Source organism: Conger conger, chromosome 7 (genome assembly GCF_963514075.1).
Source record: "Conger conger chromosome 7, fConCon1.1, whole genome shotgun sequence".
Lineage (NCBI taxonomy): Eukaryota > Metazoa > Chordata > Actinopteri > Anguilliformes > Congridae > Conger > Conger conger.
Window position 1 is genome coordinate 60,691,655 of NC_083766.1, and position 71,930 is coordinate 60,763,584.

Here is a 71,930-nt window from a genome sequence, read left to right on the forward strand (position 1 = left end):
CAGTAAACTGGGAGGGTGCTTCCTGGTAACAGGTGGGGCAAGCAGAGACACAACAAATTGATATTCTGTTCAAAGGTGGGTCACCAGAATGCCTATCTTAGATGTATAAAGTAGAGCAAAAGAAATGTTGCTGACTGGACAACTAAACAAGGTATGAACCCATTTACGAAGATCTTTAATAGGAATGGCTTCTTGTTTGATAAGGACAGATTGTGCACTAAATGAAAAAAAGTCACATCTCTCATTGATAACAACAGGACAGACACTTCTACCTCTGTAACTGCATATTGGGCACATATAAAGTTTATTATATAAAGTTGGGCTAGTTGGGTGAGTTTCTGGATAATTTAGCATTTAAGCTTGTGGTTTGTATGATTATCAGTGTAACATTTCTATTTGTATTAGTTTCCATATCTCTGAGGCAGTGACCACTTTATTAGGTATCTGTTACTTATTTCTACTGCGGTGTAGCCCATCCAATCAAAGGTTTAATGTGTTGTTTGTTCAGAGATGCTCTGCATACCACTGTTGTAATTTGTGGTTATTTGAGTTACAGTCAACTTCCTGTCAGCTTGAACCAGTCTGGGGTGCGTTTCCTGATAACGGTGTCTCTTAGCGCTTGATGAAGACTCTCGAAGGTATACCTTACTAAGGTTGTTTACTTCTCTACGTGTCTTCCCCAAACTATCACTTAGGCTGTTGCTTAAGTGATAGCTTCTACGTGCAACATTATTAGGCCCATCGACTTGCTCTAGGATCGATTATGCACTTCATGCAGTGACTGTTTGACTGCGTTATGAGAGAAAGTAGTGTTATTTTTTCATAAAACACTGCCGGAATACTTTAAAATATTGCATTCATCAAGACTTGTGGGAACGTATTAATAGAATTAAAAACCTACGAACTAAATTATCCAACCGTATATATATAATTTGGTGAAATTAGTGATACGGTTTCTGGCTACACCATCTAGCAAAACGCCTTCTTTGGCATGTCATGTTTTATGTACATTATTTTTATATCTTTGTCATAGTAACTAAAATGACTTTGCCATCAGGCTTGATTTGGCAGAAGCACTATCACATTACTGGTGTAATTCACTATTTTCTATGATTAGCTGACTTTTTCAGTAAAAGCTCACCAACAAGCAAAACGCACCAACACAAAATCATCCATCCATCCATCCATTATCTGAACCCGCTTATCCCGTCACAGGGTCGCAGGGGGCGACCCACTGCACCATCCGTGCCGCCTTGGCATAAAGATGTTTCATGATAATCCCACGTCAGAATATAGTAATGTTTTGTGTTATTCTGATTGGTTCAGCGCAACTGGTATAATGGTCTAGTTTTTGTAACAGTCTACCGTTGATATCATAACCGTCCAGGAGCCGAGGGGAAACTGTCAAAAGGCAAAAGCTGTCTCTGTAGGAGCCATTTGTGTTAACCCCCTGACCAAGGTCTGCTGGGGGTCTGGCTCTAAATTCCAGATGGTTGACCCATTTTTAGGGTCAAGAACTAAGGCCTGGATTTTGTAGACAAGGAGAAGAAACCAAGCAATCTGGGGTTTTGTCTCCTTTCCTTCAATTCACCCAAATCAGGTTTATCCAAAAGGTATATTACCATGAGAGGCACAAAACATATTTATCACATAATACGGTTGTCAGGAAAACTCTCAAATACATCTCTCTCCAGGTATCTCCAGTAAGCTCTCTGATTCAGACTTCCTTTGGGGGATTCAGACCATTGGCTCCCAAGACTGGGAGACTGAGATAAGGAGAAGATGGACTGTGGCTGTGGGGGTGTTCTGCGGGTGTTTTGGTTGAGGGGTCAGTAAGTCATGGGAAAAGAATGCGTCCATGACCCACCACCTGGACAGCTCCTATGGGAAAGGCTCAGGACACTCCCACAGTGCCCCCATTTGGGCACTTCTGTCATTACACCCTACACTTCTCCCCTGGGTTAGTGGTGGACTTTTTGTGACAACTACATCATAATAAAACATAAGGATAATCTGTTTGGTACGGATGTGATCAAGGAATCGGATGAGATACATTTCATACCAAATGGAGTTTAATAAACCATAGTTTTCAGTAACTCAACTAAACCTACAGGTCCTCTATGGGAATCATCTAATTTTCCCAACTTAACAACCCCCAAGGGTGGGGGTCTAAATTCCAGATTTGACCACCCCTCCAGGTTAATTTATGGCACTGCCGCCTGGTTCAAACGTATGATTTGGCATAAAAGCAAGGGAGACAGACCAATCTGGGAAGACTGTAACCGGCTTCCCACACTATGCACGTTCCATATGTACGTTTTGTGTTTGTGTGTAGCCAAAGCAGGCTAGGTATGATTATTTACTCTATCTCTATTCTTAATTTGTGTATTTTGTAATTGACTATTGGTATTCTAAAGCTAATAACCAGCTGTCTGCGAAGAAGTTATTTTGTTTGTAACTTGCATGATCTCTATGACTAATTCATCTTGTACCTTTTCAGCCTAAATTACGGCTGAATACTCAGCGGGACAATATTGACCAAAGACCAACTGATCAGTGGCTTGGTACTTTAGTGGTGTCACCAAGCAGGGAAAGGCAGCCAAGTTCGGCCCATGAAAAGGATTGGTGGTGCATGGCTCTTGTAATTTGATGCGAAGGAAACCCATGTGCGTTTCTACGCCGGTTCCTGTCAAGTTAGCTCGAAGGAGCCCTCTAAATGCACGCCGACCTGGGCTCGCAACTATCATGTCAATATAGTGCATGTATTGTGTTGGCTAGACCCTCAGCCTCTGAGTTCTCTGCCGAACTGAGATTCAGCAATAATGCTAATCCCGGGAGCATATATTGAGTAATAGTGGCGCACGTTGAGTGTAATCACTCCCGAGGTTTGCATATGTTTCAAACCCAAATTTCCTAAATTATATCTTAAATGGAGTCAGATAACGAAGGTAAATGTATTGGCCATACTGTGGAGATTCTTGGTCAGCCCGGACCAGTAAAGAACGGAAGGCAGAGTGGTACTACTGTCTTTGTAATGTGGTTTATTCATTGGCTGATCTAGACTCTCTGCATAGCGGTCATTATTATTTAACCCGACTAATCTTCTTCCAGCATCACCAGAAGGACAAGCATGCAAATACCTTCGGCCCTCACTAAATTCCGTCATTGGGATAGCGTGGGGTTTTAGAACCTCCTAGCCATTTCTGCATGCTTGAATGTAGTGTAGGTGTAACTTAATAAGTGGTCACTAAGTGTATACGACAGTGTAAGACACTAGTTTAACATGTAGACAAGAGCATGCATTATGCTGCAGTTGGTTTAAAGACCACATTTTTTCATTACTGCAGCTGGGTTACTTTTGAATAAAGTATCTGCACAATCTTGGTCCTTAGTTCCTTGGTCTGTATAGCATATATGATGGGGTTCATGTTGGCGGGAATGATGAGAAAGAGAAGTGCCGCCAACGTCCGGTAGCTATTGTGAATCTGAAGACGATGCAAAATGATGATGAGGTATCCAGACCAGAGCATGATCAGATAGAGGACCAGATGGGAGGCGCAAGTCTGCATGGCCTTTCTGTTCAGCTCCTTGTTCTTTTTGGAGACACAGCTGATCAGGATCCTGAAATATGTGAAGGCCACGCTGGCGATGGACAATCCAATGAGTATGATACTGCAGGTAAGCCCAGTGATGTTATTAATGCTCAAGTCCTGGCAGGAGAGCTTGTACAGAGATGCAATGTCGCAGAAGGCATTAAGAATAATGGAACGGCAGCGTGTTAGCCGTACTGCGAGGCCCAGTGGGATGGAGTTCACGGCGATCGATGTGCTCCATGCGGACACAGTCAGCTTAGCCACCATGGTGGGGCTCATGATGGAGGTGTACCTCAGAGGGTGGCATATGGCCAAATACCTGTCAAAGGCCATGATCATCATCACCGTGTGGCAGGACGTGCTATAAGCTTGGCTGAAGAAGGCCTGGGAGACACACCAGGAGTAGCTGATGGACGGGTTGGTGGAGACGATGTCCAACATCAATCGAGGCAGAACTACCGTGTTCCCCAGGACGTCGTTGAAGGACAGGCTGAAGAACAGCAGGTACATTGGCTGCTGAAGGCTCCTGTCCATCAAAATAAGCAGCATGACCCCTATGTTGGTGGTCAGGATGATCAGGTAGATGACCAAAAGCAGGGCAAATGCTGGGTAAATGAAACGATGGGGAATGCCGATGCCCTGAATCAACAGGATGGGACTGTTGTAGGTTATGTTCATCCCAGATTTCCTGGGAAATTCTGTCAGACTGAGAAAAGCAAAATATTATGCAGTGCCTAACATCTTGAACATTAACCGTTTCTGGTGTTTTGGCTCCATACACCAGAACATGACAAATAATAAAACCATGAATATGAGGTTAAAGTTCAGACAGATTTAATATGAAATATGGGCTAATTTTGCAGACTCCAATTAAGCCTAGTTTGAGATGAAATTCTATTTTCAATACACAACTCAGATTCTAACTCCTGAAAGTCCGTCAGGTTGACTTTCACATTTCCTTAATTAAGTTCAGAAAGCTGCTTGACTGGGTGCCTGAGAGCCTCAGTGTCCTGGAGCAGACCCTGATAACAGACCAAAAACTGAAACGTGATGAGAGAAATATATATATATCAGAGAAATCCCATTATTATAACTGGAATAACTTATCTTTATTTCTAAGGTCTGCAAGAATCATCTGTACTGTTCCCAATGCTCACACAATATCATCTAGTACAACTTGAATCGCAGTAACTGAACCATTCTATGACTGTACTTGTAAATGTAAAGGTGTAAATACCTGTCTCAGGTTTCAGGTGGGCAGTCCTCTCTTCCTGATGGCCTCTCAGGTTTTATCCTATGCTTTAGGGGCCCTCCCTGCTCTGTCCTGTCACTCATTTAGGCAGGAGAGGACCGCCCCCACACTCAGTGATGATGTAATGAATCCAAACACAGGTGATGCTGCTTCTGACATATTACTGCAGTGTAACATGCAGCCTAGGGAATCAGAGCCACAGGTGCAGCCTCCCTGTGAGATACATTATTACTGCAGCAGTGTGGCATTTCTGTTCTTGGCCTGGATCCAATCAACATTTGTTATTCCCAGTTTCTCCCTGTGAAGGAGTGGGGGCTGGAGACCAAGAGCGACCAGGACGGGATCACAAAGTTACAAATGAGAAGTTGAATAACCACTGATATAATCTTGGAATGTGTGTGGCCACTAGATGAGAGGGAAAAAACATAAAACAGGGAAGAAACTCCCTGGTGAAATGCCAACTGAAACAAAACTGCAAAGTCGGTGGAACAGGGTATGTGCAGACTAGCACGGAATGCCCGAGGAAACGGGCGAGTCTCATGTGAAAAAATAACTGAAAAACTGAACCAAAACTCCCCGCCGTTTCACCAACAGAAAATTGACCTCAGAGGTAATGTCGGTCAGGGAAAAACGAGATTCCTCAATGGAAGAGTTTCGATAAAGCTAAACCTCAAGAGGTGAACTCCGCTGCTCACTCTTCTACACTGAAGATAGCTTAAGAAAGTAAAATAGAGAAGGTACAAGGGAACGCCCCAACCAAAGTAGAACTACTAGTGCCAAGGCTTCTAATTAATTCTAAAGAGGTAACGTAATGCCTTTCAAGACTAAAAGCAATTCAGTTCTCCAACCACATCTTTACCTCTTTACTCAGTGGACGTGTCAGAATGAAACACCAAAGCCCAGAGCAGTGCCAGGAAGAGACTTAAATAGCTCTCCACGCTGCTGACCACAATCCGCAGTGATTACACCCGCATTCTGCATGCGGAAGGTAACGTCTCATGCTGACCGTGGCCGGCACGCCCTCTCATGGTCTAGAGAGATGGAAATTCTGGGTTGAATAATAATACATATATATGTGCGGTCTGTTAGGATGCGCATATATAATAATAATTTTGGAGTAAGCTTGTGCTCCGTTAAAGGTGGCAAGCTTGTCCATTATAACTGCATAAATCGTTATAAGTTGTAACTGAGTGCTGAATCAGGGGCATAGCCTAGGTTCTAGGTTCCAGACCTAGAAGCAGAGCCTGGAGAGTGCTAATACTGAACCCAGGGTGTCTGTGTTCCACGGCGGGCATACCTCTCAAGCCCTCTGATTGTGGTGGTTACAACCAGTGTGGTGTTTGCAAGACTTGAGACTATCAGGTATCTGTCCGTAGGGAACCGCAGCTTTAAGTGATTGAGGCCTGTATCAGTGGTTGTAGTACCTCTGTGTACTGGGCCCAATGTTACGTCATAGGGCCGCTGGGTGCCACAGCAGATACAAGTCTCCGCCCCTCTGATGCACTGCTACAAGGTTGGGGAATCTGCTGCATGTGGTGCCTATGTCTAGACCTCTGAGACTGGTGTGGGGTGTGGCCTCACAGAATGTCTGTCTTTTTGAGCTGCTGGAAGCTGAGTCCTCTGGCCTGTGCTGCCAGTATTGGCAACAGTTGTATACTTGTAATTAAATACATAGGCTATAGTTTAGAAAGCATTTCTTATGGGCATGTGGAGAGTTAAATATACCAAATGTTCTGTAATAAACGTCAAATAAGCTTTGCCCTTGTAGGGATACATCCTTAATAAAAAGGATGAATTCCCTGATTATATCATTTATCCTATAGGATGAATTAAATTATTTAGGCAAAGGCCAAATGTATAATGTTTACATGTTTATGGGTCATTCTACTCCCCCCACAGTTTCAAACTTCTCAGTTCCTCACTGCCCCCCTCACAGCTTCCCACTGCTCCCTTTGTGCGTCTTGTCTCTCCTTCCCCAATTGTTTGTCACCTGTGGTGTTTCGTCTTGTAAGAGCAGTGAACCTGCACTCCCAATGATTTATCTTGAGGGAGTGTAATTAATTATCCATTAATTATCCTAAATTTCATCAAGTTTGTTAAACCAGATGATCACTGGCCTCAAACATATCATTAATAGTGAACAAAAAATATATTCACGGCTGTTAGATCTGAAGCGCAGGCGCTCCTTTCTATCAGCCGTTCACTTGTCAATCGGACCCATACCATCGAGCGTGTCTTAGCCTGCAGAACATATGCCGAGGGTTGGTGAGGGCCAGCAAGATATTCTGGACTTTTGTCTGCACAAGAACCCTAGTCATGTCGTAAGGGAGTTCATTGAAGCCTTAGACTGGCATCGGTGGATTTTTTCAAAGCAAAGGGAAAATATTCATTATCCACCTCTTTAATGTATGTATGTATTGTTTGTATGTTTATTATAAGTAGTTGTATTGTGTTTATTGGATTTTTGGTTTATTTTCCTTTGATTCACCTAAAACAGGTCTATCTAAAATTCCACTGCCATACGCTCAACCTGCGTAGTAGTGAAGAGTCAGGTATTTAAATTGGTGCATATCTCTACAAGGGACAAGGAGACCATATTCACCACTCGCACTGGTTGTCATGTAACATCTTGCCATGATTTATGTGTAACAATATTTTCCCACATTTGTACCAAATGTATTAGTGTTCAGTTTTTGTATGGCCACGCTGAGATCATCCAGGTGTCTCACCCACAGTAGTACGTCATCAGCGAGATGAGCTCCTTCACGCATGAAGGTCTGACCTGTCCAGCGAGTCACTTGATCGACTGGAAGTGATTGAGGACTTCGCAATGGGTCAGATCTGCGTCCTGAGGAGAATTCCGCTGGAGGTGGACGTCTCTCTGTGGTGGAAGGACACTATTTCTGGACAGTGTGCATGGTCTCTGACTGACCTAATGGACCCAGTGCAACAGGTCGTCCAGGGCTAGCTCCTCTACCAGCTCTGCCCAGGATGCCTACACATGGTGGGACTGGTGGGACTGGGTGTTCTGAGGGTCCGTCATCATCCACTCCCTAAAATCCTCTACCCCTTCTGCTTTGGTGATCAGCCCCCTGCAGGTGCCCTGTCGGGATGGAGACCCCAAGCATCCGCAGGGAATTACCTGTACAGCCACGGCTTTCACAGTGACCCCTTGGAACTGTGTTGTTTGTCCCACGGGGCCAAGGGGGATTCTGTAAGCCAGTAATAATTAACATTTGGTTTCATACACCAAGAACTAGAAAAGGGCTCCTGGAGGAGTTTTCCTGGGCCTCCTCGGGAGCCCCCCTTCTCTCACATTCCTTACAGGTTTTGAGCACAGGAATACTGGAGATGGCATAAAGATGTTCCATAATAATCCCAGGTCAGAAAATAGGAATGTTTGGTGTTATTCTGATTGGTTCAGTGCGACTGGTATAATGGTCTAGTTTTTGTAACAGTCTGCCTTTGATATCATAACCATTTACATTACATTATTGCCATTTGGCAGACGCTCTTACCCAGAGCGACGTACAATTGATTAGACTAAGCAGGAGACAATCCTCCCCTGGAGCAATGCAGGGTTAAGGGCCTTGCTCAAGGGCCCAATGGCTGTGCGGATCTTTTTGTGGCTACACCGGGATTAGAACCACTGACCTTGCAGGCATCAAGGAGCCAAGGGGAAACTGGGGAAACTGGGCAAAAGTTGTCTCTGTAGAAGCCATTTGTTTTAGCTCCCTGACCAAGGTCTCACTGGTGGGAGTTTGGCTGTAAATTCCAGATGGGTGACCCATTCTTAGGGTCAAGAACTAAGGCCTGGATTTTGGAGATAAGGAGAAGAAACCAAGCAATCTGGGGTTTTGTCTCCTTTCCTTTAATTCACCCAAATCAGGTTTATCCAAAAGGTATATTACCATGACATGGTACAAATACATATTTACAGCATAATGCAGTTATCATGAAAACTCCCAACTACATTCATAGATATAATATCTTGCATCCGTAATCTGATCCGCTCCTTACATAACACACCTCAACCCACAGTCAGCCCTACGACACTGGGTATCCAAAGGCAAAGTGGGACTCAGGAAGGGCTGCCATTTGTGAGGAACCCGGAGCTGGGGCTTCTGGTATGTTTCAAAGGAACAGAGGACAATACTGTTTGAACTAGCTTTGGGGAGGTTCGGGCCATCGGCACCGAAGGAGATAAGGGGAAGATGAATGGTGGCTGTGAAGTTATTTAACGGCAGTTGGGTCACAGGGGTTTCCCTGACCAAATCATGGGAAAAGAATCCTTCAGGGCATTTGTGCCCCCCTCTCCCGTGACCCCACAACTGGTCACTTCCAAGGGGAAAGACTCCAGACAATGCCACAGTGCCCTCATTTGGGCACTGCTGTCATTACACCGGTGACTGCTCACCTGGATTAAATATTCAAAACTGCTGTTGAGATATTAAATAGACCTGGTAAAACCTTGAAAACATTGCCCATGTGATCCTTGTATTATTGCATTATGTCTTATGTAATGGTAACAGGAATTGCATGTAAAATGGATAATCAGGAGGGAAGTTTCATGATGACTACAAACATGAGGGTAATCTGTTTGGTATGGATGTGATCGGGAAAATCAAGGAATCGGATGAGATTCACTAAGTGTATATGACAATGTAAGACACTAGTTTAACATGTAGATAGGAGCATCCATTATGCTGCAGTTGGTTTAAAGGCCACATTTTTTCATTACTGCAGGTGGGTTACTTTTGAATAAAGTATCTGCCCAATCTTGGTCCTTAGTTCCTTGGTCTGTATAGCATATAGGATGGGGTTCATATTGGCGGGAATGATGAGATGGAGAAGTCCCGCCAACGTCCGGTAGCCGTTGTGAATCTGAAGACGATGCAAAATGATGATGAGGTATCCGGACCAGAGCATGATCAGATAGAGGACCAGATGGGAGGCGCAAGTCTGCATGGCCTTTCTGTTGAGCTCCTTCTTCTTTTTGGAGACACAGCTGATCAGGATCCTGAAATATGTGAAGGCCACGCTGGCGATGGACAATCCAATGAGTATGATACTGCAGGTAAGCCCAGTGATGTTATTAATGCTCAAGTCCTGGCAGGAGAGCTTGTACAGAGATGCAATGTCGCAGAAGGCATTAAGAATAATGGAACGGCAGCGTGTTAGCCGTACTGCGAGGCCCAGTGGGATGGAGTTCACGGCGATCGATGTGCTCCAGGCGGACACAGTCAGCTTAGCCACCATGGTGGGGCTCATGATGGAGGTGTACCTCAGAGGGTGGCATATGGCCAAATACCTGTCAAAGGCCATGATCATCATCACCGTGTGGCAGGACGTGCTATAAGCTTGGCTGAAGAAGGCCTGGGAGACACACCAGGAGTAGCTGATGGACGGGTTGGTGGAGACGATGTCCAACATCAATCGAGGCAGAACCACCGTGTTCCCCAGGACGTCGTTGAAGGACAGGCTGAAGAACAGCAGGTACATTGGCTGCTGAAGGCTCCTGTCCATCAAAATAAGCAGCATGACCCCTAAGTTGGTGGTCAGGATGATCAGGTAGATGACCAAAAGCAGGGCAAATGCTGGGTAAATGAAACGATGGGGAATGTCAATGCCCTGAATCAACAGGATGGGACTGTTGTAGGTTATGTTCATCCCAGATTTCCTGGGAAATTCTGTCAGACTGAGAAAAGCAAAATATTATGCAGTGCCTAACTTCTTGAACATTAACAGTTTCTGGTGTTTTGGCTCCATTCACTAGAACATGACAAATATAACCATGAATGTGAGGTTAAAGTTCAGACAGATTTAATATGAAAAGTGGGCCAATTTTGCAGACTCTAATTAAGCCTAGTTTGAAATGAAATTCTATTTTCAATACACAACTCAGATTCTAACTCCTGAAATCTGTCAGGTAGACTTTCACATTTCCTTAATTAAGTTCAGAAAGCTGCTTGACTGGGTGCCTGAGAGCCTCAGTGTCGTAGAGCAGACTCAGAAAACAGACCAAAAACTGAAACGTGATGAGAGAAATATATATGTATCAGAGAAATCCCATTATTATAACTGGAATAACTTATCTTTATTTCTAAGGTCTGCAAGAATCATCTGTACTGTTCCCAATGCTCACACAATATCATCTAGTACAACTTGAATCGCAGTAACTGAAGCATTCTATGACTGCACTTGTAAATGTGAAGCTGTAAATACCTGTCTTAGGTTTCAGGTGGGCAGTCCTCTCTTCCTGATGGGCTCTCAGGTTTTATCCTGTCCTTTAGGGGCCCTCCCCTCTCTGTCCTGTCACTCATTTAGGCAGGAGAGGACCGCCCCCACACTCAGTTATGATGTAATGAATTGAAACACGGGTGCTGCTGCTTCTGACATATTACTGCAGTGTAACATGCAGCCTAGGGAATCAGAGCCACAGGTGCAGCCTCCCTGTGAGATACATTATTACTGCAGCAGTGTGGCATTTCTGTTCTTGGCCTGGATCCAATCAACATTTGTTATTCCCAGTTTCTCCTTGTGAGGGAGCGTGGGCGGGAGACCAAGAGCGACCAGGACGGGATCACAAAGTTACCAATGAGAAGTTGAATAACCACTGATACAATCTTGGAAACCCTCACAATTGTGTGGGGCCACTAGAGGAGAGGGAACAAAAATAAAACGGGAAAGAAACTCCCCGGTGAAATGCCAACTGAAACAAAACTGCAAAGTCTGTAGAACAGGGTATGTGCAGACTAGCACGGAATGCCCAAGGAAACGGGTGAGTCTCATGTAAAAAAATAACTGGGAAAATGGAACCAATACTCACCTCCGTTTCGGCAACAGAAAATTGATCACAGAGATAACGTCGGTCAGGGAAAAACGAGATGCCTCAATGGAAGAGTTTTGATAAGGCTAAACCTCAAGAGGCGAACTCCGCCACTAGCTCTTCTAAACAGAAGATGACTTAAGAAACTAAAATAGAGAAGGTACAAGGGAACGCCCCAACCAAAGAAAAGTAGAACTACTAGTGCCTATGCTTCAAATAAATTCTAAAGAGGTAACGTAATGCCTTTCAAGACGAAAAGCAATTCAGTTCTCCAACTACATCTTTACCTCTTTACTCAGTGTACGTGTCAGAATGAAATACCAAAGCCCAGAGCAGTGCCAGGAAGAGACTTAAATAGCTCTCCACGCAGCTGACCACAATCCGCAGTGATTACACCTGCATTCTGCATGCGGAAGGTAACGTCTCATGCTGACCGTGGCCGGCACGCCCTCTCATGGTCTAGAGAGATGGAAATTCCGGGTTTTCCATGTGGGCTGGGGAAAGCATGACACTCCCATTACTTCTCCATGGCCTGCTCACAGTGGTGACAGGAGCTGCTCGCAAAAGGGCCACGCGAGAACCCGCCTGTATTGCCCTTCTCTTATAGCGCTCGAGTGTTACACTGCGATCCTGCCAAGGCCCAATTCTGACAGAACTGCTCGAAAACAGTTTTGCTTTCTGCTGGAACATGTTCTGTTTATGACAGCACACATATGTCACATGCACAAAGCATGTATGCATATGCTCTCTCTCTCACTCTGGGGTTTTTGAATGGTTAAGTTGACAGTTTGCCAAGTTATTTCCAAAATCCAATGACCTCTTTATTAACATTTATTCATTCTGGCCAAAATCAATCGGGGACAAAGCATTTTATTGTGGTTAGGGAAGCAGTGGCCCTGGTTTTGTTTATTTACATTGGCCATCTTTCAAGAGAGGGCCATTCAGTAATGGTGAAAGAAGTGATGCTGCTGCTTCTTCGAGAGGCAAAATGGCTAACTGTGAAACTCGTCATTAAGCTTCATAATTTTTTTCACAAAGAATGGGCAAAGAAAAGAAAATTCTTGGTCTATCAGCTTTAATAAAATGATAGGGAGTAATACGATGTACATACAGTAAAGTACAATCCAAGAAATACAAATTTTACAGATTCACTGGTGAACTGACACAAAAGACAGTAAAGAATGCAGCAAACTGGGAGGGTGCTTTCTGGTAACAGATGGGGCAAGCAGACACAAAACAAATTGACATTCTGTGGGCCACCAGAATGCCTGTCTCAGATGTGTAAAGTTGAGCAAAATAAATGCAAACTCCAGAGTTACAGACTCACTGGACAACTAAACAGGGTATGAACCCATTTACCAAGGTCTTTAATATGAATGCCTTCTCGTTCTATTAGGACAGATTGTGCACTCAATGAAAACAAGTCACATCTCTCATTGATAACAACAGGACAGACACTTCTGCCTCTGTCACTGTATATTGGGCATTGTCAGAACCACATGGCTCAAGTAGAGCTGACATGAACGGGGAGACCACACTGATCGTAAATTACACCAAACCAGTTTATTTGATAACTATTTACAAAACATAAGTCAGTAGATGGAAAGCCAAAGCAAAAAAAGTGTAGTGCATATCAGCAGGTGTCGTGTAAGGCAAAACAGGTAAGGGAAAATAAGGAGCGGTGCTGCAGCCAGCCTTCCAGCGTCAGGCCGAGCAGCAAAGTGAGAGAGAGTGAGCTGACTGGAAGGGCCTCCAATCAGCCCGGCAATTAGCCCGGCATGGCCCAGCTCCCCCTGGAGGCGAGACAAAACACAGCAGGCAAACACAGGATATCCCACGTAAGGCCACGCGAAGGGGAGCACACCGAGCAGGGCAAAGCCGGGGGCGACAGGCACATATAAAGTTTATTATATAAAGTTGGGCTAGTTGGGTGAGTTTTTGGATAATTTTCAGCATTTAAGCTTATGGTTTGGGGTGCGTTTGGGGTGCGTTTCCTGATAACGGTGTCTCTTAGCGCTTGACGAAGACTCTCTAAGGTATACCTTACTAAAGTTGTTTACTTCTCTACGTGTGTTCCCCAAACTATCACTTAGGCTGTTGCTTAAGGGACAGCTTCTACTTGCAACGTTATTAGGCCCATCGACTTGCTCTAAGATCCATTATGTACTCCATGCAGCAACTGTTTGACTGCATTATGAGAGAAAGTAGTGTTATTTTTTAATAAAACACTGCAGGAATACTTTAAAATATTGCATTTACCATGACTTGTGGGAACGTATTAATAGAATTAAAAACGTACAAACTAAATTATCCAACCGTATATATAATTTTTACCAAATTATATATACGGTTTGTGATACGGTTTCTGGCTATGCCATTTAGCAATACGCCTTCTTTGGCATGTCATGTTTTATTTACATTATTTTAACATCTTTGTCTTAGTACCTTAAATGATGGTGCTTGTGCCAAATCAACCATCATCACATTACTGGTGTAATTCACAATTTTCTATGATTAGCTGACGTTTTCAGTAAAAGCGCACCAACAAGCAAAACGCACCAACACGAAATCAACATTTTATTTTATTTTTTTACATGAGATATGGTGGAAAAAAACTGAAATAAGCGGTCCCACAGCTTCATAGCAAAGGAAATGGAGATAATGTTACACGTAGCGCTGAATAAAGAAACATTATTTTCCAGTTTTAAGACTACGGTGTCCAAAAAAAACAAGAAAGAACTATGGTTAAACATTGCTCCAGCACACAGAGAGAGTGGGAAATCGTCAGTTCATGAAAATCATTTAAAAGGCAATTAGGCAACATGCATCCTTCGTAATTTACAGTTTTATTATTTGCATGAAAACAGTTCCATTAAATTGGTATATCAGTAATATTATTAGCCAACTACAACTGGAGAATTATTAGTGTACATATTGGTTATCCGATTAAGATCAAACTAAGAACAGCTGATTTCAGAGGCTTGCGGTCGTAACAGTGGTGGCCACATGTGGAGTGAGCTGACAACATCGCTAAGGTATAGCTAAGAGCGGTCCAGACCAACCTTACGAACGTACAACGTACATGTCACGTTTCATGTTTGTCACGTCATGTTTCATGTTTTGTTATTGTCTTGGTTACCTTATTGTCAGGTCACGTATTATGTTAGTCTAGTCTCGCCATGTTTCTCTGTTTCATTTCTTGTTACATTTTACTGTTTTGTCATGTTATGTTTCATGCTTAGTTCTTGTTACCATTTATTTTTTTGTCTTGCCATGTCATGTTATATAGTTTATTGTCATAATTTGGCAAACTTATGTCATGATTTATGTTTGTTTCATGTTATATGGTTCTGTTAATTGTTTTGCATACATTCTTTCGTGTCTTTCTGCAAACCTTGCATTCCTGCTTTCTCTCTCTCCCTTTCTGTCACTCACACCCTAATTGTTTCAATTTCCCTTGTCTTCTTTTCTCATCTACTAACTTTAGATCAGGATTGGGTCATACTAACATTCTAACCATGTGTTCATGTTACCTTACATTTCTTGTGCATGTCATTTACTAATTTACTAACGCTAGGGCAGGATAGGTTTATTACTAATGATTAATAATTACCTCATTAACTTGTCAATCCTCCACACCTGATTTCTCATGCTGCTCTCAAGCTAATTGTCTGCACCTGTCTTCACCTGCATATAAGCTCAGTTCAATGTCTTGTCTTTGCAAAATTGTTGCCTCCTGTTCGTCAGTGGATCGCTTTAGCATTTTTGTCAAGCCATTGTCTACCCGTTACGATCCAAGCCTGTTTATTGACCAAAGATTATTGACTTCTGTTTTGTTGACCATTGCCTAAGTGTACCACGACTTCGCCTGCTGTCTTTGTGCTTTTGCCCCGTGGAGCAGAATTCGGTCTTGACTCTTGCGCCGTCATCGACCCTGAGCCTGCCTACCGTTTTTGCATGGTGTACCGATTACAAGACTGCCTTCTCTCTTGGTACTGTACTTTGGTTTTTGGCTGGATGAACATTGCTTGTTCTTTGACTACGCTCACAGGACATTCCCTGAATAAAGCCCTGACGGGACTTTATTACACCCCTGTTTCTGAGTCATGCATTTTGGGTCCAACGCCCCATGCACCTATCTCAGTACAGAAGGTATACTTAGTTAAGAACATTTTGGGAAACACACTAAAGCATTAAGGTAGATCTTAAGGTACAATTTATGAATGACGTAGCGTTAAGAAGGCTTCGGGAAACGCACCCCTAACCATTCTCCTCTGACTTCTCTCATTAAGAAGGCATTTTTGCCCATAGAACTTCTACTCACTGAATGTTTTTGGGTTTTTTGCACCATCACCAACAGTCAAATTCTTCCCAATTCAGATGTTTGGTCTGAATAGCAACTGAACCTCCTAGCCATTTCTGCATGCTTGAATGAAGTGAGTTGCTGCTACATGATTGGCTGACTTGATATTTGCATGAACAAGCTGGTGTACAGGTGTAACTAATTAAGTGGTCACTAAGAGTATACGACAGTGTAAGACACTAGTTTAACATGTAGATCAGAGCATCCATTATGCTGCAGTTGGTTTAAAAGCCACATTTTTTCATTACTGCAGCTGGGTTACTTTTGAATAAAGTATCTGCACAATTTTGGTCCTAAGTTCCTTGGTCTGTAGAGCATATATGATGGGGTTCATGTTGGCGGGAATGATGAGAAAGAGAAGTGCCGCCAATGTCCGGTAGCCGTTGTGAATCGGGAGACGATGTGAAATGAGAACGAGGAAGCCGGACCAGAGCATGATCATGTAGAGGACCAGATGGGAGGCGCAAGTCTGCATGGCCTTTCTGTTGAGCTCCTTGTTCTTTTTGGAGACACAGCTGATCAGGATCCTGAAATATGTGAAGGCCACGCTGGTAATGGACAATCCATTGATTATGGTAATGATGGTGAGCCCGGTGATGTTGTTGATGCTTAAGTCCTGGCAGGAGAGCTTGAACAGAGATGCAGTGTCGCAGAAGGCATTCAGAATAATGGAATGGCAGCGTGTTAGTCGTACTGCGAGGCCCAGTGTGATGGAGTTCAGGGCGATCGATGTGCTCCATGCGGACACAGTCAGCTTAGCCACCATGGCGGGGCTCATGATGGAGGTGTACCTCAGAGGGTGGCATATGGCCACATACCTGTCAAAGGCCATGATCATCATCACCGTGTGGCAGGACATGCCATAAGTTTGGCTGAAGAAGGCCTGGGAGACACACCAGGAGTAGCTGATGGATGGGATGGTGGAGACGATGTCCAACATCATTCGAGGCAGAACCACCGTGTTTCCCAGGACGTCATTGAAGGACAGGCTGAAGAACAGCAAGTACATTGGCTGCTGCAGGCTCCTTTCCATCAAAATAAGCAGCATGACCCCTATGTTGGTGGTCAGGATGATCAGGTAGGGGACCAACAGCAGGGCAAACGCTGGGTAAATGAAACGATGGGGAATGTCGATGCCCTGAATCAACAGGATGGGACTGTTGTAGGTTATGTTCATCCCAGATTTCCTGGAAAATTCTGTCAGACTGAGAAAAGCAGAATATTATGCAGTGCCTAACTTCTTGAACATGGCTCCATACACCAGAACATGACAAATAATAAAACCATGAATATGAGGTTAAAGTTCAAACAGATTTAATATGAACTATGGGCCAATTTTGCAGACTCCAATGAAGCCTAGTCCGAGATGAAATTCTATTTTCAAGACACAACTCAGATTCTAAGTCCTGGAAGTCCGTCAGGTTGACTTTCACATTTCCTTAATTAAGTTCAGAAAGCTGCTTGACTGGGTGCATGAGAGCCTGCGTCCAAGAGCAGACCCTGAAAACAGACCAAAAACTGATGTGAAAACAAATATATATATATCAGAGAAATCCCATTATTATAACTGGAATAACTTATTTTTATTTCAAAGGTCTGCAAGAATCATCTGTACGGTTCCCATTGCTCACACAATATCATCTAGTTTGAATCGCAGTAACTAAACCATTCTATGACTGTACTTGTAAATGTAAAGGTGTAAATACCTGTCTTAGGTTTCAGGTGGGCAGTCCTCTCTTCTTGACGGGCTCTCAGGTTTTATCTTGCCCTTTAGGGGCCCTCCCCTCTCTGTCCTGTCACTCATTTAGGCAGGAGAGGACCGCCCCCACACTCAGTGATGATGTAATGAATGGAAACACGGGTAATGCTGCTTCTGACATTTTACTGCAGTGTAACATGCAGCCTAGGGAATCAGAGCCACAGGTTCAGCCTCCCTATGAGATACATTATTACTGCAGCAGTGTGGCATTTCTGTTCTTGGCCTGGATCCAATCAACATTTGTTATTCCCAGTTTCTCCCTGTGAGGGAGCGGGGGCGAGAGACCAAGAGCGACCAGGACGGGATCACAAAGTTACAAATGAGAAGTTGAATAACCACTGATATAATCTTGGAAACCCTCACTAGAGGAGAGGGAAAAAACATAAAACGGGAAAGAAACTCCCAGGTGGAAAGCCAACTGAAACAAAACTGCTAAATCCATCGAACAGGGTAAATGCAGACTAGCACGGAATGCCTTTGGGAACAGGCAAGTCTCGTGAAAAAATAACTGAAAAAGGGGGACCAAAACATTTAGCCAACAGAAAATTGACCTGAGAGATAACATTGGTCAGGGAAAAACAAGATTCCTCAATGAAACGTCGCTCGCTCCAAAATAGGGAAGGTCCAGGGGAACCGCCCAACCAAAGACTAAAAGCAATTCAGTCCTTCAACTAACTCTTTACCTCTTTACTTAGTGTACATGTCAGAATGAAACACCAAAGCCCAGAGCATTGCCAGGAAGTGACTTACATAGCTCTCCACACAGCTGACCACAATCATCAATGATTACACCCGCATTCCACATGTGGAAGTTAATTTCATGCTGACCATGGCTGGCACGCCCTCACGTGGTAGAGAGGTAAAACCTGGACATTCCCTATGTCATCTGGGGAAACCATGACACTCCCACTATTTCTCCATGGCCTGCTCACAGTGACGAAAGGAGCTGCTAGTAAAAGTAGGGAGGACAACCGAAAAATGTATTTCCGGAAATCAACATGAATATTATGATTAAAATCTCAGTTTAACCTTAAATTAACGTGTTAATAATAATTCTGCTTAGGCGGAATTTTAATGTGATGTAATTACTGTTTTTGTGGATTTAAACGCTCATTTTACCAGCATTCCATCAATGTTAAATGCTGGACCCCGATGGCACATTCCATTGTTTACATTTATGGAGCTCGAAAATGGTGACACAGCAATAGCTTTTACTGGTTTACTTCACGTGCTCTTACATGGCAGTTGGTGGCAGTTCGAACTCTCAGAATTGTGACTGTAGCCAGGTCAATATGTTCCCTGGATACTCGGTATGTCCAGCCTTATAAGTCCAAAGTCCCTGGTTACTTTTTAATAGTTTCAATGGATTTTGACAATAGACATGTCAGACTTCAATCATGTTAACGCTCTCGAGCGTGCGTCTACGTTTAAGTAGCAAATAACCGTGTTGTATCCTTCTAACGTAATTTACATAGCAACTGAACTCTCGGATCACTCCGAATCACAGATAGCAACAAGATAAATTAATGACGATTCAGAAAATGTATAACTTTTAAAGATTTAAATAAATCCTATGGTAGGACTTTTGCGATTTATGGAGGGTGCGACAGAAATATTTGGTGCTGTTGAACGAAATCGAATGCTTTTATTTCTATCGTTCGAATGACCAAGTGCTGTTAAAAAGCAAATTTTATGGCTTTGTGCGATTCGCCTATGCTAGCTACATCATGCTAACCTTGTACAGGGACCAGTAAAGGCTTAGAACACGCTAGCACTTAGTTATTGTAAGTCTGATCACCTATACTGTGAAGTAAAAAAGTGGACAAATTATGTTTTCTGCGAGAAATGTATTGGCGAACTCACGTGCACAAACAGCGGTCTACATTCTAAAACTCCACTTTGCCCTCCCTAGTAAAAGGGCCAAGCGAGCACCCGCCTCCATTGCTGTGCTTGGCCCCTGCTGGTCCTCTACTGTGAAGTGAAGGTTTTGCCATAGTTCAATCCAGCAAGCAATCCAGTCTCTTTGAATCTGAGCTGCCACTGGACAGTTGCATGGCATGTACAGAGCCAGAACTACTGTCTTTGAAGGTACATCTACAAGGGATGAAGCGCAACCACCACTGCCAGCAGCTCCCATCTCCTCATGCAGTAATTGCATTCTTGGCTGAGCTAGCAACTGAGGAAGGCAACCACCTCCCCCTTTTCAATTAGCTGCAACCACCTCCCCCTTTTCAATTAGCTGCAACAGGACTACGTCAAGGCCCAAGTTGCTTGCATCAGAGTTCAGGTGAAGGGTTTCCTAGAGTCAAACAGGTCAAGTACGGGGTGGGGGGGTGACAAGTGCAACGCATATGTGTGTTCACTAACAACATTTCTATTGTTAAAATATATTTTGCCCTTCTCTTATAGGTGGCCGGGCCTTATCCCATGGGGCCCAGCTGGGTACAGCCCGAATTGGTAACGTGGGGTCGCCACCCTGTGGGCTCACCACCTGCAGGGGTCAGCATCGGAGACGGGTGCTTTGCCCAACGGGCAGTGGGCAAAGGCGAGGATCCGGGTGTGCTGATCCTCGGCGTCGCAGACTGCTTCTGGGGACGTGGAACGTCACATCTCTGGTTGGGAAGGAACCAGAGCTAGTGCGGGAGGCGGAGCGGTACCAACAAGATATAGTTCGGCTCACCTCCACGCACAGCACTGGTTCCAGAACCAAACTCCTGGTGAGGGGCTGGACTCTGTTCTTTTCTGGAGTTGCTCAGGGTGAGAGGTGCCGGGCGGGTGTGGGGATACTCACAAGCCATCGGCTGAGTGCCACTGTGTTGGAGTTTCACCCGGGGAACGAGAGGGTCGCCTCTTTGCGACTATGTGTCGCTGGGGGGAAAGCTCTGACTGTCGTTTACTACCTACATAAAAAATATACATACATACTCCACCTTTACAACACACCTTAAAACATGGCTTTGCGATAACTACAACTGCATACATTAATCTCTGTCAGATATGACGTGTGTTATGTACACCTCCATCTTTGCTACCCACCTGCATATGTCTGTATTTGTTTCAATGTCTGGATGCTACTGTGCCTGTATGCTGCTGTGTTTGTATGCTACTATGTCTGTATGCTATTATGTCTGTATGTTGCTGTGTCTGTATGTCTGCTATGACTATTTGCTCTTCCCTTGTCCCCTTGTACTGTTTTATCTCATGTACTGCATTGATGTTGCTGCCATTTGTGCTTGCATGTCTTGTCTCCCCGCATGTTTGTGCTTGCTCCAATTGTGCTTGATATGTTTGTATGTCTTGCTCCATTTGTGTGTGCTTGCTGCAACTGTAATTTTATCATTTTTTTTACTAATGTATTTTAGGGAGCCTATTGTCAACTGGCCGGGGACTACAGCTGGAAATTAGTCATGTAGGCTAAAGCTGCTCCATTTACTGTTTACAGTTAATTAATGGGGACTGTCCACAACATTATAAACAAATAAATTCAAATTCAATTTCAAATTTGTTTGTGCTTATGCACCAAATGGCAGTTCAGAGTATCCGGTCTTCTTGGAGTCACTGGGCGGCATCCTGGAAAAGGTGCCGCCTGGAGGCTCCATAGTTCTGCTGGGTGACTTCAACACTCACGTGGGCAATGACGGAGAAATCTGAAAGGGGGTGATTCGGAGGAATGGCCTGCCTGATCTTAACCCGAGCGGTGTCTTGTTATTGGACTTCTGTGCTGGTCATGGATTGTCCATAACAAACACCATATTCGAGCATAGGGTAGCTCATAAGTGTACCTGGTACCAGAGCACCTTAGGCCAAAGATCAATGATAGACTTTATGGTCGTATCATCAGACCTGCGGCCATGGACACTCGGGTGAAGAGAGGAGCAGAGCTGCCAACTGATCACCACCTGGTGGTGAGTTTGATCAAGTGGCTGGGGAGCCTGCCGGACAGACCCCATGAACCAAAACGTGTAGTGAGGGTGAACTGGGAACATCTGGCTGAGCCCCCCGTCCACGAGGTCTTCAACTCCCACCTCCGGAGGAACTGCACACGCATCCCGGGGGAGACTGGGGACATGGAGTAGGAGTGGGCCATGTTCAAAACCTCCATTGCTGCTTCTTAGAGAGGCAAAATGGCTAACTGTGAAACTTGTCATTAAGCTTGATAATTATTTTCACAAAGAATGGGCAAAGAAAAGAAAAAGATCCATCCATTATCTGAACCTGCTTATCCTGAACAGGGTTGCAGGGGGGCTGGAGCCTATCCCACCATACATTGGGCGAAAGGCAGGAATACACCCTGGACAGGGCGCCAGTCCATCGCAGGGCACACACACCATTCATTCACACACTCATACCTACGGACAATTTAGACTCTCCAATCAGCCTAACCTGCATGTCTTGGACTGTGGGAGGAAACCGGAGTACCCGGAGGAAACCCACGCAGACAGGGGGAGAACATGCAAACTCCGCACAGAGAGGCCCCGGCCGACAGGGATTCGAACCCAGGACCTCCTTGCTGTGAGGCGGCAGTGCTACCCACTGCACCATCCGTGCCGCCCAACACAAAATCAACATTATTTTTTTTTGTTTGTTTGTTTTTTTTTTTTTTACATAAGATGTGGTGGAAAAAAAGTGAAATAAGCGGTCCCACAGCTTCATAGCAAAGGAAATTGAGATATTGTTAGATGTGGCGCTGAATAAAGAAACATTATTTTCCAGTTTTAAGACTACGGTGTCCAAAAAAAACAAGAAACAACTAGGGTTAAACATCACTCCAGGACACAGAGAGAGTGGGAAATCGTCAGTTTATGAATATCATTTAAAAGGCAATTAGGCAACATGCATCCTTCGTAATTTACAATTTTATTATTTGCATGAAAACAGTGCCATTAAAATGGTATTTTAGTAATATTATAAGCCAACTACAACTGTACAATTATTAGTGTACATATTGCTGAACATTATTTTAACATCTTTGTCATAGTACCTTACCAGACCAAACTTACGAACGTACAACGTACATGTCACGCTTCATGTTTGTCACGTCATGTTTCATGTTTAGTTATTGTCTTGGTTACCTTATTGTCAGGTCACGTATTATGTTAGTCTAGTCTCGCTATGTTTTTATGTTTTATTTCTTGTTACATTTTATTGTTTTGTCATGTTATGTTTCATGCTTAGTTCTTGTTACCATTTTTTTCTTTGTCTTGCCATGTTATGTTATATAGTTTGTCATAATTTGGCAAACTTATGTCATGATTTATGTTTGTTTCATGTTATGTGGTTCTGTTAATTGTTTTGCATACATTCTTTCATGTCTTTCTGCAAACCTTGCATTCCTGCTTTCTCTCTCTCTCTTTTTGTCACTCACAACCTAATTGTTTCAATTTCCCTTGTCTTCTTACTAATCTACTAACTTTAGATCAGGATTGGGTAATACTAACATTCTAACCATGTGTTCATGTTACCTTACGTTTCTTGTGCATGTCATTTACTTATTTACTAACGCTAGGGCAGGATAGGTTTATTACTAATGATTACAAATTACCCTGTTAACTTGTCAATCCTACACACCTGATTTCCATTCTCAAGCTGCTCTCAAGCGAATTGTCTGCACCTGTCTTCACCTGCATATAAGCTCAGTTCCATGTCTTGTCTTTGCAAAATTGTTGCCTCCTGTTCGTCAGTGGATCTCTTTAGCATTTTTGTCAAGCCACCCGTTACGATCCAAGCCTGTTTATTGACCAAAGATTATTGTCTTCTGTTTTGTTGACCATTGCCTAAGTGTACCACGACTTAGCCTGCTGTCTTTGTGCTTTTGCCCCGTGGAGCAGAATTCGGTCTTGACTCTTGTGCCGTCATCGACCCTGAGCCTGCCTACCGTTTTTGCATGGTGTACCGATTACGAGACTGCCTTCTCTCTTGGTACTGTACTTTGGTTTTTGGCTGGATGAACATTGCTTGATCTTTGACTACGCTCACTGGACATTCCCTGAATAAAGCCCTGACGGGAATTTATTCTGTTTCTGAATCGTGCATTTTGGGTCCAACGCCCCACGCACCTATCTCAGTACAGAAGGTATACTTAGTTAAGAACATTTTGGGAAACACACTAAAGCATTAAGGTAGAGCTTAAGGTACAATTTATGAACCATGTAGCGTTAAGAAGGCTTCGGGAAACGCACCCCTAACCATTCTCCTCTGACTTCTCTCATTAAGAAGGCATTTTTGCCCATAGAACTTTTTTGCACCATCACCAACAGTCAAATTCTTCCCAATTCAGATGTTTGGTCTGAATAGCAACTGAACCTCCTAGCCATTTCTGCATGCTTGAATGAAGTGAGTTGCTGCTATAAGATTGGCTGACTAGATATTTGCATGAACAAGCTGGTGTACAGGTGTGACTAATTAAGTGGTCACTAAGAGTATACGACAGTGTAAGACACTAGTTTAACATGTAGATCAGAGCATCCATTATGCTGCAGTTGGTTTAAAAGCCACATTTTTTCATTACTGCAGCTGGGTTACTTTTGAATAAAGTATCTGCACAATTTTGGTCCTAAGTTCCTTGGTCTGTAGAGCATATATGATGGGGTTCATGTTGGCGGGAATGATGAGAAAGAGAAGTGCTGCCAATGTCCGGTAGCCGTTGTGAATCGGGAGACGATGCGAAATGAGGACGAGGAAGCCGGACCAGAGCATGATCATGTAGAGGACCAGATGGGAGGCGCAAGTCTGCATGGCCTTTCTGTTGAGCTCCTTGTTCTTTTTGGAGACACAGCTGATCAGGATCCTGAAATATGTGAAGGCCACGCTGGTAATCGACAATCCATTGATTATGGTAATGATGGTGAGCCCGGTGATGTTGTTGATGCTTAAGTCCTGGCAGGAGAGCTTGAACAGAGATGCAGTGTCGCAGAAGGCATTCAGAATAATGGAACGGCAACGTGTTAGCCGTACTGCGAGGCCCAGTACGATGGAGATCAGGGTTATTGATGTGCTCCATGCGGACACAGTCAGCTTAGCCACCATGGTGGGGCTCATGATGGAGGTGTACCTCAGAGGGTGGCATATTGCCACATACCTGTCAAAGGCCATGATCATCATCACCGTGTGGCAGGACATGCCATAAGTGTGGGTGAAGAAGGCCTGGGAGACACACCAGGAGTAGCTGATGGATGGGATGGTGGAGACGATGTCCAACATCATTCGAGGCAGAACCACCGTGTTTCCCAGGACGTCATTGAAGGACAGGCTGAAGAACAGCAAGTACATTGGCTGCTGCAGGCTCCTTTCCATCAAAATAAGCAGCATGACCCCTATGTTGGTGGTCAGGATGATGAGGTAGGCGACCAACAGCAGGGCAAACGCTGGGTAAATGAAACGATGGGGAATGTCGATGCCCTGAATCAACAGGATGGGACTGTTGTAGGTTATGTTCATCCCAGATTTCCTGGAAAATTCTATCAGACTGAGAAAAGCAGAATATTATGCAGTGCCAAACTTCTTGAACATGGCTCCATACACCAGAAGATGACAAATAATAAAACCATGAATATGAGGTTAAAGTTCAAACAGATTTAATATGAACTATGGGCCAATTTTGCAGACTCCAATGAAGCCTAGTCCGAGATGAAATTCTATTTTCAAGACACAACTCAGATTCTAAGTCCTGGAAGTCCGTCAGGTTGACTTTCACATTTCCTTAATTAAGTTCAGAAAGCTGCTTGACTGGGTGCATGAGAGCCTGCGTCCAAGAGCAGACCCTGAAAACAGACCAAAAACTGATGTGAAAACAAATATATATATATCAGAGAAATCCCATTATTATAACTGGAATAACTTATTTTTATTTCAAAGGTCTGCAAGAATCATCTGTACTGTTCCCATTGCTCACACAATATCATCTAGTTTGAATCGCAGTAACTAAACCATTCTATGACTGTACTTGAGAAATATATATATCAGAGAAATCCCATTATTATAACTGGAATAACTTATCTTTATTTCTAAGGTCTGCAAGAATCATCTGTACTGTTCCAAATGCTTACACAATATCATCTAGTACAACTTGAATCGCAGTAACTGAGGCATTCTATGACTGTACTTGTAAATGTAAAGGTGTAAATACCGTTCTTAGGTGTCAGGTGGGCAGTCCTCTCTTCTTGACGGGCTCTCAGGTTTTATCCTGCCCTTTAGGGGCCCTCCCCTCTCTGTCCTGTCACTCATTTAGGCAGGAGAGGACCGCCCCCACACTCAGTGATGATGTAATGAATGGAAACATGGGTAATGCTGCTTCTGACATATTACTGCAGTGTAACATGCAGCCTAGGGAATCAGAGCCACAGGTTCAGCCTCCCTATGAGATACATTATTACTGCAGCAGTGTGGCATTTCTGTTCTTGGCCTGGATCCAATCAACATTTGTTATTCCCAGTCTCTCCTTGTGAGGGAGCGTGGGCGGGAGACCAAGAGCGACCAGGACGGGATCACAAAGTTACCAATGAGAAGTTGAATAACCACTGATATAATCTTGGAAACCCTCACAAATGTGTGGGGCCACTAGAGGAGAGGAAACAAACATAAAACGGGAAAGAAACTCCCCGGTGAAATGCCAACTGAAACAAAACTGCAAAGTCTGTAGAACAGGGTATGTGCAGACTAGCACGGAATGCCCAAGGAAACGGGTGAGTCTCATGTAAAAAAATAACTGAGAAAACGGAACCAATACTCACCTCCTTTTCGGCAACAGAAAATTGATCACAGAGATAACGTCGGTCAGGGAAAAACGAGATTCCTCAATGGAAGAGTTTCAATAAAGCTAAACCTCAAGAGGTGAACTCTGCCGCTAGCTCTTCTAAACAGAAGATGACTTAAGAAACTAAAATAGAGAAGGTCCAGGGGAACGCCCCAACCAAAGTAGAACTACTAGTGCCTATGCTTCTAATTAATTCTAAAGAGGTAACGTAATGCCTTTCAAGACTAAAAGCAATTCAGTTCTCCAACCACATCTTTACCTCTTTACTCAGTGTACGTGTCAGAATGAAACACCAAAGCCCAGAGCAGTGCCAGGAAGAGACTTAAATAGCTCCCCACGCAGCTGATCACAATCTGCAGTGATTACACCCGCATTCTGCATGCGGAAGGTAACGTCTCATGCTGACCGTGGCCGGCACGCCCTCTCATGGTCTAGAGAGATGGAAATCCCGGGTTTTACATGTAGGCTGGGGAAAGCATGTGTTGTGTCCTGTTCTGGCATTAAGTGATGCCTAGGTGGCGCGAGAGAACATGTATGAGATTTAAAGAATGAGAATGCTTGGTGGGATTCGGATAAAGTTGAATGCATACTAATGGTGCCTGCTTTCTGACTGAACTTTCTACACGGTAAAATACCACATTTTGGCGATGAGGATGTCGGTTTCAGTACCTTTACCCACACGTTTCATGCCTTGTCCAGGTGAACCGTCCATTCCTTTCCCTACTTGGTTAAAAATGTGTGAAAATTACATGCTAGTTATCGATGCTACCAGACAGCTGGCCCGAGTTAAGAAAACGTGCTGTTCTTCTCCATGCGCTTGGCACTGAGGGACAAAGACTGCTTTATGCTTTACCAAATACAGGTACTACCTACATGTCTGCTGTTGAGGGTCTGAAAAAACACTTTGTTCCTAAAGTTAATGTGATTGCTGAACGTCACAAATTTCGCCAGAGAGCGCAGAGACCTGACGAGTCTATTAATCAGTTTCTTGCAGTTTCTCGCATATTCGAGATAGACTTTTGCTAGAATCTGACCTGACCCTGGCTAAAGCTATTACACTAGCTTTGCAGATCGAAGCTGGACAACGGAATGCTGACCTTCTTTCTGACGCTACTTCCACTGCTGCTGCACAAACAGCCGAAAAATCGCCGCCCATGGGAAAAGAGGAAACCTGCTTCAATGACTGCAGATTCCGCGGTCCAATCTACCGGGAATCGTAGTTCCTGCTACCGTTGCGGATCCACCAGCCACTTAGCTAGCAAGCATTCATGCCCAGCGGCTAGAGTAACCTGCAACTCATGCGGTAAAGTCGGACATTTTTCCAAAGTTTGTAAATCTGCCCACAAGGAGGTACGTGAGGTAGTGATAAATGAACTGACTGTGCTTTACATGACTGATGCTGCACAGGATAAAATCCTCTGTACTGTTCAAGTGAAAGCTAATGAACATTTTCATGATATTGAGCTAATAGTGGACACAGGTTCTTCTGTTTCTATTATTCCAGAGAGCACTTACCAGACTCTCTTCCCTACATGTGTTCTTGCTGAACCTACAGTGAATCTGCTCACTTATTCAAGAGAGATAATACCTGTAAAAGGGTGTATGCATGCCACAGTACGTCATGATGGGTTTTCTACTACAGGCTCATTCACAGTGGTTAAGTCAGGCACTGCTCTGCTAGGGCTAGATTTATTTGTGGCATTGCACATGCTTATTGAGGGCAATAAAGTCATTAACTCGACAGGCCCAAATCCACAGGCTGCACCAGAGGCCCAGGTGCAGGAGATTGGGTGTGCAAAAGGATTTGTGCATAAAGTACAACTTAAACCAGATGCTGTGCCAGTACAACAGAAATGGCGGAGGCTTCCACTCTCGGTGAGGCAGGCTGTGAGAGATGAGCTCCAGGACCTACAGGAAAAGGGCATTATAGAACGTATAGACGCATCACCATGGGTCTCCCCCATTGCAGTGACCCAGAGAAAGGAGGGTGGAATGCCTCGCATGTGTGTTGACTTCAGGGAGCCAAATAAGGCAATTGTCAGTGATTGTCATCCTTTACCTCATATCGATAAGCTGTTCGTTGAACTACGAGGAGCCACAGTCTTCACTACCATTGACTTAGCCTCTGCTTACCACCAGCTCTTACTACACCCAGACAGTCGTGACATAACTGCACTCATAACACACAAAGGCCTTTTCTGTTTTCGCCGGGTTCCATTTGGACTCGCATCCGCTCCATCTGCTTTTCAAAACATGATGAACAAGTTTAACCAGACCTCTCTCAGTTTTCTAGGCCACACTGTATCCAAAGAAGGACTTCACCCTGACCGAGATCGGGTCAGAGCAGTGGCCGACGCCCCTGTCCCAAAGGACACATCCTCCCTGCGATCCTTCTTGGGCCTTGCATCATGGTACAGTAAGTTTATTCCTGACTTCTCTACCGTTGTTGAACCGCTACGGTTCAAATGGACTGCTGAAGCTGAGTCCAGTTTCTCTGATATTAAGAGACTGATATTGGAGAGGCCTGCCTTGGCTCTATATGATCCTTTGTTACCTACTTATGTGACTACTGATGCCTCCGACTATGGACTAGGGGGTGTACTCGCACAACTTCATCCAGATAACACAGAGAGGATTCTAGCGTTTGCATCCAGGACACTTTCACCTGCTGGAAGAAAGTATTCAACTGTCGAACGTGAGGCATTGGCATGTGTTTGGGCAGTAGAACGGTGGAGAACATATCTTTGGGGACACCACTTTGTGCTGCGTACTGACCACCCTTTGAGTGTGCCAGGTGGGACTGCCGTTATGCCATCACTCTTACAGACTACTACAGTCAATGGCCAGAAGTGGCGTTTGTCTCTAATGCCACAACTGATGCGGTTATTAGCTTCTTAGCGACAGTATTCAGCCATGAAGGCAATCCTTCTTACCTGGTCTCTGACAATGGATGTCACACATAAGTCACATGCACAAAGCATGTTTGCATATGCTCTCTCTCTCACTCTGGGGTTTTTGAATGGTTAAGTTGGCAGTTTGGGCGGCACGGATGCTGCAGTGGGTAGCACTGCCGCCTCACAGCAAGGAGGTCCTGGGTTCGAATCCCCGTCGGCCGGGGCCTCTCTGTGCGGAGTTTGCATGTTCTCCCCGTGTCTGCGTGGGTTTCCTCCGGGTACTCCGGTTTCATCCCACAGTCCAAAGACATGCAGGTTAGGCCGATTGGAGAGTCTAAATTGCCCGTAGGCATGAGTGTGTGAGTGAATGGTGCGTGTGCCCTGCGATGGACTGGCGACCTGTCCAGGGTGTATTCCTGCCTTTCGCCCAATGTATGCTGGGATAGGCTCCAGCCCCCCTGCGACCCTGATCAGGATAAGCGGGTTCAGATAATGGATGGATGGATGGAAGTTGGCAGTTTGCCAAGTTCTTTCCGAAATCCCATTACCTCTTTATTAACATTTATTTATACAGGCCTAAATCAAGAGGGGACAATAAAGCCTTTTGTCGTGGTTAGGGAAGCAGTGGCCCTGGTTTTGTTTATTTACATTGGCCATCTTTCAAGAGAGGGCCATTCAGTAATGGTGAAAGAAGTGATGCTGCTGTGTCTTCGAGAGGCAAAATGGCTAACTGTGAAACTCGTCATTAAGCTTGAGAATTTCTTTCACAAAGAATGGGCAAAAAAAGAAAATTCTTGGAGTATCAGCTTTAATAAAATGATAGGGAGTAATACGATTCTGTCATATGTCATCAGAGGGATGTGGGTATGTGTGTCATTTATGAAATTATATATACATACAGTAAAGAACAGTCCAAGAAATACAAATGTTACAGATTCACTGGTCAACTGACACGAAAGACAGTAAAGAATGCAGTACACTGGGAGGGTGTTTTCTGGTAACAGATGGGGCAAGCAGAGACAAAACAAATTGACATTCTGTGGGCCACCAGAATGCCTGTCTTAGATGTATAACATTGAGCAAAATAAATGCAAACTCCAGAGTTACAGACTCACTGGGCTACTAAACAGGGTATGAACCCATTTACCAAGATCTTTAATATGAATGCCTTCTTGTTCTATTCGGACAGATTGTGCACTAAATGAAAACAAGTCACATCTCTCATTGATAACAACAGGACAGACAGTTCTACCTCTGTAATTGCATATTGGGCACATATAAAGTTTATTATATAAAGTTGGGCAAGTTGGGTGAGTTTTCAGAAAATTTTCAGCATTTAAGCTTATGGTTTGTATGATTATCAGTGATACATTTCTTTTTTTTTCTTTAAAATAATTTTTTTCAGATGTTTTCCCTTTTTTCTCCTGATTTGGTAGCCAATTGTACCCCATCTAATTCAATTAGAGCGAGTATTAGATACACAGAATTATGCTGCTCCACGTGAGCCGGCCAAACTTGGCTTTTGGCAGGACCGAGAATCGAGCCCCATTCCCCGGACGGACTGCAACCACAAGTCTGCTGCATCTTAGCCTGTTGCGCCACCGCAGCCCCATCAGTGATACATTTCTAATTGTATTAGTTTCCATATCTCCGAGGCAGTGACCACTTTGAGGTATCTGTTACTTATTTCTGCTGCTGTGTAGCCCATCCAATCAAAGGTTTAATGTGTTATTTGTTCAGAGATGCTCTGCATACCACTGTTGTAATTCATGGTTATTTGAGTTACAGTCAACTTCCTGTCAGCTTGAACCAGTCTGGGGTGCGTTTCCTGATAACGGTGTCTCTTAGTGCTTGATGAAGACTCTCTAAGGTATACCTTACTAAGGTTGTTCACTTCTCTACGTGTGTTCCCCATCTATCTTCCCCAACTATCACTTAGGCTGTTGCTTAAGGGATAGCTTCTATGTGCAACGTTATTAGGCCCATCGACTTGCTCTAAGATCGATTATGCACTCCATGCAGCGACTGTTTGACTGCGTTATGAGAGAAAGTAGTGTTATTTTTGAATAAAACACTGCAGGAATACTTTACAATATTGCATTTACCATGACTGTATACATATACATCCAACTGTATATATAATTTTCACCAAATTAAATATACGGTTCGTGATACGGTTTCTGACTACGCCATCTAGCAATACGCCTTCTTTGGCATGTCATGTTTTATTTACATTATATTAATATCTTTGTCATAGTACCTTAAATGACTTTACAATCAGGGTTGATTTGGCAGAAGCACCATCTCATTCCTCACTATTTTCTATCATTAGCTGACGTTTTCAGTAAAAGCGCACCAACAAGCAAAACGCACCAACAAGCAAAACGCACCAACACAAAATCAACATTTTATTTTTTATTATTATTATTTTTTTTGACAAAAGATATTGTGGAAAAAAACTGAAATAAGCGGTCCCACAGCTTCATAGCAAAGGAAATGGAGATAATGTTAGATGTGGCGCTGAATAAAGAAACATTATTTTCCAGTTAAAGACTACGGTGTCCAAAAAAAACAAGAAAAAACAATGGTTAAACATCGCTCCAGCACACAGAGAGAGTGGGAAATCGTCAGTTTATGAATATCATTTAAAAGGCAATTAGGCAACATGCATCCTTCGTAATTTACAATTTTATTATTTGCATGAAAACAGTGCCATTAAAATGGTATTTTAGTAATATTATAAGCCAACTACAACTGCACAATTATTAGTGTACATATTGCTTAACAGATTGAGATGTAACTAAGAGCAACAGCTCATTTCAGAGGCTTGCGGTCATAACAGTGGTGGCCACAAGCAGAGTGAGCTGACAACATCGCTAAGGTATAGCTAAGAGCGGTCCAGACCAACCTTACGAACGTACAACATACATGTCACATTTCATGTTTGTCACGTCATGTTTCATGTTTAGTTATTGTCTTGGTTACCTTATTGTCAGGTCACGTATTATGTTAATCTATTCTTGCCATGTTTTTATGTTTTATTTCTTGTTACATTTTATTGTTTTGTCATGTTATGTTTCATGATTAGTTCTTGTTACCATTTATTCGTCTTGCCATGTCATGTTATATAGTTTATTGTCATAATTTCGCAAACTTTTTGTGTCATGATTTATGTTTGTTTCATGTTATGTGGTTCTGTTAATTGTTTAGCAAACACTTTTTTGTGTCTTTCTACAAACCTTGCATTCCTGCTTTCTCTCTCTCCCTTTCTGTCACACCCTAATTGTTTCAATTTCCCTTGTCTTCTTACAAATCTACTAACTTTAGATCAGGATTGGGTAATACTAACATTCTAATGTGTTCATGTTACCATACCTTTCTTGTGCATGTCATTTACTAATTTACTAATGCTAGGGCAGGATAGGTTTATTCCTAACGATTACTAATTACCTCGTCAATCCTCCACACCGGATTTCCATTCTCATGCTGCTCTCAAGCTAATTGTCTGCACCTGTCTATACCTGCATATAAGCTCAGTTCCATGTCTTGTCTTTGCAAAATTGTTGCCTCCTGTTCATCAGTGCATCTATTGAGCATTTTTGTCAAGCCATTGTCTACCCGTTACGATCCAAGCCTGTTTATTGACCAAAGATTATTGACTTCTGTTTTGTTGACCATTGCCTGCCTGTACCACGACTTAGCCTGCTATCTTTGTGCTTTTGCCCCGCTGCGCAGACTTCGGTCTTGACTCTTGTGGTGTCATCGACCTTGAGCCTGCCTACCGTCCACAGCTTGTACTTCTGCCCTGCTGACAGCTTTCCTGGCTACCGGACTTTTTGCATGGTGTACCGATTACGAGACTGCCTTCTTTCTCGGTACTATACTTTGGTTTCTGGCTGGATTTTACGTGTATGAATATTGCTTGTTTTTTGACTACGCTCACTGGACATTCCCTGAATAAAGCCCTGACGGGACTTTATTACACCCCTGTTTCTGAGTCGTGCATTTTGGGTCCAACCCCCCACGCACCCATCTCAGTACAGAAGGTATACTTAGCGAAGAACATTTTGGGAAACACGCTAAAGCATTAAGGTTGAGCTTAAGGCACAACTTATGAATGACGTAGCGTTAAGAAGGCTTGGGGAAAAGCACCCCTGGCCATTCTCCTCTTACTTCTCTCATTAAGAAGGCACTTTTGGCCATAGAACTTCTACTCACTGAATGTTTTTGGTTTTTTTGCACCATCACCAACAGTCAAATTTCTTCCCAATTCAGATGTTTGGTCTGAATAGCAACTGAACCTCCTAGCCATTTCTGCATGCTTGAATGAAGTGAGTTGCTGCTATATGATTGGCTGACTAGATATTTGCATGAACAAGCTGGTGTACAGGTGTAACTAATTAAGTGGTCACTAAGTGCATACGACAGTGTAAGACACTAGTTTAACATAATAGATAAGAGCATCCATTATGCTGCAGTTGGTTTAAAGGCCACATTTTTTCATTACTGCAGCTGGGTTACTTTTGAATAAAGTATCTGCACAATCTTGGTCCTTAGTTCCTTGGTCTGTATAGCATATATGATGGGGTTCATGTTGGCGGGAATGATGAGAAAGAGAAGTCCCACCAACGTCCGGTAGCCGTTGTGAATCTGAAGACGATGCAAAATGATGACGAGGTATCCGGAGCAGAGCATGATCAGATAGAGGACCAGATGGGAGGAGCAAGTCTGCATGGCCTTTCTGTTCAGCTCCTTGTTCTTTTTGGAGACACAGCTGATCAGGATCCTGAAATATGTGAAGGCCATGCTGGCGATGGACAATCCATTGATTATGATACTGCAGGTAAGCCCAGTGATATTGTTAATGGTTAAGTCCTGACAGGAGAGCTTGTACAGAGATGCAATGTCACAGAAGGCATTTAGAATAATGGAACGGCAGCGTGTTAGCCGTACTGCGAGGCCCAGTACGATGGAGATCAGAACGATCGATGTGCTCCATGCGGACACAGTCCGCACAGTTTAGCCACCATGGTGGGGCTCATGATGGAGGTGTATCTCAGAGGGTGGCATATGGCCACATACCTGTCAAAGGCCATGATCATCATCACCGTGTGGCAGGAAACGGTATAAGTTTGGCCGAAGAAGGCCTGGGAGACACACAAGGAGTAGCTGATGGATGGGTTGGTGGAGACGATGTCCAACATCATTCGAGGCAGAACCACCGTGCTTCCCAGGACGTCGTTGAAGGACAGGCTGAAGAACAGCAGGTACATTGGCTGCTGAAGGCTCCTGTCCATCAAAATAAGCAGCATGACCCCTAAGTTGGTGGTCAGGATGATCAGGTAGGCGACCAACACCAGGGCAAACGCTGGGTAAATGAAACGATGGGGAATGTCGATGCCCTGAATCAACAGGATGGGACTGTTGTAGGTTATGTTCATCCCAGATTTCCTGGGAAATTCTGTCAGACTGAGAAAAGCAGAATATTATGCAGTGCCTAACTTCTTGAACTAACAGTTTCTGGTGTTTTGGCTCCATTCACTAGAACATGAAATATAAAACCATTAATATGAGGTTAAAGTTCAGACAGATTTGATATGAAATATGGACCAATTTTGCAGACTCCAATAAAGCCTAGTCCGAGATGAAATTCTATTTTCAATACACAACTCAGATTCTAACTCCTGAAGGTCTGTCAGGTTGACTTTCACATTTCCTAAATTAAGTTCAGAAAGCTGCTTGACTGGGTGCCTGAGAGCCTCAGTGACCCAGAGCAGACCCTGAAAACAGATCAAAAACTGATTAGATGAATATATATATATCAGAGAAATCCCATTATTATAACGGGAATAACTTATCTTTATTTCTAAGGTCTGCAAGAATCATCTGTACTGTTCCCAGTGCTCACACAATATCATCTAGTACAACTGCAGTAACTGAAGCATTCTATGACTGTACTGTAAGGTGTAAATACCTGTCTTAGGTTTCAGGTGAGCAGTCCTCTCTTCTTGACGGGCTCTCAGGTTTTATCCTGCCCTTTAGGGACCCTCCCCTCTCTGTCCTGTCACTCATTTAGGCAGGAGAGGACCGCCCCCACACTCAGGGATGATGAATCGAAACACGGGTGATGCTGCTTCTGACATATTACTGCAGTGTAACATGCAGCCTTGGGAATCAGAGCCACAGGTGCAGCCACCCTAAGAGATACATTATTACTGCAGTAGTGTGGCATTTCTGTTCTTGGCTTGGATCCAATCAACATTTGTTATTCCCAGTTTCTCCCTGTGAGGGAGCGGGGGCGGTAGACCAAGAGGGAACGGATCGGGATCACAAACTTCCCAATAAGAAGTTGAATAACCACTGATATAATATTGGAAACCCTCACGAATGTGTGGGGCCACTAGAGGAGAGGGAAAAAACATAAAACGGCAAAGAAACTCCCAGGTGGAAAGCCAACTGAAACAAAACTGCAAAATCCGTCGAACAGGGTAAATGCAGACTAGCACGGAATGCCTTTGGGAACAGGCAAGTCTCGTGAAAAAAGAACTGAAAAAAGGGGACCAAAACATTTCGGCAACAGAAAATTGACCTGAGAGATAACATTGGTCAGGGAAAAACAAGATTCCTCAATGGAACGTCGCTCGCTCCAAAATAGGGAAGGTCCAGGGGAACCACCCAACCAAAGACTAAAAGCAATACAGTCCTCCAACTAACTCTTTACCTCTTTACTTAGTGTACATGTCAGAATGAAACACCAAAGCCCAGAGCATTGCCAGGAAGTGACTTACATAGCTCTCCACACAGCTGACTGCAATCGGCAATGATTACACCCGCATTCCGCATGTGGAAGTTAATTTCATGCTGACCATGGCTGGCACGCCCTCACGTGGTAGAGAGGTAAAACCTGGAAATTCCATATGTCATCTGGGGAAACCATGACACTCCCACTATTTCTCCATGGCCTGCTCACAGTGGCGAAAGGAGCTGCTAGTAAAAGTAGGGAGGACAACTGAAAAATGTATTTCCGGAAATCAACATGAATATTTTGATTAAAATCTCAGTTTAACCTTAAATTAACGTGTTATGGACAATAATTCTGCTTAGGTGGAATTTTAATGTGATGAAATGACTGTTTTTGTGGCTTTGTGTTAAATGTTAAATGCTGGACCCCGACGGCACCGAAAAACAGGCAGATTTCACCCAACATTCCATTGTTTACATTTATGGAGCTCGAAAATGGTGACGCAGCAATAGCTTTTACTGGTTTACTTCACGCGCTCTTACATGGCAGTTGGTGGCAGTTGGAACTCTCAGAATTGTGACTTTAGCCAGGTCAATATTTTCGCTGGATACTCAGTATGTCCAGCCTTATAAGTCCAAAGTCCCTGGTTACTTTTTAATAGTTTCAATGGATGTTGACAATAGACAGGTGCGACAGAAATATTCGGTGCTGTTGAACGAAATCGAATGCTTTTATTTCTATCGTTCGAATGACTAAGTGCCGTTAAAAAGCAAATTTTATGGCTTTGTGCTATTCCCGTATCCTAGCTACATCATGCTAACCTCGTACAGGGATCAGTAAAGGCTTAGAACACGCTAGCACTTAGTTATTGTAAGTTTGATCACCTATACTGTGAAGTAAAAAAGTGGACAAATTACGTTTTCTGCTAGAAATGTATTGGCGAACTCACGTGCACAAACAGCGGTCTACATTCTAAAACTCCACTTTGACCTCCCTAGTAAAAGCGCGCCAAAAGCGAGCACCCGCCTGCATTGCTGTGCTTGGCCCCTGCTGGTCCTCTACTGTGAAGTGAAGGTTTTGCCATAGTTCAATCCAGCAAGCAATCCAGTCTCTTTGAATCTGAGCTGCCACTGGACAGTTGCATGGCATGTACAGAGCCAGAACTACTGTCTTTGAAGGTACATCTATAAGGGATGAAGCGCAACCACCACTGCCAGCAGCTCCCATCTCCTCCTGCAGTAATTGCATTCTTTGCTGAGCTAGCAACTGAGGAAGGCAACCACCTTCTCCCCTTTTCAATTAGCTGCAACAGGACTACGTCAAGGCCCAAGTTGCTTGCATCAGATTTCAAGTGAAGGGTTTCCTAGAGTCAAACAGGTCAAGTACGGGGTGGGGGGGTGACAAGTGCAACGCATATGTGTGTTCACTAGCAACATTTCTAATGTTAAAGTATATTTTGACCTTCTCTTATAGGTGGCCTCTCCAAGGAATCGGCACCTTAATGTGGTGGAGGGGTTTGTGTGTCCCGGTGATTCTGGGAGCTATGTTGTCGGGGGCGTTAGCATTAGCATTGCTAGCACTGGGTCTCCCAAGGCAAATTGGTCCCGGGTGAGGGGCCACACAAATACCAAGCTACCTCACCCAGAAAAGGGGCCCCCTTCTGGAGCCAGACCCGGGAGGAGAGCTTATCGGCTCACAAGCCACCGGCTGAGTGCCACTGTGTTGCAGTTTCACCCGGGGAACGAGAGGGTCACCTCTTTGCGACTACGTGTTGCTGGGGGGAAAGCTCTAACTGTCGTTAGAAAAGGTGGAAAAGGTGCCGCCTGGAGACTCCATAGTTCTGCTGGGTGACTTCAACACTCACGTGGGCAATGACGGAGAAACCTGAAAGGGGGTGATTCGGAGGAATGGCCTGCCTGATCTTAACCCGAGCGGTGTCTTGATATTGGACTTCTGTGCTGGTCATGGATTGTCCATAACAAACACCATGTTCGAGCATAGGGTAGCTCATAAGTGTACTTGGTACCAGAGCACCTTAGGCCAAAGATCAATGATTGACTTTATGGTCGTATCATCAGACCTGCGGCCATGGACACTCGGGTGAAGAGAGGAGCAGAGCTGTCAACTGATCACCACCTGGTGGTGAGTTGGATCAAGTGGCCGGGGATTCTGCCGGACAGACCCCATGAACCCAAATGTGTAGTGAGCGTGAACTGGGAACATCTGGCGGAGCCCCCCGTCCACGAGGTCCTCAACTCCCACCTCTGGAGGAACTTCGGGCTTGGCTGGCCCGGGGATCCCCTGAAGCAACAGGTACCGGGTGGCCAGAAGGGCTGCGGCTTCGGCAGTTGCTGAAACAAAAACCCAGGTATGGGAAGAGTTTGGGGACGCTATGGAGAAGGACTTTACAAGCCATCCGGTCCTTTTATAACCAAAGTGAGAGCTGTGTCCGCTAGAGATAGGGTGAGGAGCTCGGACATCCAGAGGGACTTCCAGAGGGACCTTGGAGTATAGCCGCTGCTCCTTCGCGTCCAAAGGAGCCAATTGAGGTGGTTCGGGCATCTGATCAGGATGCTTCCCGGCGCCTCCCATTGGAGCTTTTCCAGGCACGTCCAACTGGGTGGAGACCCCAAGGTAGACCCAGAACCCGCTGGAGATTATATATCTCTCCTGGTCTGGGAATGCCTCGGGATCTCCCAGGAGGAGCTGGAATCCGTTGATGGGGAGAGGAACGCCTGGATTACCCTGTTTAGCCGACTGCCACCGCGACCCGACTCCGCATAAGCGGGTTAAAATGGATGGATGGATGGATTATAGCCCTAGAATGTCACACTCTGATCCTTTCAGGGCCCAATTCTGACAGAACCGCTCTTGTATTCTGCTGGAACATGTTCTGTGTATGACAGCACACATACGTCACATGTACAAAGCATGTATGCATATGCTCTCTCTCTCTCACTCTGGGGTTTTTGAATGGTTAAGTTGGCAGTTTGCCAAGTTATTTCCAAAATCCCATGACCTCTTTATTAACATTTATTTAAACAGGCCGAAATTATTAAGGGAAAATAAAGCCTTTTGTCATGGTTAGGGAAGCAATGGCCCAGGTTTTGTTTATTTGGCCATCTTTCAAGAGAGGGCCATTAAGTAATGATGAAAGAAGTGATGCTGCTGCTTCATCGAGAGGCAAAATGGCTAACCGTGAAACTCGTCATTAAGCTTGATAATTCTTTCACAAAGAATGGGCAAAGAAAAGAAAATTCTTGGTCTATCAGCTTTAATAAAATGGCAGGGAGTAATACGATTCTGTCATATGTCATCAGAGGTATGCGTGTATGTGTGTAATTTATCAAATGATATATACATACAGGGAAGAACAGTCCAAGAAATACAAATGTTACAGATTCACTGGTCAACTGACGCGAAAGACAGTAAAGAATGCAGTAAAGGAGGGTGCTTTTCAGAGACAAAATAAATTGACATTCTCTGGGCCACCAGAATGCCTGTCTTAGATGTATAAAGTTGAGCAAAATAAATGCAAACTCCAGAGTTACAGACTCACTGGACAACTAAACAGGGTATGAACCCATTTACCAAGATCTTTAATATGAATGCCTTCTCATTCTATTCGGACAGATTGTGCACTACATGAAAACAAGTCACATCTCTCATTGATAACAACGTGACAGACACTTCTACCTCTGTAATTGCATATTGGGCACATATAAAGTTTATTATATAAAGTTGGGCTAGTTGGGTGAGTTTTTGGATAATTTTCAGCATTTAAGCTTATGGTTTGGGGTGCGTTTGGGGTGCGTTTCCTGATAACGGTGTCTCTTAGCGCTTGACGAAGACTCTCTAAGGTATACCTGACTAAAGTTTTTCCCCCAAGTGCGTTCCCCAAACTATCACTTGGGCTGTTGCTTTAGGGACAGCAATGTTGTTAGGCCCATCGACTTGCTCTAATATCGATTATGCACTCCATGCAGTTACTGTTTGACTGCGTTATGAGAGAAAGTACTGTTGTTTTTTAATAAAACAGAGCAGGAATACTTTAAAATATTGCATTCATCATGACTTGTGGGAACGTATTAATATAATTAAAATTGTACAAACTAAATTATCCAACTGTATATTTAATTTTATATAATTATTTATACAGTTAGTGAAACGGTTTCTTTGGCATGTCATGTTTTACTTTTATTTTTTAAATATCTTTGTCATAGTACCATAAATGACTTTGCAATCAGGGTTGATTTGGCAGAAGCACCATCACATTCCTGGTGTAATTCACAATTTTCTATGATTAGCTGACGTTTTCAGTAAAAGCGCACCAACAAGCAAAACGCACCAACACGAAATAAACGTTATTTATATATATATATATATATATATATATATATATATATATATATATATATATATATATTTATATTTATATATACATATATATATATATATATATATATACTTTTTTTTTTACATACGATATGGTGGAAAAAAACTGAAATAAGCAGCTTCATAGCAAAGGAAATGGAGATAATATTACACGTAGCGCTGAATAAAGAAACATCATTTACCAGTTTTAAAAAACAAGAAAGAACTATGGTTAAACATCGCTCCAGCACACAAAGAGAGTGGGAAATCGTCAGTTTCTGAATATCATTTAAAAGTCAATTAGGCAACATGCATCCTTCGTAATTTACATTCTTATTATTTGCTTGTAAACAGTGACATTAAAGTGGTATTTTAGTAATATTATTAGCAAACTACAACTGTAGAATTATTAGTGTACATATTGCTGAACAGATTGAGATGTAACTAAGAGCAACAGCTGATTTCAGAGGCTTGCGGTCATAACAGTGGTGGCCACAAGCAGAGTGAGCTGACAACATCGCTAAGGTATAGCTAAGAGCGGTCCAGACCAACCTTACGAACGTACAACGTACATGTCACGTTTCATGTTTGTCACGTCATGTTTCATGTTTAGTTATTGTCTTGGTTATTGTCAGGTCACGTATTATGTTAGTCTAGTCTCGCCATGTTTTTATGTTTTATTTCTTGTTACATTTTATTGTTTTGTCATGTTATGTTTCATGCTTAGTTCTTGTTACCATTTTTTTCTTTGTCTTGCCATGTCATGTTATATAGTTTATTGTCATAATTTGGCAAACTTGTTATGTCATGATTTATGTTTGTTTCATGTTATGTGGTTCTGTTAATTGTTTTGCAAACACTCTTTCGTGTCTTTCTGCAAACCTTGCATTCCTGCTTTCTCTCTCTCCCTTTTTGTCACTCACAACCTAATTGTTTCAATTTCCGTTGTCTTCTTACTAATCTACTACCTTTAGATCAGGATTGGGTAATACTAACATTCTAACTATGTGTTCATGTTACCTTACGTTTCTTGTGCATGTCATTTACTAATTTACTAACGCTAGGGCAGGATAGGTTGATTACTAATGATTACTAATGACCTCGTTGTCAATCCTCCACACCTGATTTCCATTCTCAAGCTGCTCTCAAGCTAATTGTCTGCACCTGTCTTCACCTGCATATAAGCTCAGTTCCATGTCTTGTCTTTGCAAAATTGTTGCCTCCTGTTCGTCAGTGGATCTCTTTAACATTTTTGTCAAGCCACCCGTTACGATCCAAGCCTGTTTATTGACCAAAGATTATTGACTTCTGTTTTGTTCACCATTGCCTAAGTGTACCACGACTTTGCCTGCTGTCTTTGTGCTTTTGCCCCGTGGAGCAGAATTCGGTCTTGACTCTTGCGCCGTCATCGACCCTGAGCCTGCCTACTGTTTTTGCATGGTGTACCGATTACGAGACTGCCTTCTCTCTTGGTACTGTACTTTGGTTTTTGGCTGGATGAACATTGCTTGATCTTTGACTACGCTCACTGGACATTCCCTGAATAAAGCCCTGACGGGACTTTATTACACCCCTGTTTCTGAATCGTGCATTTTGGGTCCAACGCCCCACGCACCTATCTCAGTACAGAAGGTATACTTAGTTAAGAACATTTTGGGAAACACACTAAAGCATTAAGGTAGAGCTTAAGGTACAATTTATGAATGACGTAGCGTTAAGAAGGCTTCGGGAAACGCACCCCTAACCATTCTCCTCTGACTTCTCTCATTAAGAAGGCATTTTTGCCCATAGAACTTCTACTCACTGAATGTTTTTGGTTTTTTTGCACCATCACCAACAGTCAAATTCTTCCCAATTCAGATGTTTGGTCTGAATAGCAACTGAACCTCCTAGCCATTTCTGCATGCTTGAATGAAGTGAGTTGCTGCTATATGATTGGCTGACTAGATATTTGCATGAACAAGCCGGTGTACAGGTGTAACTAATTAAGTGGTCACTAAGTGTATATGACAGTGTAAGACACTAGTTTAACATGTAGATAAGAGCATCCATTATGCTGCAGTTGGTTTAAAAGCCACATTTTTTCATTACTGCAGCTGGGTTACTTTTGAATAAAGTATCTGCACAATCTTGGTCCTAAGTTCCTTGGTCTGTAGAGCATATATGATGGGGTTCATATTGGCGGGAATGATGAGAAAGAGAAGTGCCGCCAATGTCCGGTAGCCGTTGTGAATCGGGAGACGATGCGAAATCATGACGAGAAATCCGGACCAGAGCATGATCAGATAGAGGACCAGATGGGAGGCGCAGGTCTGCATGGCCTTTCTGTTGAGCTCCTTGTTCTTTTTGGAGACACAGCTGATCAGGATCCTGAAATATGTGAAGGCCACGCTGGTAATCGACAATCCATTGATTATGGTAATGGAGGTGAGCCCGGTGATGTTGTTGATGCTTAAGTCCTGGCAGGAGAGCTTGTACAGAGATGAAATGTCGCAGAAGGCATTCAGAATAATGGAACGGCAGCGTGTTAGCCGTACTGCGAGGCCCAGTACGATGGAGATCATGGTTATTGATGTGCTCCATGCGGAAACAGTCAGTTTTGCCACCATGGCGGGGCTCATGATGGAGGTGTACCTCAGAGGGTGGCATATGGCCACATACCTGTCAAAGGCCATGATCATCATCACCGTGTGGCAGGACGTGCCATAAGTGTGGGTGATGAAGGCCTGGGAGACACACCAGGAGTAGCTGATGGATGGGATGGTGGAGACGATGTCCAACATCATTCGAGGCAGAACCACCGTGTTTCCCAGGACGTCATTGAAGGACAGGCTGAAGAACAGCAAGTACATTGGCTGCTGCAGGCTCCTTTCCATCAAAATAAGCAGCATGACCCCTATGTTGGTGGTCAGGATGATCAGGTAGGCGACCAACAGCAGGGCAAATGCTGGGTAAATGAAACGATGGGGAATGTCGATGCCCTGAATCAACAGGATGGGACTGTTGTAGGTTATGTTCATCCCAGATTTCCTGGAAAATTCTATCAGACTGAGAAAAGCAGAATATTATGCAGTGCCTAACTTCTTGAACATGGCTCCATACACCAGAACATGACAAATAATAAAACCATGAATATGAGGTTAAAGTTCAAATAGATTTAATATGAACTATGGGCCAATTTTGCAGACTCCAATGAAGCCTAGTCCGAGATGAAATTCTATTTTCAAGACACAACTCAGATTCTAAGTCCTGGAAGTCCGTCAGGTTGACTTTCACATTTCCTTAATTAAGTTCAGAAAGCTGCTTGACTGGGTGCATGAGAGCCTGCGTCCAAGAGCAGACCCTGAAAACAGACCAAAAACTGATGTGAAAACAAATATATATATATCAGAGAAATCCCATTATTATAACTGGATTAACTTATTTTCATTTCTAAGGTCTGCAAGAATCATCTGTACTGTTCCCATTGCTCACACAATATCATCTAGTTTGAATCGCAGTAACTAAACCATTCTATGACTGTACTTGTAAATGTAAAGGTGTAAATACCTGTCTTAGGTTTCAGGTGGGCAGTCCTCTCTTCTTGACGGACTCTCAGGTTTTATCTTGCCCTTTAGGGGCCCTCCCCTCTCTGTCCTGTCACTCATTTAGGCAGGAGAGGACCGCCCCCACACTCAGTGATGATGTAATGAATTGAAACACGGGTGATGCTGCTTCTGACATATTACTGCAGTGTAACATGCAGCCTAGGGAATCAGAGCCACAGGTGCAGCCTCCCTATGAGATACATTATTACTGCAGCAGTGTGGCATTTCTGTTCTTGGCCTGGATCCAATCAACATTTGTTATTCTCAGTTTCTCCCTGTGAGGGAGCGGGGGCGAGAGACCAAGAGCAACCAGGACGGGATCACAAAGTTACAAATGAGAAGTTGAATAACCACTGATATAATCTTGGAAACCCTCACGAATGTGTGGGGCCACTAGAGGAGAGGGAAAAACATAAAACGGGAAAGAAACTCCCTGGTGAAATGCCAACTGAAACAAAACTGCAAAGTCTCTAGAACAGGGTATGTGCAGACTAGCACGGATTGCCCAAGGAAACGGGCGAGTCTCACGTGAAAAAAAAAACTGAAAAAACACAACCAAAACTCCCCGCTGTTTCGTCAACAGAAAATTTACCTCAGAAATAATGTTGGTCAGGGAAAAACGAGATTCCTCAATGGAAGAGTTTCGATAAAGCTAAACCCCAAGAGGTGAACTCTGCCGCTAGCTCTTCTAAACAGAAGATGACTTAAGAAACTAAAATAGAGAAGGTCCAGGGGAACACCCCAACCAAAGTAGAACTACTAGTGCCTATGCTTCTAATTAATTCTAAAGAGGTAACGTAATGCCTTTCAAGACTAAAAGCAATTCAGTTCTCCAACCACATCTTTACCTCTTTACTCAATGTATGTGTCAGAATGAAACACCAAAGCCCAGAGCAGTGCCAGGAAGAGACTTAAATAGCTCTCCACGCAGCTGACCACAATCTGCAGTGATTATACCCGCATTCTGCATACGGAAGGTAACGTCTCATGCTGACCGTGGCCGGCACGCCCTCTCATGGTCTAGAGAGATGGAAATCCCGGGTTTTACATGTTGGCTGGGGAAAGCATGTGTTGTGTCCTGTTCTGGCATTAAGTGATGCCTAGGTGGCGCGAGAGAACATGTATGAGATTTAAAGAATGAGAATGCTTGGTGGGATTCGGATAAAGTTGAATGCATACTAATGGCGCCTGCTTTCTGACTGAACTTTCTACACGGTAAAATACCACATTTTGGCGACGAGGATGTCGGTTTCAGTACCTTTACCCACACGTTTCATGCCTTGTCCAGGTGAACCGTCCATTCCTTTCCCTACTTGGTTAAAAATGTTTGAAAATTACATGCTAGTTATCGATGCTACCAGACAGCTGGCCCGAGTTAAGAAACCGTGCTGTTCTTCTCCATGCGCTTGGCACTGAGGGACAAAGACTGCTTTATGCTTTACCAAATACAGGTACTACCTACATGTCTGCCGTTGAGGGTCTGAAAAAACACTTCGTTCCTAAAGTTAATGTGATTGCTGAACGTCATAAATTTCGCCAGAGAGCGCAGAGACCTGACGAGTCTATTAATCAGTTTCTTGCCTCACTACGTGAGCTAGCTGCTCCATGTGAGTTTTGTGCCTTGGAGGAGCAAATGCTTTGTGATCAATTTCTAGAACGAGTTGCCAATACGCATATTTGAGATAGACTTTTGCTAGAATCTGACCTGACCCTGGCTAAAGCTATTTCACTAGCTTTGCAGATCGAAGCTGGACAACGGAATGCTGACCTTCTTTCTGACGCTACTTCCACTGCTGCTGCACCCATGAGGCAATTCACAAACAGCCGAAAATCGCCGCCCATGGGAAAAGAGGAAACCTGCTTCAACGACTGCAGATTCCGCGGTCCAATCTACCGGTAGTTCCTGCTACTGTTGCGGATCCACCAGCCACTTAGCTAACAAGTCTTCATGCCCAGCGGTTAAAGTAACCTGCAACTCATGCGGTAAAGTCGGACATTTTTCCAAAGTTTGTAAATCTGCCCACAAGGAGGTACGTGAGGTAGTGATAAATGAACTGACTGTGCTTTACATGACTGATGCTGCACATGATAAAATCCTCTGTACTGTTCAAGTGAAAGCTAATGAACATTTTCATGATATTGAGCTAATAGTGGACACAGGTTCTTCTGTTTCTATTATTCCAGAGAGCACTTACCAGACTCTCTTCCCTACATGTGTTCTTGCTGAACCTACAGTGAATCTGCTCACTTATTCAAGAGAGATAATACCTGTAAAAGGGTGTATGCATGCATGCCACAGTACGTCATGATGGGTTTTCTACTACAGGCTCGTTCACAGTGGTTAAGTCAGGCACTGCTCTGCTAGGGCTAGATTTATTTGTGGCATTGCACATGCTTATTGAGGGCAATAAAGTCATTAACTCGACAGGCCCAAATCCACAGGCTGCACCAGAGGCCCAGGTGCAGGAGATTGGGTGTGCAAAAGGATTTGTGCATAAAGTACAACTTAAACCAGATGCTGTGCCAGTACAACAGAAACGGCGGAGGCTTCCACTTTCGGTGAGGCAGGCTGTGAGAGATGAGCTCCAGGACCTACAGGAAAAGGGCATTATAGAACGTATAGACGCATCACCATGGGTCTCCCCCATTGCAGTGACCCAGAGAAAGGAGGGAGGAATGCCTCGCAGGTGTGTTGACTTCAGGGAGCCAAATAAGGCAATTGTCAGTGATTGTCATCCTTTACCTCATATCGATAAGCTGTTCGTTGAACTACGAGGAGCCACAGTCTTCACTACCATTGACTTAGCCTCTGCTTACCACCAGCTCTTACTACACCCAGACAGTCGTGACATAACTGCACTCATAACACACAAAGGCCTTTTCTGTTTTCGCCGGGTTCCATTTGGACTCGCATCCGCTCCATCTGCTTTTCAAAACAGGATGAACATGCACAAGTGTAAGTTTAACCAGACCTCTCTCAGTTTTGTAGGCCACACTGTATCCAAAGAAGGACTTCACCCTGACCGAGATCGGGTCAGAGCAGTGGCCGACGCCCCTTTCCCAAAGGACACATTCTCCCTGCGATCCTTCTTGGGCCTTGCATCATGGTACAGTAAGTTTATTCCTGACTTCTCTACCGTTGTTGAACCGCTACGGTTCAAATGGACTGCTGAAGCTGAGTCCAGTTTCTCTGATATTAAGAGACTGATATTGGAGAGGCCTGCCTTGGCTCTATATGATCCTTTGTTACCTACTTATGTGACTACTGATGCCTCCGACTATGGACTGGGGGGTGTATTCACACAACTTCATCCAGATAACACAGAGAGGATTATAGCGTTTGCATCCAGGACACTTTCACCTGCTGGAAGAAAGTATTCAACTGTCAAACGTGAGGCATTGGCATGTGTTTGGGCAGTAGAACGGTGGAGAGCATATCTTTGGGGACACCACTTTGTGCTGCGTACTGACCCCCAAGCACTTGCAACCCTGCTCACGTCCAAAGGGACTGACCACGCTGGACTGCGACGTGCAAGATGGTCAGCGAGACTGCTTCGTTTTACTTATGATGTTGCTTACCGTCCAGGGAAACAAAATTTGACAGCTGACTACCTGTCCAGGCTTCCCCTGCCTACTACAGCAGATGCAGACGAGGAACCAGACATGGTGGCTACGGTCTTTCGACAATCCCTACAGGCCATATGTGTCCCAGAGTTCACCACTGCCTGTGAGTCCTGTCCGGAATTAACACAACTGCGACACCAGATACAGAAGGGCTGGCCGAAAAGCCGAAAGAATGTGTCAGATGAACTTGCTTTAATCTGCGTGATGAACTAGGTGTAGACAATTCCCTTATCATGAGAGGTCCTGATTGTTTGATAGTTCCCGCTTCCCTGCGGTCCAAAGTGGTAGATTTAGTACATATTGGGCACCAAGGGATAGTTCGTACTAAACAAAGACTGCGTGAGCTATATTGGTGGCCACAAATGGACAAATATGTACAGAATATGATTGCTTCATGAGTGTCATGCCAATATAATGACAAAACAGCAGTGACTGCACCCGCACCACTTACACCTGTGGAACTGCCAGATGGACCCTGGGAAAAAGTGGCCATTGATATAACAGGTCCCTTTGAGTGTGCCAGGTGGGACTGCCGTTATGCTATCACTCTTACAGACTACTACAGTCAATGGCCAGAAGTGGCGTTTGTCTCTAATGCCACAACTGATGCGGTTATTAGCTTCTTAGCGACAGTATTCAGCCATGAAGGCAATCCTTCTTACCTGGTCTCTGACAATGGATGTCACACATAAGTCACATGCACAAAGCATGTTTGCATATGCTCTCTCTCTCACTCTGGGGTTTTTGAATGGTTAAGTTGGCAGTTTGCCAAGTTATTTCCAAAATCCCATTACCTCTTTATTAACATTTATTTATACAGGCCTAAATCAAGAGGGGACAATAAAGCCTTTTGTCGTGGTTAGGGAAGCAGTGGCCCTGGTTTTGTTTATTTACATTGGCCATCTTTCAAGAGAGAGCCATTCAGTAATGGTGAAAGAAGTGATGCTGCTGCTTCTTCGAGAGGCAAAATGGCTAACTGTGAAACTCGTCATTTAGCTTGAGAATTTTCTTGGAGTATCAGCTTTAATAAAATGATAGGGAGTAATACGATTCTGTCATATGTCATCAGAGAGATGTGGGTATGTGTGTCATTTATGAAATTATATATACATACAGTAAAGAACAGTCCAAGAAATACAAATGTTACAGATTCACTGGTCAACTGACACGAAAGACAGTAAAGAATGCAGTACACTGGGAGGGTGTTTTCTGGTAACAGATGGGGCAAGCAGAGACAAAACAAATTGACATTCTGTCGGCCACCAGAATGCCTGTCTTAGATGTATAACATTGAGCAAAATAAATGCAAACTCCAGAGTTACAGACTCACTGGACTACTAAACAGGGTATGAACCCATTTACCAAGATCTTTAATATGAATGCCTTCTTGTTCTATTTGGACAGATTGTGCACTAAATGAAAATTCTAATTCAATTAGAGCTAGTATTAGCTACACAGAATTATGCTGCTCCACGTGAGCCGGCCAAACTTGGCTTTTGGCAGGACCGAGAATCGAGCCCCATTCCCCGGACGGACTGCAACCACAAGTCTGCTGCATCTTAGCCTGTTGCGCCACCGCAGCCCCATCAGTGATACATTTCTAATTGTATTAGTTTCCATATCTCCGAGGCAGTGACCACTTTGAGGTATCTGTTACTTATTTCTGCTGCTGTGTAGCCCATCCAATCAAAGGTTTAATGTGTTGTTTGTTCAGAGATGCTCTGCATACCACTGTTGTAATTCATGGTTATTTGAGTTACAGTCAACTTCCTGTCAGCTTGAACCAGTCTGGGGTGCGTTTCCTGATAACGGTGTCTCTTAGTGCTTGATGAAGACTCTCTAAGGTATACCTTAGTAAGGTTGTTCACTTCTCTACGTGTGTTCCCCATCTATCTTCCCCAACTATCACTTAGGCTGTTGCTTAAGGGATAGCTTCTATGTGCAACGTTATTAGGCCCATCGACTTGCTCTAAGATCGATTATGCACTCCATGCAGCGACTGTTTGACTGCGTTATGAGAGAAAGTAGTGTTATTTTTGAATAAAACACTGCAGGAATACTTTACAATATTGCATTTACCGTGACTGTATACATATACATCCAACTGTATATATAATTTTCACCAAATTATATATACGGTTCATGATACGGTTTCTGACTACGCCATCTAGCAATACGCCTTCTTTGGCATGTCATGTTTTATTTACATTATATTAATATCTTTGTCATAGTACCTTAAATGACTTTACAATCAGGGTTGATTTGGCAGAAGCACCATCTCATTCCTCACTATTTTCTATCATTAGCTGACGTTTTCTGTAAAAGCGCACCAACAAGCAAAACGCACCAACAAGCAAAACGCACCAACACAAAATCAACATTTTATTTTTTATTATTATTATTTTTTTTGACAAAAGATATTGTGGAAAAAAACTGAAATAAGCGGTCCCACAGCTTCATAGCAAAGGAAATGGAGATAATGTTAGATGTGGCGCTGAATAAAGAAACATTATTTTCCAGTTAAAGACTACGGTGTCCAAAAAAAACAAGAAAAAACAATGGTTAAACATCGCTCCAGCACACAGAGAGAGTGGGAAATCGTCAGTTTATGAATATCATTTAAAAGGCAATTAGGCAACATGCATCCTTCGTAATTTACAATTTTATTATTTGCATGAAAACAGTGCCATTAAAATGGTATTTTAGTAATATTATAAGCCAACTACAACTGCACAATTATTAGTGTACATATTGCTTAACAGACTGAGATGTAACTAAGAGCAACAGCTGATTTCAGAGGCTTGCGGTCATAACAGTGGTGGCCACAAGCAGAGTGAGCTGACAACATCGCTAAGGTATAGCTAAGAGCGGTCCAGACCAACCTTACGAACGTACAACATACATGTCACATTTCATGTTTGTCACGTCATGTTTCATGTTTAGTTATTGTCTTGGTTACCTTATTGTCAGGTCACGTATTATGTTAATCTATTCTCGCCATGTTTTTATGTTTTATTTCTTGTTACATTTTATTGTTTTGTCATGTTATGTTTCATGATTAGTTCTTGTTACCATTTATTCGTCTTGCCATGTCATGTTATATAGTTTATTGTCATAATTTCGCAAACTTTTTGTGTCATGATTTATGTTTGTTTCATGTTATGTGGTTCTGTTAATTGTTTAGCAAACACTTTTTTGTGTCTTTCTACAAACCTTGCATTCCTGCTTTCTCTCTCTCCCTTTCTGTCACACCCTAATTGTTTCAATTTCCCTTGTCTTCTTACAAATCTACTAACTTTAGATCAGGATTGGGTAATACTAACATTCTAACCATGTGTTCATGTTACCATACCTTTCTTGTGCATGTCATTTACTAATTTACTAATGCTAGGGCAGGATAGGTTTATTCCTAACGATTACTAATTACCTCGTCAATCCTCCACACCGGATTTCCATTCTCATGCTGCTCTCAAGCTAATTGTCTGCACCTGTCTATACCTGCATATAAGCTCAGTTCCATGTCTTGTCTTTGCAAAATTGTTGCCTCCTGTTCATCAGTGCATCTATTGAGCATTTTTGTCAAGCCATTGTCTACCCGTTACGATCCAAGCCTGTTTATTGACCAAAGATTATTGACTTCTGTTTTGTTGACCATTGCCTGCCTGTACCACGACTTAGCCTGCTATCTTTGTGCTTTTGCCCCGCTGCGCAGACTTCGGTCTTGACTCTTGTGGTGTCATCGACCTTGAGCCTGCCTACCGTCCACAGCTTGTACTTCTGCCCTGCTGACAGCTTTCCTGGCTACCGGACTTTTTGCATGGTGTACCGATTACGAGACTGCCTTCTTTCTCGGTACTATACTTTGGTTTCTGGCTGGATTTTACGTGTATGAACATTGCTTGTTTTTTGACTACGCTCACTGGACATTCCCTGAATAAAGCCCTGACGGGACTTTATTACACCCCTGTTTCTGAGTCGTGCATTTTGGGTCCAACCCCCCACGCACCCATCTCAGTACAGAAGGTATACTTAGCGAAGAACATTTTGGGAAACACGCTAAAGCATTAAGGTAGAGCTTAAGGCACAACTTATGAATGACGTAGCGTTAAGAAGGCTTGGGGAAAAGCACCCCTGGCCATTCTCCTCTTACTTCTCTCATTAAGAAGGCACTTTTGGCCATAGAACTTCTACTCACTGAATGTTTTTGGTTTTTTTGCACCATCACCAACAGTCAAAGTCTTCCCAATTCAGATGTTTGGTCTGAATAGCAACTGAACCTCCTAGCCATTTCTGCATGCTTGAATGAATTGAGTTGCTGCTATATGATTGGCTGACTAGATATTTGCATGAACAAGCTGGTGTACAGGTGTAACTAATTAAGTGGTCACTAAGTGCATACGACAGTGTAAGACACTAGTTTAACATAATAGATAAGAGCATCCATTATGCTGCAGTTGGTTTAAAGGCCACATTTTTTCATTACTGCAGCTGGGTTACTTTTGAATAAAGTATCTGCACAATCTTGGTCCTTAGTTCCTTGGTCTGTATAGCATATATGATGGGGTTCATGTTGGCGGGAATGATGAGAAAGAGAAGTCCCACCAACGTCCGGTAGCCGTTGTGAATCTGAAGACGATGCAAAATGATAACGAGGTATCCGGAGCAGAGCATGATCAGATAGAGGACCAGATGGGAGGAGCAAGTCTGCATGGCCTTTCTGTTCAGCTCCTTGTTCTTTTTGGAGACACAGCTGATCAGGATCCTGAAATATGTGAAGGCCATGCTGGCGATGGACAATCCATTGATTATGATACTGCAGGTAAGCCCAGTGATATTGTTAATGGTTAAGTCCTGACAGGAGAGCTTGTACAGAGATGCAATGTCACAGAAGGCATTTAGAATAATGGAACGGCAGCGTGTTAGCCGTACTGCGAGGCCCAGTACGATGGAGATCAGAACGATCGATGTGCTCCATGCGGACACAGTCAGTTTAGCCACCATGGTGGGGCTCATGATGGAGGTGTATCTCAGAGGGTGGCATATGGCCACATACCTGTCAAAGGCCATGATCATCATCACCGTGTGGCAGGAAACGGTATAAGTTTGGCCGAAGAAGGCCTGGGAGACACACAAGGAGTAGCTGATGGATGGGTTGGTGGAGACGATGTCCAACATCATTCGAGGCAGAACCACCGTGCTTCCCAGGACGTCGTTGAAGGACAGGCTGAAGAACAGCAGGTACATTGGCTGCTGAAGGCTCCTGTCCATCAAAATAAGCAGCATGACCCCTAAGTTGGTGGTCAGGATGATCAGGTAGGCGACCAACACCAGGGCAAACGCTGGGTAAATGAAACGATGGGGAATGTCGATGCCCTGAATCAACAGGATGGGACTGTTGTAGGTTATGTTCATCCCAGATTTCCTGGGAAATTCTGTCAGACTGAGAAAAGCAAAATATTATGCAGTGCCTAACTTCTTGAACATTAACAGTTTCTGGTGTTTTGGCTCCATACACCAGAACATGACAAATAATAAAACCATGAATATGAGGTTAAAGTTCAGACAGATTTAATATGAAATGTGGGCCAATTTTGCAGACTCTAATTAAGCCTAGTTTGAAATGAAATTCTACTTTCAATACACAACTCAGATTCTAACTCCTGAAAGTCTGTCAGGTTGACTTTCACATTTCCTAAATTAAGTTCAGAAAGCTGCTTGACTGGGTGCCTGAGAGCCTCAGTGACCCAGAGCGGACCCTGAAAACAGATCAAAAACTGATTAGATGAATATATATATATCAGAGAAATCCCATTATTATAACGGGAATAACTTATCTTTATTTCTAAGGTCTGCAAGAATCATCTGTACTGTTCCCAGTGCTCACACAATATAATCTAGTACAACTGCAGTAACTGAAGCATTCTATGACTGTACTGTAAGGTGTAAATACCTGTCTTAGGTTTCAGGTGAGCAGTCCTCTCTTCTTGACGGGCTCTCAGGTTTTATCCTGCCCTTTAGGGACCCTCCCCTCTCTGTCCTGTCACTCATTTAGGCAGGAGAGGACCGCCCCCACACTCAGGGATGATGAATCGAAACACGGGTGATGCTGCTTCTGACATATTACTGCAGTGTAACATGCAGCCTAGGGAATCAGAGCCACAGGTGCAGCCTCCCTGTGAGATACATTATTACTGCAGCAGTGTGGCATTTCTGTTCTTGGCCTGGATTCAATCAACATTTGTTATTCTCAGTTTCTCCCTGTGAGGGAGCGGGGGCGGTAGACCAAGAGGGAACGGATCGGGAACACAAACTTACCAATAAGAAGTTGAATAACCACTGATATAATCTTGGAAACCCTCACGTGTGGGGCCACTAGAGGAGAGGGAAAAAACATAAAACGGCACAGAAACTCCCAGGTGGAAAGCCAACTAAAACAAAACTGCAAAATCCGTTGAACAGGGTAAATGCAGACTAGCACGGAATGCCTTTGGGAACAGGCAAGTCTCGTGAAAAAAGAACTGAAAAAAGGGGACCAAAACATTTCGGCAACAGAAAATTGACCTGAGAGATAACATTGGTCAGGGAAAAACAAGATTCCTCAATGGAACGTCGCTCGCTCCAAAATAGGGAAGGTCCAGGGGAACCACCCAACCAAAGACTAAAAGCAATACAGTCCTCCAACTAACTCTTTACCTCTTTACTTAGTGTACATGTCAGAATGAAACACCAAAGCCCAGAGCATTGCCAGGAAGTGACTTACATAGCTCTCCACACAGCTGACTGCAATCGGCAATGATTACACCCGCATTCCGCATGTGGAAGTTAATTTCATGCTGACCATGGCTGGCACGCCCTCACGTGGTAGAGAGGTAAAACCTGGAAATTCCATATGTCATCTGGGGAAACCATGACACTCCCACTATTTCTCCATGGCCTGCTCACAGTGGCGAAAGGAGCTGCTAGTAAAAGTAGGGAGGACAACTGAAAAATGTATTTCCGGAAATCAACATGAATATTTTGATTAAAATCTCAGTTTAACCTTAAATTAACGTGTTATGGACAATAATTCTGCTTAGGTGGAATTTTAATGTGATGAAATGACTGTTTTTGTGGCTTTGTGTTAAATGTTAAATGCTGGACCCCGACGGCACCGAAAAACAGGCAGATTTCACCCAACATTCCATTGTTTACATTTATGGAGCTCGAAAATGGTGACGCAGCAATAGCTTTTACTGGTTTACTTCACGCGCTCTTACATGGCAGTTGGTGGCAGTTGGAACTCTCAGAATTGTGACTGTAGCCAGGTCAATATTTTCGCTGGATACTCAGTATGTCCAGCCTTATAAGTCCAAAGTCCCTGGTTACTTTTTAATAGTTTCAATGGATGTTGACAATAGACAGGTGCGACAGAAATATTCGGTGCTGTTGAACGAAATCGAATGCTTTTATTTCTATCGTTCGAATGACTAAGTGCCGTTAAAAAGCAAATTTTATGGCTTTGTGCTATTCCCGTATCCTAGCTACATCATGCTAACCTCGTACAGGGATCAGTAAAGGCTTAGAACACGCTAGCACTTAGTTATTGTAAGTTTGATCACCGATACTGTGAAGTAAAAAAGTGGACAAATTACGTTTTCTGCGAGAAATGTATTGGCGAACTCACGTGCACAAACAGCGGTCTACATTCTAAAACTCCACTTTGACCTCCCTAGTAAAAGCGCGCCAAAAGCGAGCACCCGCCTGCATTGCTGTGCTTGGCCCCTGCTGGTCCTCTACTGTGAAGTGAAGGTTTTGCCATAGTTCAATCCAGCAAGCAATCCAGTCTCTTTGAATCTGAGCTGCCACTGGACAGTTGCATGGCATGTACAGAGCCAGAACTACTGTCTTTGAAGGTACATCTATAAGGGATGAAGCGCAACCACCACTGCCAGCAGCTCCCATCTCCTCATGCAGTAATTGCATTCTTTGCTGAGCTAGCAACTGAGGAAGGCAACCACCTTCTCCCCTTTTCAATTAGCTGCAACAGGACTACGTCAAGGCCCAAGTTGCTTGCATCAGATTTCAAGTGAAGGGTTTCCTAGAGTCAAACAGGTCAAGTACGGGGTGGGGGGGTGACAAGTGCAACGCATATGTGTGTTCACTAGCAACATTTCTAATGTTAAAGTATATTTTGACCTTCTCTTATAGGTGGCCTCTCCAAGGAATCGGCACCTTAATGTGGTGGAGGGGTTTGTGTGTCCCGGTGATTCTGGGAGCTATGTTGTCGGGGGCGTTAGCATTAGCATTGCTAGCACTGGGTCTCCCAAGGCAAATTGGTCCCGGGTGAGGGGCCACACAAATACCAAGCTACCTCACCCAGAAAAGGGGCCCCCTTCTGGAGCCAGACCCGGGAGGAGAGCTTATCGGCTCACAAGCCACCGGCTGAGTGCCACTGTGTTGCAGTTTCACCCGGGGAACGAGAGGGTCACCTCTTTGCGACTACGTGTTGCTGGGGGGGAAAGCTCTAACTGTCGTTTGTGCTTATGCACCAAACGGCAGTTCAGAGTATCCGGTCTTCTTGGAGTCACCAGGCGGCATCCTGGAAAAGGGCAATGACGGAGAAACCTGAAAGGGGGTGATTCGGAGGAATGGCCCGCCTGATCTTAACCCGAGCGGTGTCTTGATATTGGACTTCTGTGCTGGTCATGGATTGTCCATAACAAACACCATGTTCGAGCATAGGGTAGCTCATAAGTGTACTTGGTACCAGAGCACCTTAGGCCAAAGATCAATGATCGACTTTATGGTCGTATCATCAGACCTGCGGCCATGGACACTCGGGTGAAGAGAGGAGCAGAGCTGTCAACTGATCACTACCTGGTGGTGAGTTGGATCAAGTGGCCGGGGATTCTGCCGGACAGACCCCATGAACCCAAACGTGTAGTGAGCGTGAACTGGGAACATCTGGCGGAGCCCCCCGTCCGCGGGGCTGCGGCTTCGGCAGTCGCTGAAACAAAAACCCGGGTATGGGAGGCGTTTGGGGACGCTATGGAGAAGGACTTTACAAGCCATCCGGTCCTTTTATAACCAAAGTGAGAGCTGTGTCCGCTAGAGATAGGGTGAGGAGCTCGGACATCCAGAGGGACTTCCAGAGGGACCTTGGAGTATAGCCGCTGCTCCTTCGCGTCCAAAGGAGCCAATTGAGGTGGTTCGGGCATCTGATCAGGATGCTTCCCGGCGCCTCCCATTGGAGCTTTTCCGGGCACGTCCAACTGGGTGGAGACCCCAAGGTAGACCCAGAACCCGCTGGAGATTATATATCTCTCCTGGTCTGGGAATGCCTCGGGATCTCCCAGGAGGAGCTGGAATCCGTTGATGGGGAGAGGAACGCCTGGATTACCCTGTTTAGCCGACTGCCACCGCGACCCGACTCCGCATAAGCGGGTTAAAATGGATGGATGGATGGATTATAGCCCTAGAATGTCACACTCTGATCCTGTCAGGGCCCAATTCTGACAGAACCGCTCTTGTATTCTGCTGGAACATGTTCTGTGTATGACAGCACACATACGTCACATGTACAAAGCATGTATGCATATGCTCTCTCTCTCTCACTCTGGGGTTTTTGAATGGTTAAGTTGGCAGTTTGCCAAGTTATTTCCAAAATCCCATGACCTCTTTATTAACATTTATTTAAACAGGCCGAAATTATTAAGGGAAAATAAAGCCTTTTGTCATGGTTAGGGAAGCAATGGCCCAGGTTTTGTTTATTTGGCCATCTTTCAAGAGAGGGCCATTAAGTAATGATGAAAGAAGTGATGCTGCTGCTTCATCGAGAGGCAAAATGGCTAACCGTGAAACTCGTCATTAAGCTTGATAATTCTTTCACAAAGAATGGGCAAAGAAAAGAAAATTCTTGGTCTATCAGCTTTAATAAAATGGCAGGGAGTAATACGATTCTGTCATATGTCATCAGAGGTATGCGTGTATGTTTGTAATTTATCAAATGATATATACATACAGGGAAGAACAGTCCAAGAAATACAAATGTTACAGATTCACTGGTCAACTGACGCGAAAGACAGTAAAGAATGCAGTAAAGGAGGGTGCTTTTCAGAGACAAAATAAATTGACATTCTCTGGGCCACCAGAATGCCTGTCTTAGATGTATAAAGTTGAGCAAAATAAATGCAAACTCCAGAGTTACAGACTCACTGGACAACTAAACAGGGTATGAACCCATTTACCAAGATCTTTAATATGAATGCCTTCTCATTCTATTCGGACAGATTGTGCACTACATGAAAACAAGTCACATCTCTCATTGATAACAACGTGACAGACACTTCTACCTCTGTAATTGCATATTGGGCACATATAAAGTTTATTATATAAAGTTGGGCTAGTTGGGTGAGTTTTTAGATCATTTTCAGCATTTAAGCTTATGGTTTGGGGTGCGTTTCCTGATAACGGTGTCTCTTAGCGCTTGACGAAGACTCTCTAAGGTATACCTGACTAAAGTTGTTTACTCTACGTGTGTTCCCCAAACTATCACTTGGGCTGTTGCTTTAGGGACAGCAATGTTGTTAGGCCCATCGACTTGCTCTAATATCGATAATGCACTCCATGCAGTTACTGTTTGACTGCGTTATGAGAGAAAGTACTGTTATTTTTTAATAAAACATAGCAGGAATACTTTAAAATATTGCATTCATCATGACTTGTGGGAACGTATTAATATAATTAAAATTGTACAAACTAAATTATCCAACTGTATATTTAATTTTATATAATTATATATACAGTTAGTGAAACGGTTTCTTTGGCATTTCATGTTTTACTTTTATTTTTTAAATATCTTTGTCATAGTACCATAAATTACTTTGCAATCAGGGTTGATTTGGCAGAAGCACCATCACATTACTGGTGTAATTCACAATTTTCTATGATTAGCTGACGTTTTCAGTAAAAGCGCACCAACAAGCAAAACGCACCAACACGAAATAAACGTTATTTATATATATATATCTATATATATATATATATATATATATATATATATATTTATATATACATATATATATATATATATATATACTTTTTTTTTTACATACGATATGGTGGAAAAAAACTGAAATAAGCAGCTTCATAGCAAAGGAAATGGAGATAATATTACACGTAGCGCTGAATAAAGAAACATTATTTTCCAGTTTTAAGACTACGGTGTCCAAAAAAAACAAGAAAGAACTATGGTTAAACATCGCTCCAGCACACAAAGAGAGTGGGAAATCGTCAGTTTCTGAATATCATTTTAAAGTCAATTAGGCAACATGCATCCTTCGTAATTTACATTCTTATTATTTGCTTGTAAACAGTGACATTAAAGTGGTATTTTAGTAATATTATTAGCAAACTACAACTGTAGAATTATTAGTGTACATATTGCTGAACAGATTGAGATGTAACTAAGAGCAACAGCTGATTTCAGAGGCTTGCGGTCATAACAGTGGTGGCCACAAGCAGAGTGAGCTGACAACATCGCTAAGGTATAGCTAAGAGCGGTCCAGACCAACCTTACGAACGTACAACGTACATGTCACGTTTCATGTTTATCACGTCATGTTTCATGTTTAGTTATTGTCTTGGTTATTGTCAGGTCACGTATTATGTTAGTCTAGTCTCGCCATGTTTTTATGTTTTATTTCTTGTTACATTTTATTGTTTTGTCATGTTATGTTTCATGCTTAGTTCTTGTTACCATTTTTTTCTTTGTCTTGCCATGTCATGTTATATAGTTTATTGTCATAATTTGGCAAACTTGTTATTTCATGATTTATGTTTGTTTCATGTTATGTGGTTCTGTTCATTGTTTAGCATACACTCTTTCGTGTCTTTCTGCAAACCTTGCATTCCTGCTTTCTCTCTCTCCCTTTTTGTCACTCACAACCTAATTGTTTCAATTTCCATTGTCTTCTTACTAATCTACTACCTTTAGATCAGGATTGGGTAATACTAACATTCTAACCATGTGTTCATGTTACCTTACGTTTCTTGTGCATGTCATTTACTAATTTACTAACGCTAGGGCAGGATAGGTTGATTACTAATGATTACTAATTACCTCGTTAACTTGTCAGTCCTCCACACCTGATTTCCATTCTCATGCTGCTCTCAAGCTAATTGTCTGCACCTGTCTTCACCTGCATATAAGCTCAGTTCCATGTCTTGTCTTTGCAAAATTGTTGCCTCCTGTTCGTCAGTGCATCTCTTTAGCATTTTTGTCAAGCCATTGTCTACCTGTTACGATACAAGCCTGTTTATTGACCAAAGATTATTGACTTCTGTTTTGTTGACCATTGCCTAAGTGTACCACGACTTTGCCTGCTGTCTTTGTGCTTTTTGCCCCGGTAGCCAGGCTCATCGACCCTGAGCCTGGCTACCGTTTTTGCATGGTGTACCGATTACGAGACTGCCTTCTCTCTCGGTACTTTACTTTGGTTTTGGGCTGGATTTTACGTGTATGAACATTGCTTGTTCTTTGACGATGCTCACTGGACATTCCCTGACTGAAGCCCTGATGGGACTTTATTACACCCCTGTTTCTGAGTCGTGCATTTTGGGTCCAACCCCCCACGCACCTGTCTCAGTACAGAAGGTATACTTAGCTAAGTTTTGGGAAACACGCTAAAAGTAGAGCTTAAGGTACAACTTATGAACAACGTAGCGTTGGGGGAAAGGACCCCTGGCCATTCTCCTCTGACTTCTCGCATTAAGAAGGCACTTATGCCCATAGAACTTCTACTCACTGAATGTTTTTGGTTTTTTTGCACCATCACCAACAGTCAAATTCTTCCCAATTCAGATGTTTGGTCTTTACATTTGTTATTGGCAAACTGTATTGGCACAAACAGCGGTCTACATTCTAAAACTCCACTTTGACCTCCCTAGTAAAAGCGCGCCAAAAGCGAGCACCCGCCTGCATTGCTGTGCTTGGCCCCTGCTGGTCCTCTAATGTGAAGTGAATGTTTTGCCATAGTTCAATCCTGCAAGCAATCCAGTCTCTTTGAATCTGAGCTGCCACTGGACAGTTGCATGGCATGTACAGAGCCAGAACTACTGTCTTTGAAGGTACATCTACAAGGGATGAAGCGCAACCACCACTGCCAGCAGCTCCCATCTCCTCATGCAGTAATTGCATTCTTGGCTGAGCTGCAACAGGACTATGTCAAGGCCCAAGTTGCTTGCATCAGAGTTCAAGTGAAGGGTTTCCTAGAGTCAAACAGGTCAAGTGGGGTGGGGGGGTGACAAGTGCAACGCATATGTGTGTTCACTAGCAACATTTCTAATGTTAAAATATATTTTGCCCTTCTCTTATAGGTGGCCTCTCCAAGGAATCGGCACCTTAATGTGGTGGAGGGGTTTGTGTGTCCCGGTGATTCTGGGAGCTATGTTGTCGGGGGCATTAGCATTAGCATTGCTAGCACTGGGTCTCCCAAGGCAAATTGGTCCCGGGTGAGGGGCCACACAAATACCAAGCCACCTCACCCAGAAAAGGGACCCCCTTCTGGAGCCAGACCCGGGAGGAGAGCTTATCGGCTCACAAGCCACCGGCTGAGTGCCACTATGTTGCAGTTTCACCCGGGGAACGAGAGGGTCACCTCTTTGCGACTACGTGTCGCTGGGGGGAAAGCTCTGACTGTTGTTTGTGCTTATGCACCAAACGGCAGTTCAGAGTATCCGGTCTTCTTGGAGTCACCGGGCGGCATCCTGGAAAAGGTGCCGCCTGGAGACTCCATAGTTCTGCTGGGTGACTTCAACGCTCACGTGGGCAATGACGCAGAAACCTGAAAGGGGGTGATTCGGATGAATGGCCTGCCTGATCTTACCCCGAGCGGTGTCTTGTTATTGGACTTCTGTGCTGGTCATGGATTGTCCATAACAAACACTATGTTCGAGCATAGGGTAGCTCATAAGTGTACTTGGTACCAGAGCACCTTAGGCCAAAGATCAATGATCGACTTTATGGTCGTATCATCAGACCTGCGGCCATGGACACTCGGGTGAAGAGAGGAGCAGAGCTGTCAACTGATCACCACCTGGTGGTGAGTTGGATCAAGTGGCCGGGGAGGCTGCCGGACAGACAGAACATCTCACGCTTCCCGGGGGAGACTGGGGACATGGAGTACGAGTGGGCCATGTTCAAAACCTCCATTGCAGAGGTGGGAAGCAGGAGCTGTGGCCAGAAGATCATCGGTGCCTGTCGGGGCGGCACACCAAGAGGGAGGTCGTCAAACTGAAGAAGGAGGTCTTTCGGGCTTGGCTGGCCTGGGGATCCCCTGAAGCAACAGGTACCGGTGGCCAGAAGGGCTGCGGCTTCGGCAGTCGCTGAAACAAAAACCTGGGTATGGGAGGAGTTTGGGGACGCTATGGAGAAGGACTTTACAAGCCATCCGGTCCTTTTATAACCAAAGTGAGAGCTGTGTCCGCTAGAGAGGAGCTCGGACATCCAGAGGGACATCCAGAGGGAGCTCGGAGTATAGCCGCTGCTCCTTCGTGTCCGAAGGAGCCAATTGAGGTTGTTCGGGCATCTGATCAGGATGCTTCCCGGCGCCTCCCATTGGAGATTATATATCCCTCCTGGTCTGGGAATGCCTCGGGATCCCCCAGGAGGAGCTGGAATCCGTTGATGGGGAGAGGAACCCCTGGATTACCCACTGCCACCGCGACCCGACTCCGCATAAGCGGGTGAAAATGGATGGATGGATGGATTATAGCCCTAGAATGTTACACTCTGATCCTGCCAGGGCCCAATTCTAACAGAACCGCTCTTGCATTCTGCTGGAACATGTTCTGTGTATGACAGCACACATACGTCACATGCACAAAGCATGTATGCATATGCTCTCTCTCACTCTGGGGTTTTTGAATGGTTAAGTTTGCCAAGTTATTTCCAAAATCCCATTACCTCTTTATTAACATTTATTTATACAGGCCGAAATCATGAAGGGAAAATAAAGCCTTTTGTCATGGTTAGGGAAGCAATGGCACAGGTTTTGTTTATTTACATTCAGTAATGGTGAAAGAAGTGATGCTGCTGCTTCTTAGAGAGGCAAAATGGCTAACTGTGAAACTCGTCATTAAGCTTGATAATTCTTTTCACAAAGAATGGGCAAAGAAAAGAAAAAGATCCATCCATCCATCCATTATGTGAACCCGCTTATCCTGAACAGGGTCGCAGGAGGGCTGGAGCCTATCCCAGCATACATTGGCCAGCATACATTGGGCAAAAGGCAGGAATACACCCTGGACGAATGGTGTGTGTGCCCTGCGATGGACTGACGCCCTGTCAGTCCATCGCAGGGCACACACACCATTCATTCACACACTCATACCGACGGGCAATTTAGACTCTCCAATCAGCCGAACCTGCATGTCTTTGGACTTTGGGAGGAAACCGGAGTACCCGGAGGAAACCCACGCAGACAGAGGGAGAACATGCAAACTCCGCACAGAGAGGCCCCGGTCAACAGGGATTCAAACCCAGGACCTCCTTGCTGTGAGGTGGCAGTGCTTCCCACTGCACCATCCGTGCCACCCAACATGAAATCAACATTTTTTTATTTATTTTTTTACATAAGATATAGTGGAAAAAAACTGAAATAAGCGGTCCCACAGCTTCATAGCAAAGGAAATGGAGATATTGTTAGATGTGGTGCTGAATAAAGAAATATTATTTTCCAGTTTTAAGACTACGGTGTCCAAAAAAAACAAGAAAGAACTCGGATTAAACATCGCTCCAGCACACAGAGAGAGTGGAAAATCGTCAGTTTATGAATATCATTTAAAAGGCAATTAGGCAACATGCATCCTTCGTTATTTGCATGAAAACAGTGCCATTAAAGTGGTATTTTAGTCATATTATTAGCCAACTACAACTGTAGAATTATTAGTGTACATATTGCTTGACAGATTGAGATGTAACTAAGAGCAACAGCTGATTTCAGAGGCTTGCGGTCGTAACAGTGGTGGCCACAAGCTGAGTGAGCTGACAACATCGCTAAGGTACAGTGAAGAGCGGTCCAGAAGAGCCTCACGAAAGTACAATGTACAGAAGGTATACTTAGCTAAGAACATTTCGGGAAACAGCCTGAAACGTTCAGGTAGAGCTTAAGGTACAAGTTATGAATGACGTAGCGTTAAGAAGGCTTCGGGAAACGCACCCCTAACCATTCTCCAGTGACCTCTCTCATTAAGAAGGCATTTTTGCCCATAGAACTTCTACTCACTGAATGTTTTTGGGTTTTTTGCACCATTCTCTGTAAACTCTAGAGACTGATGTGCGTGAAAAGGCCAGGAGAACAGCAGTTTTTAAAATACTCAAACCATTCCGTGTGTCATCAACAAAGGTCAAAGTCAAATTTCTTCCCAAATCAGATGTTTGGTCTGAATAACTGGGCCCGATGTTACGTCATAGGGCCACTGGGTGCCACAGCAGATACAAGTCTCCACCCCTCTGATGCGCTGCTACAAGGTTGGGGAATCTGCTGCATGTGGTGCCTATGTCTAGACCTCTGAGACTGGTGTGGGGTGTCGCCTCACAGAATGTCTGTCTTTCTCAGCTGCTGGAAGCTGAGTCCTCTGGCCTGTGCTACCTGTATTGGCAACAGTTGTATACTTGTAATTAAATACATAGGCTGTAGTTTAGAAAGCATTTGTTATGGGCATGTGGAGAGTTAAATATACCAAATGTTCTGTAATAAATGTCAAATAAGCTTTGCCCTAGTAGGGATACATCCTTTATAAAAAGGATGAATTCCCTGATTATATCATTTATCCTATAGGATAAATAAAATGATTTAGGCATAGGCCAAATGTATAATGTTTACATGTTTATGGGTCATTCTACTCCCCCCACAGTTTCAAACTTCTCAGTTCCTCACTACCCCCCTCACAGCTTCCCACTGCTCCCTTTGTGCGTCTTGTCTCTCCTTCCCCAATTGTTTGTCACCTGTGGTGTTTCTTCTTGTAAGAGCAGTGAACCTGCACTCCCAATGATTTATCTTGAGAGAGTGTATGATTTGTTTTGTTTTGATGTATTGTTTTTGATCAATTATTTAATTTGATTACAGATTTCTGCAGACATTCACCCTGCATAAATTTTTATATTTTGAAGCAAATAGCTGCATTACACATCTTGTATTTGGTATATGTTAGTTTTAACCTTCCCAGCATTCTGTTCTGCATGCAATATACTGCAATATAGTAGTATGCATGGCTACAGGCACAGCTTGATAATTTAGTTTCTGAATTCTTCGGCAGACGTGCCGTCCAAAACTTATAGGATAATTAATTATCCTAAATTTTCAACAAGTTTGTTAAACCAGATGATCACTGGTCTCAAACATATCATTAATAGTTAACAAAAAATATATTCACGGCTGTTAGATCTGAAGCGCAGGCGCTCCTTTCTATCAGCCGTTCACTTGTCAATCGGACCCATACCATCGAGCGTGTCTTAGCCTGCAGAACATATGCCGAGGGTTGGTTTGCTGCTGCCAAGCAAGAGATTCTGGACTTTTGTCTGAACAAGAACCCTAGTCATGTCGTAAGGGAGTTCATTGAAGCCTTAGACTGGCATAGGTGGATTTTGTCAGAGCAAAGGGAAAATATTCATTATCCACCTCTTTAATGTATGTATGTATTGTTTGTATGTTTATTTTAAGTAGTTGTACTGTGTTTATTGGAGTTTTGGTTTCTTTTCCTTTGATTCACCTAAAACAGGTCTATCTAAATTTCCACTACCATACGCTCAACCTGCATAGTAGTGAAGAATCAGGTATTTAAATTGGTGCATATCTCTATAAGGGACACGGAAACCATATTCACCACTCGCACTGGTTGTCATGTAACATCTTGCCATGATTTATGTGTAACAATATTTTCCCACATTTGTACCAAATGTATTAGTGTTCAGTTTTTGTATGGCCACGCTGAGATCATCCAGGTGTCTCACCCACAGTAGTACGTCATCAGCGAGATGAGCTCCTTCACGCATGAAGGTCTGACCTGTCCAGCGAGTCACTTGATCGACTGGAAGTGATTGAGGACTTCGCAATGGACCCGGTGCAACAGGTCGTCCAGGGCTAGCTCATCTACCAGCTCTGCCCAGGATGCCTACACATGGTGGGACTGGTGGGACTGGGTGTTCTGAGGGTCCGTCATCATCCACTCCCTAAAATCCTCTACCCCTTCTGCTTCGGTGATCAGCCCCCTGCAGGTGCCAACACTGTCGGGATTGAGACCCCAAGCATCCGCAGGGAATTACATGTACAGCCACGACTTTCACAGTGACCTCTTGGAACTGTGTTGTTTGTCCCACGGGGCCAAGGGGGGAATCTCTAAGCCAGTAATAATTAACATTTGGTTTCATGCACTGGTCAGCTCGCTGACTTCCCCCTCCCGGAGCATATATTGTTAGCCCCCACCTTTTGGCACCCATGCCTGTGGGGGAGAACTAGAAAAGTGCTCCTGGAGGAGTTTTCCTGGGCCCCCTGGGGAGCCCCCCTTCTCTCACATTCCTTACAGGTTGAGCACAGGAATACTGGAGATGGCATAAAGATGTTTCATGATGATCCCAGGTCAGAATATAGTAATGTTTGGTGTTATTCTGATTGGTTCAGTGCGACTGGTGTAACAGTCTGCCTTTGATATCATAACCATCCAGGAGCCGGGGGGAAACTGGGAAAAAGCTGTCTCTGTAGAAGCCATTTGTTTTAGCTCCCTGACCAAGGTCTCACTGGTGGGACTTTGGCTGTAAATTACAGATGGGTGACCCATTCTTAGGGTCAAGAACTAAGGCCTGGATTTTGGAGATAAGGAGAAGAAATCAAGCAATCTGGGGTTTTGTCTCCTTTCCTTTAATTCACCCAAATCAGGTTTACCCAAAAGGTATATTACCATGAGAGGCACAACTACATACTTACAGCATAATTCAGTTATCATGAAAACTCCCAACTACATTCATAGATATAATATCTTGCAACATTTCCCCCCCCAACCATCCGAAATCTGATCCGCTCCTTACATAACACACCTCAACCCACAGTCAGCCCTACGACACTGGGTATCCAAAGGCAAAGTGGGACTCAGGAAGGGCTGCCATTTGTGAGGAACCTGAGAGCTGGGGCTTCTGGTATGTGTCAAAGGAACAGAGGACAATACTGTTTGGACTAGCTTTGGGGAGGTTCGGGCCATCGGCGCCGAAGGAAATAAGGGGAAGATGAATGGTGGCTGTATGAAGTGATTTAACGGCAGTTGGGTCACAGGGGTTTCCCTGACCAAATAATGGGAAAAGAATCCTTCAGGGCATTTGTGCCCCCCTCTGCGTGACCCCACAACTGGTCACTTCCAAGGGGAAAGACTCCAGACAATGCCACAGTGCCCTCATTTGGGCACTGCTGTCATTACACCGTTGGCTGCTCACCTGGATTAAATATTCAAAACTGCTGTTGAGATAGTAAATAGACCTGGTAAAACCTTGAAAACATTGCCCATGTGATCCTTGTATTATTGCATTATGTCTTATGTAATGGTAACAGGAATTGCATGTAAAATGGAGAATCAGGAGGGAAGTTTCATGGTAACTGCAACATAATAAAACATGAGGGTAATCTGTTTGGTATGGATGTGATCCGCTAAAATCAAGGAATTGGTTGAGATACATTTCATACCAAATGGAGTTTAATAAACCATCGTTTCAGTCACTCCTGTGTGGAAAACCTGCATGTCCTCTCTTGGTAATCATCTAATTTTCCGAACTTAACAACCCCCAAGGGTGGGGGTCTAAATTCCAGATTTGACCACCCCTCCAGGTTCATTTATGGCACTGCCGCCTGGTTCAAACATGATTTGGCATAAAAGCAAGGGAGACAGACCAATCTGGAAAGATCACATTCAACTTCCCACACAACATGTCTTGTGTATGTAAGTATCAGGAAGATGGCATTCGACTTCCCACACGGCATCTGTGTTTGTGTGTAGCCAAAGCAGGCTAGGTATGATTATTTACTCTATCTCTATTCTTAATTTGTGTATTTTGTAATTGACTACTGGTATTCAAAAGTAAATAACCTACCTGTCTGCGAATAAACTATTTAGTTTGTAACTTGCGTGATCTCCATGACTCTAATTCATCTTGTACCTTTTCAGCCTAAATTACAACTGAATACTCAGGGGGAAATGGTGGCCAAAGACCGACCGATCGGCGGGGCGGTACACCTGTGGTAGTTCTAAGCTGTGTGGCCAGAAATTTCTGTCCCTTAAGGGTCGGGGGACGCACGGCTCTTGTAATCTGGTGCGAAGGGAACCCATGGGCGTTACGGCGCTGGTTCCTGCCAAATTAGCTCTAAGGAGCCCAGTTAATGCTACGCCGACCTGGGCTCGCAACTATCATGGCAGGTTTGCATGTATTGCGTTGACTGGACCCTCAGCCTCTGAGTTCTCCACCGAACTGAGATTTCAGCAGTAATGCTAATCCCGGGAGCATATATTGAGTAATGGTGGCGCAGGTACAAGTCGAATGTAATCACTCCCGAGGTCCGCGTAAGTTGCAAACCCAAATTTCTAAATTATATTTTAAATGGAGTCAGATAAACGAGTAAAACTATAGTAACCACTAAGCGTACAATACGGCCCCGTTTGAGAACGGAGAATATTAAGAATTGTACTGATCCGTTTCTGGCCAGCTATAAGCGGGATATGGGGCAGGTCAATCCATATCCGACCCATGGCAACGGACCCAGTATATTCTTAAACATAATTGTGCTCTGTTCTTGTACGGAGGATAATAATTAACCCAACTAATGTTCTCCCAGCAACGCCAAAAGGACAAGCACGCAAAACCCCCTTCGGCCCCCGCTAAATTCCGTCATTGGGTTAGCTGTGGGGTTTTACAGTGCTTTTCAGAGACAAAATAAATAGACATTCTCTGGGCCACCAGAATGCCTGTCTTCGATGTATAAAGTTGAGCAAAATAAATGCAAACTGCAGAGTTACAGACTCACTGGACAACTAAACAGGGTATGAACCCATTTACCAAGATCTTTAATATGAATGCCTTCTTATTCTATTCGGACAGATTGTGCACTAAATGAAAACAAGTCACATCTCTCATTGATAACAACGTGACAGACACTTCTACCTCTGTAGTTGCATATTGGGCACATAGAAAGTTTATTATAAAAAGTTGGGCTAGTTGGGTGAGTTTTTGGATAATTTTCAGCATTTAAGCTTTTGGTTTGGGGTGTGTTTGGGGTGCGTTTCCTGATAACGGTGTCTCTTAGCGCTTGACGAAAACTCTCTAAGGTATACCTTACTAAAGTTGTTTACTTCTCTACGTGTGTTCCCCAAACTATCACTTGGGCTGTTGCTTAAGGGATAGCTTCCACGTGCAACGTTGTTAGGCCCATCGACTTGCTCTAATATCGATTATGCACTCCATGCAGTGACTGTTTGACTGCGTTATGAGAGAAAGTACTGTTATTTTTTAATAAAACATAGCAGGAATACTTTAAAATATTACATTCATCATGACTTGTGGGAACGTATTAATATAATTAAAATCGTACAAACTAAATTATCCAACTGTATATATAATTTTTCGCCAAATTATATATACAGTTAGTGATACGGTTTCTGGCTACGCCATCTAGCAAAACGCCTTCTTTGGCATGTCATGTTTTATTTAAATTTTTTTAATATCTTTGTCATAGTACCATAAATGACTTTGCAATCAGGGTTGATTTAGCAGAAGCACCATCACATCACTGGCGTCATTCACAATTTTCTATGATTAGCTGATGTTTTCAGTAAAAGCGCACCAACAAGCAAAACGCACCAACACAAAATCAACGTTATTTATATATATATATATATTTTTTTTTTACATAAGGTATGGTGGAAAAAAACGGAAATAAGCAGCTTCATAGCAAAGGAAATGGAGATAATGTTACACGTAGCGCTGAATAAAGAAACATTATTTTCCAGTTTTAAGACTACGGTGTCCAAAAAAAACAAGAAAGGACTATGGTTTAACATCGCTCCAGCACGCAGAGAGAGTGGGAAATCGTCAGTTTATGAATATCATTTAAAAGTCAATTAGGCAACATGCATCCTTCATAATTTACAATTTTATTATTTGCATGTAAACAGTGACATTAAAGTGGTATTTTAGTAATATTATTAGCAAACTACAACTGTAGAATTATTAGTGTACATATTGCTGAACAGATTGAGATGTAACTAAGAGCAACAGCTGATTTCAGAGGATTGCGGTCGTAACAGTGGTGGCCACAAGCAGAGTGAGCTGACAACATCGCTAAGGTATAGCTAAGAGCGGTCCAAACCAACCTCACGTATGTACGACGTACAGAAGGTATACTTAGCTAAGAACATTTTGGGAAACACGCTAAAGTGTTAAGGTAGAGCTTAAGGTACAATTTATGAATGACGTAGCGTTAAGAAGGCTTGGGGAGACGCACCCCTAACCATTCTCCTCTGACTTCTTTCATTAAGAAGGCATTTTTGCCCAAAGAACTTCTACTCACTGAAGGTTTTTGGTTTTTTTGCACCATTCTCTGCAAACTCTAGAGACTGTTGTGTGTGAAAATGCCAGGAGAACAGCAGTTTTTAAAATACTCAAACCATTCCCTCTGTCACCAACAAAGCTCAAAGTCAAATTTCTTCCCAATTCAGATGTTTGGTCTGAATAGCAACTGAACCTCCTAGCCATTTCTGCATGCTTGAATGAAGTGAGTTGCTGCTATATGATTGGCTGACTAGATATTTGCATGAACAAGCCGGTGTACAGGTGTAACTAATTAAGTGGTCACTAAGTGTATATGACAGTGTAAGACACTAGTTTAACATGTAGATAAGAGCATCCATTATGCTGCAGTTGGTTTAAAAGCCACATTTTTTCATTACTGCAGCTGGGTTACTTTTGAATAAAGTATCTGCACAATCTTGGTCCTAAGTTCCTTGGTCTGTAGAGCATATATGATGGGGTTCATATTGGCGGGAATGATGAGAAAGAGAAGTGCCGCCAATGTCCGGTAGCCGTTGTGAATCGGGAGACGATGCGAAATCATGACGAGAAATCCGGACCAGAGCATGATCAGATAGAGGACCAGATGGGAGGCGCAGGTCTGCACGGCCTTTCTGTTGAGCTCCTTGTTCTTTTTGGAGACACAGCTGATCAGGATCCTGAAATATGTGAAGGCCACGCTGGTAATGGACAATCCATTGATTATGGTAATGGAGGTGAGCCCGGTGATGTTGTTGATGCTTAAGTCCTGGCAGGAGAGCTTGTACAGAGATGAAATGTCGCAGAAGGCATTCAGAATAATGGAACGGCAGCGTGTTAGCCGTACTGCGAGGCCCAGTGTGATGGAGTTCAGGATGATCGATGTGCTCCATGCAGACACAGTCAGCTTAGCCACCATGGTGGGGCTCATGATGGAGGTGTACCTCAGAGGGTGGCATATGGCCACATACCTGTCAAAGGCCATGATCATCATCACCGTGTGGCAGGACATGCCATAAGTTTGGCTGAAGAAGGCCTGGGAGACACACCAGGAGTAGCTGATGGATGGGATGGTGGAGACGATGTCCAACATCATTCGAGGCAGAACCACCGTGTTTCCCAGGACGTCATTGAAGGACAGGCTGAAGAACAGCAAGTACATTGGCTGCTGCAGGCTCCTTTCCATTAAAATAAGCAGCATGACCCCTATGTTGGTGGTCAGGATGATCAGGTAGGGGACCAACAGCAGGGCAAACGCTGGGTAAATGAAACGATGGGGAATGTCGATGCCCTGAATCAACAGGATGGGACTGTTGTAGGTTATGTTCATCCCAGATTTCCTGGGAAATTCTGTCAGACTGAGAAAAGCAGAATATTATGCAGTGCCTAACTTCTTGAACATGGCTCCATACACCAGAACATGACAAATAATAAAACCATGAATATGAGGTTAAAGTTCAAACAGATTTAATATGAACTATGGGCCAATTTTGCAGACTCCAATGAAGCCTAGTCCAACATGAAATTCTATTTTCAAGACACAACTCATATTCTAAGTCCTAGAAGTCCGTCAGGTTGACTTTCACATTTCCTTAATTAA

At 43.7% G+C, this 71,930-nt stretch overlaps 7 protein-coding genes and 1 pseudogene across 7 annotated transcripts; all 8 read right to left on the minus strand.

The window, feature by feature from the left end:
• Positions 1-3,338: 3,338 nt before the first annotated feature.
• LOC133133527 (putative gustatory receptor clone PTE03) lies at positions 3,339-4,271 on the minus strand. The gene has a single exon (XM_061249628.1). The coding sequence runs from the start codon at positions 4,269-4,271 to the stop codon at positions 3,339-3,341; it is 933 nt and encodes a 310-aa protein (XP_061105612.1).
• Positions 4,272-7,840: 3,569 nt separating this feature from the next.
• On the minus strand, positions 7,841-10,515 carry LOC133133528 (putative gustatory receptor clone PTE01). The gene is made up of 2 exons (XM_061249630.1): positions 9,601-10,515; positions 7,841-7,948 (listed from the first exon to the last, which is right to left on the minus strand). The coding sequence occupies exons 1-2, from the start codon at positions 10,513-10,515 to the stop codon at positions 7,841-7,843; spliced, it is 1,023 nt and encodes a 340-aa protein (XP_061105614.1).
• Positions 10,516-16,281: 5,766 nt separating this feature from the next.
• Positions 16,282-17,214, minus strand: LOC133133529 (putative gustatory receptor clone PTE01). Its single transcript, XM_061249631.1, has one exon. It carries the CDS (start codon positions 17,212-17,214, stop codon positions 16,282-16,284), a length of 933 nt encoding a protein of 310 aa, XP_061105615.1.
• Positions 17,215-24,300: 7,086 nt separating this feature from the next.
• Positions 24,301-25,233, minus strand: LOC133133530 (olfactory receptor 1500-like). Its single transcript, XM_061249632.1, has one exon. The coding sequence runs from the start codon at positions 25,231-25,233 to the stop codon at positions 24,301-24,303; it is 933 nt and encodes a 310-aa protein (XP_061105616.1).
• Positions 25,234-33,945: 8,712 nt separating this feature from the next.
• LOC133133531 (putative gustatory receptor clone PTE03) lies at positions 33,946-34,883 on the minus strand (annotated as a pseudogene).
• A 7,762-nt stretch (positions 34,884-42,645) lies between these two features.
• Positions 42,646-43,578, minus strand: LOC133133532 (olfactory receptor 1500-like). Its single transcript, XM_061249633.1, has one exon. The coding sequence runs from the start codon at positions 43,576-43,578 to the stop codon at positions 42,646-42,648; it is 933 nt and encodes a 310-aa protein (XP_061105617.1).
• An 8,670-nt stretch (positions 43,579-52,248) lies between these two features.
• Positions 52,249-53,181, minus strand: LOC133133533 (putative gustatory receptor clone PTE03). Its single transcript, XM_061249634.1, has one exon. The coding sequence runs from the start codon at positions 53,179-53,181 to the stop codon at positions 52,249-52,251; it is 933 nt and encodes a 310-aa protein (XP_061105618.1).
• A 17,546-nt stretch (positions 53,182-70,727) lies between these two features.
• LOC133133534 (olfactory receptor 1500-like) lies at positions 70,728-71,660 on the minus strand. Its single transcript, XM_061249635.1, has one exon. The coding sequence runs from the start codon at positions 71,658-71,660 to the stop codon at positions 70,728-70,730; it is 933 nt and encodes a 310-aa protein (XP_061105619.1).
• Between the last annotated feature and the right edge of the window lie 270 nt (positions 71,661-71,930).

Excerpts from the sequence above, each read along its gene's own strand:
- LOC133133527 (XM_061249628.1), bottom strand. The coding sequence starts at position 4,271 with ATGAACATAACCTACAACAGTCCCATCCTGTTGATTCAGGGCATCGGC.
- LOC133133528 (XM_061249630.1), bottom strand. The coding sequence starts at position 10,515 with ATGAACATAACCTACAACAGTCCCATCCTGTTGATTCAGGGCATTGAC. Across the intron at positions 7,949-9,600 it reads GGCAGATACTTTATTCAAAA|GGCACCTGCAGGGGGCTGAT; the intron begins GTAACCCACCTG and ends CCATCCCGACAG.
- LOC133133529 (XM_061249631.1), bottom strand. The coding sequence starts at position 17,214 with ATGAACATAACCTACAACAGTCCCATCCTGTTGATTCAGGGCATCGAC.
- LOC133133530 (XM_061249632.1), bottom strand. The coding sequence starts at position 25,233 with ATGAACATAACCTACAACAGTCCCATCCTGTTGATTCAGGGCATCGAC.
- LOC133133532 (XM_061249633.1), bottom strand. The coding sequence starts at position 43,578 with ATGAACATAACCTACAACAGTCCCATCCTGTTGATTCAGGGCATCGAC.
- LOC133133533 (XM_061249634.1), bottom strand. The coding sequence starts at position 53,181 with ATGAACATAACCTACAACAGTCCCATCCTGTTGATTCAGGGCATCGAC.
- LOC133133534 (XM_061249635.1), bottom strand. The coding sequence starts at position 71,660 with ATGAACATAACCTACAACAGTCCCATCCTGTTGATTCAGGGCATCGAC.